Here is a 72,089-nt window from a genome sequence, read left to right on the forward strand (position 1 = left end):
AAAATAAAGCGCTTGCACAGGAAAGGAAACGATCAACAAAACAAAAAAGCAACCAGTAAATGGGAAAAGGTATTTTCACATGATACATCTGATATCAAATATTTCCAAATGACATATCAAATGTATAAAGAACTCATACAACTCAACATGAAAAACACAATCTGATTAAAAAATGAGCACAGAACCTGAACGACCCTTTTTCCAAAGAAGACATACAGATGGTGGCCAACAGACAGGTGAAAAGATGCTCAACATCACCACTATTAGGAAATGCAAATCAAAGCCACAATGGGACATCACCTGACACCTGTCAAAATGCTAATATAGAAAAGATAAATAACAAGTATTGGCAAGGATGTAGAGAAAAGGGAACACTTGTGCACTTGTTGGTAGGATTATAAATAGGGCAGCTGCTTTAAAAAATAGGATGGCATGGGGCGCCTGGGTGGCGCAGTCGGTTAAGCGTCCGACTTCAGCCAGGTCACGATCTCGCGGTCCGTGGGTTCGAGCCCCGCGTCGGGCTCTGGGCTGATGGCTCAGAGCCTGGAGCCTGTTTCTGATTCTGTGTCTCCCTCTCTCTCTGCCCCTCGCCCGTTCATGCTCTGTCTCTCTCTGTCCCCAAAATAAATAAACGTTGAAAAAAAAATATTTAAAAAAAAAATAGGATGGCAGTTCCTCAAAAAATTAGAAATAGTGGGGGAGCCTGGGTGGCTCAGTTGGTTAAGCATCTGACCTCAGCTCAGGTCATGATCTCACAGTTGGTGAGTTTGAGCCCCACGTCAGGCTCTGTGCTGACAGCTCTGAGCCTGAAGCCTGCTTCAGATTCTGTGTCTCCCTCTCTCTCTGCCTCTCCTACACTCACTCTCTGTCTCTTTCTCTCTCAAATAAATAAGGAAACATTAAAAAAAATTTTTTTAATAATAGAGACACCATATGATCCGGTAATTCTACTACTAGGCATTTACTCAAGGAAAACAAAAACGTTAATTTGAAAAAAAAAATATATATATATATATATAAATATATATATATATATATAAAGATATATATGTGTGTGTGTGTGTGTTTGTGTGTGCATATATATGCCCCCCTATGTTTACTGTAGCATTATTTACAGTAGCTAAGACATGGAAGCCACCCAGTGTTCAACAACAGATGAATAGGTAAGATGTGGTATATATACACAATGGAATGTGACTCAGCCCTAAAAAAAGAATGAGAGCCTGCCATTTTCAACAACACGGATGGACTGAGACGATATTATGCTAAACAAAACAAAACAAAAACAAACAAGAGCCAAAAACCAGACTCTTAAATACAGAGAACAAACTGGTGGTTGCCAAATGGGAGGCAGGTGGATGGATAGGAAAATAGATATAGAGAACTAAATATATACATTATATTATTATCAAAATGTATTTGAATAGTAATGATAATTCATATACATAACATTTATTAGAATTGCATAGCACTTTTTCAAACTTTAATTTCCTTATATTACTTCTTTACATCTTTACTATAAGTTAGATCTTTCATGCTCCCTCCCGATATTATTTTTCCTTTACACTTCTTGTGACAAACATACTAGATATAGTGACAACTGTCTAAATTTGCTTGTCCATTAGCTACTATGTTTTGACTGTAAAGGTTTTCTATGTCCAGTGGAATTCTAATTGATTCAAGATGAGCTTCTTCTCTTTCTTAACTCTTATTTCTTGCCTTTAAGAAACTGTAAGACAAATACAAAATAACTCACCTTGGCCTTAAAAAGGTAAACCCAAGCTAGTCAAATTATATTATCCATCCAAGCAGCTCATGAATTTAGGAGTCATACATTCAGGTTAAAAATTGTGAAACAGAGAAATCAAGAGCAGGTTGGTCGAAAAAGTTCAAAAACACACTGGTGAAAGGAGTCAGAGGTAGTGTCAGGATATCTAAACAGAAAATCAAAATAGACAGATAACCATCATGTGGAAAGAGAAATGTACCAAGGAAATTTTTGGGTTCTACGACAGACTAGATTTAAGGCTTTTGTTCAGTCATTATCTTGCACCGCAATTTCCCCATTGACATATAAAGCAATGAATTAACGGTATATAAAATCTAAATTCCTTCCAAATATAATGTTTCATAATATATTGACATTTATGATATACCCAGTATCTTTGATTGTGGAAGTTAAAATTATATAAACAATAAATATATAACACTATATTTTCTCTTACTTTTTAAATGAATTAATAAATACAAAATGATATCTAAAGCAAAAAAGCAAATGATAATTTCCTCCTCCTAAAAACTGATATATTCCAATGAAAAGTCCCTCTTTGTTAAAAGCTTAAATTTTTGAGATAGAAAATGTAATTAGACTCATATGCACGAAATGACATCCTGAAGAGTCACTTGACCTTTGCATCTAAGGATTTTTATGACTTCAAATATACCCCACAATATTTTTCTTTTCTTTGTTATGTACTCAGTTCATCAAGAAGATAATAAAACACTTTGTGTTTTAAGACAAGCTAAGGGCAGAAAGGAACTCATATTTATCAGTTGTCTTACATGTATGTGCCTAGCATTGTATCAAAGCTAACACGGGTTAGTTCAGCTAGGTATCAAAGAAAACAAGAGTAATGACTCTTTTAAATAATCACTGCAACTGTGACACAGACCTCACTGTAGGCAGAACAAGTTACAAGCTTATATTGTTAATTATGCTTCATAATTTTTAGCATGGGCAGGAACAGCTCTTTTCAGGGGTTATCTGTTGCTACATGACTAACTATCCTCAGAAACTTAGTGATTTAAAACAAATAACACTTGTATTATACCTCAGTTTGTGTGTGTGTGTGTGTGTGTGTGTGTGTGTGTGTGTGTCCATAACTAGGAAGGATCTTGGCTTGGTGGTTCCAGCTCGAAGTCTTTCATGTGATGGAATTTCAATGGTGGCTGGAAGGGAGGGCAGAAGGGAGGGCAGAAGGGAGGGCAGAAGGGAGGAGGTGAGGGCTGATGGGGAACTCCTATATCATGATATAATCTCTGGGCCTGTCAACCTGGGCTGGTTTGTGTTTCTTCACAACAGGGTAGCCTCAAGGTAGTTAGCATGCTCACATGGGGAGTAAAGGCCTACACGAGCAAATGTTCCAGTGACTATAGCAGACACTCCATCACTTTTCATGACCAAAACTCAGAGTCAACTCTTTTCACAAATGAGCCAAAGACTTGTCCATACTGAAGATGATGGCAATCAGGCTCTACCTCTTGATGGGACAATGTCAAAGTTCCAAGTGAGTATGTGGTACAGAAGACATTATGGCAACCACCTCTGGCTACAGCAACCCACCACAATCTTGATTTCTGTTTGCATCTTCATCCTTCCCAATTCTCCCCACAGACTCATTCCTAGAAATAGAACTTGCATGGTTTTGGCAATTATTAAATATAAGTTGAAACACAAAAACCTTTTAATAAAGAAGTATACACTCCCAACGCAGCCCTCTATCCCATTCACTGTAACCTTGCACTGATGAGTATTTCTTTGTACTGTGATTTTTCTTTCTCTCCTCTCCTCCCTTCCCTGCGCTTCTATCGTTCCTGCTCTCTCCCTACCTCTCTCTCTCTCCTACATGCATGAACACATAGAGCTCCTTGAGGAGGGACTATGCTTTATTTGTCTGGTACCCCGGAAAATCTCCGTCTTATTCAAATTAAAGTCAACTGATTAGGGAGTTCAATTACTTCTACGGAATTCCTTCACGTTTGCATATAACAACAACAAATTCCATCACCTTTGCCACATTCTACTTCCTCTTCTGCCAAATTACAAATCCCATCCACACTTAAGAGGAAGATATGAATTACAAGGTCTGGGTCATTGGGGTCATCTTTGAATTCTCCCTACTACAAATCACAACATTTGGAACTGAATAAAATGTCTCCCAAACTGCAAAATAACTTTAGGATAACTATAGGTGACTGACAGCATGTTTCACATGAATTCTAGCATTACCTCTCATGTCACCACAGTTTACCAACCAGATACCTGTCTATAAGAATTGGTGGTACCCAATGGATGGTTTTCTAATATATATTACTAAAAAGCTAATATATGAAGTCTCATTGTTTCTGAACACGTTAGCCAATAACTTTAAGAATAAAACTAAAATGTGTGGAATTGTTTCTCTTTTTCAGGAAATGCCAGAAAACAAGAAGGACACAGAATAATACTGAAGGAAATAAAGATCTCTGTGAAAGGAGAAGGCAATGAATAAAAATTAGCTTGAATGTCACTCATTATGTCAGAACAAGCATCTTCTAAGAAGAAAATTCTGATTGATTTCCACATAATCACTCTGATTGTATACAATCAGCCTCAGCCACACATGTGCTATCTCTTCCACTCTGTCTGTTGGCTGTGCCTACAAACAACCAAGAAAACACAAATCAGGGAGAGGAAGTGACTAAAGGGTGGATTTAAATGTTTCTATTTTTACCAGACCTTAGGCTCCACTGTTGACTATTTCACGGATACCTGAAAGAGCCTGGAGCCGGCCATACGTGCTACCTGGAAACCTCTTCTGCCATTCACTGAAAGCAGTCTGTCTGTACTTCAGGATCAGAGAATAAGTAGGTCCAGTTTATTCTCGACTCTTTTGTTAGAAAGATGGCGATAAAAATTTGTATTTTCTGCAGTTTAAACAGAGGCTGTTTTGAGACGAACAATTCTCGCCATAAAATTTGCTGTCAACGTCCACAAAATTTCTATTGTTCAATTAAGCAAACGTAGTACAAAAAAGAGCAAAGTTGAGGACATAAAAATAAGAATTCACAAATTCACTGACCAGTTAAGCTGGGCTAGATAGGAAGGAAAAAAACGTGTGCGTGTGTTTGTATATAATTCATATATATTTTCCTATTTCATCCACTCATTATTCATCTGATATTACCATTACTGAGCACCTTTATATGTTAAACATGGTATGCATTAAACATTTAATATCATTTTTAAAGGCTGATATATATACTTTCATCAGAATTTTAAAATAGAACTTCTCTTTGCTATAAAATGACAAATTTATACCCCGTAAAGGCTATATAACTGATTTTAAGAAATTTGAGCAAATGTGAAAGAATTGCGTGAGACTGTGGTTGGTTTCGTTAACATCTTTGTTCACAGCAGTGCAGATGTCTCAGGAATTTTTATCGGAATGCTAGAAGTCATAAACAGCATATTATACTAAAAGACAGGTGCTTTGACCGTTGTGAATAAGTATTTGATAAATATTCTGAAGTTCATAGACTTTTATAATTTGAAAAAAATCTCAGTGCTTATTGAGCTCAAGTTTTATTTTATCCTGTGGAAATTTTAGATATGGGAAAATACCCTATAGAAATAAAATATCTTGTTTCGACCGGTTACTATAAAGCAATTATCTCCCCATTAGAATAATCATTCAAGTAGTTTATTTGTGGGAAAAAAATCTGCTTTTACACACTTTACACAGTGGTGTTTTCTGATTCAGAAACTAAGGTAATTCATCTTAGACCTAATATGTTTATCTCACAGTACACGGTTTTTGTATGATATCTGAAAGATATTCTTCCCAGTGGGTAATTGTTAAATTCCAGCCTGAAACCAAATTACTACATTTAAAAGTCCTTCCCTACCACTGTCAAGAGTAGAATAAAGATTTAATGTTCCCAGGTATTCATTCCCTTAAAAAAAAAAACTGGGGTTTTCACATTAAAAAAATAAATAAATGAAAATAAAAAGAAAGAGAGAAAAAAAGAAATTCTCTTTTGAAGCAAATTCATACACATTTATTGAGTATGCAAACACAATGACCTTGTGCTTGCAATTTATACTAAAGTAACAGGCTTTTATTTTTTATTCACTAACTATGTTACTATTAATACTATCAATAACAGATCACTGCTCATAGAAAATATAATAAAATTTGTACAATTCATTTGCTTGTTCCTTTATTTCTTCATTCATTCATCTCATTTATTGGGTAAGGGGGAAAATGCTCAAATCAGTGATTCTCAGCAGGAAAGTTGGCTGCTGGAAGGTAAGTGTTGGTAGAATAACAGAGGAGCTTATGAAATGATCTGGAGAGTCTTATGAAAACACTCATGCCAACACCCTCCCCCCCCCGCCCTCCCCCCATTACATCAGAATGTAGAGGAAGTTACTTCTAAGCCACATTTTAAGTAATGAGCATACTACAACCAGGTAGGGCTCTGTGTGTTTTTTAAAGAGCAGAGACTACTCCAAACCTAAGGTAGAGCAGGAGTTAATGGAAATGTCAGTTTCCTGACATGGAGAATGCAGCACAGGAGTAAGCACAATTAAAGGAAAAGTGGAAGTTCAGTTTGGGGATGTTGAATTTAAAATGCCAGTGGGATGGCATATAGGCTGAGATGTCACTAGAAGCAGTTTTACATAGGATCCTGTTGGAAAGGAGGAGCAGGCTCACTGAACACAGACATTTGGTAGTTTTCCTTCCGCAAATAGTGCTTTAGAACATCTGAGCAAATGACATCCCCGCAGCAGAGAAAAGAACGGAGGACTCTGGTGAAATTTTAGGAAAATCTAACATTTGCAAGATACGTACAGAATGAATAACTAAAAACATTTTGTTTTCTATTTTAGGCAGAGAGTGAGTGGGGGAGAGGTGCAGAGGGAGGGAAGGAGGGAGGCAGGGAGGGAGAGAGGGAGAGAAGGGGAGAGAGGGAGAGAGAGAGAGGGAGAGAGAGAGGGAGACAGAGAGAGAGAGAGAATCCTCACTCAGCATGGAGCCTGATGTGAGGCTTGATCCCATTACCCTGGGATCATGACCCGAGCAGAAATCAAGAGTCACATGCTCAACCGACTGAGCCACCCAGGCATGCCAAAACAATTTTTTTAAGGTTGGAAAAAGAAAGGAAGGAAATAGAAGGAAAATGGGGAGTTTAAGAGAGCAAAAAGGAGTAGAAAATTCTAGAAGGGTGGTCAGAACCACAAGCGTATGCCAATAAAATAAGCAGCCAAAATTGTGCATGGATATAATGATGAGAAAGCACACTGATAATATATTCTTGTGCATTTTCAATGAAATTATTGGGATATGAATGGTATCTGTTGCAGAAAGAAACTACAGGACAGCATATGAAGGGAGATGACGTTTCCAGGAAGTACAGTGGGAATTTATTTGTATCAGGATCAAGCCAGATGCCGGAGGTGAGGGCAAATTGCCACCATGTTTCAGCTGTCATGTGGGTTCCATCCTTTGGGTGCTGTTACTAGATGCAATGATCTACATTGTGCACTCACCTTCCTACCGGCCTGAAGATGCTGTCAACGCTGATGAGGAAGAATTAAAGGGCCGCCTCTTGCAGACGTTATTGAACTGGCCAATCAACCGACTCAAGTTCGCCTTACCGAGGACTACCAGGCACGTGAAAATCGGTTCCTGGTTTTTAAAGTAGGTCGGTTCTCAATTTTTGCTACTTAGAGCAAAGCACAGGCTGTCTTAAGTAAGAAGGAATGCTCATTTTTACTGAATCTCGATAGTAATAAACTTCAGGGGTACTATAAACATTAATATTTCATCAATAACTCTACCACAAAGTTAAACTAATAGCAAGGATATTACAAAGGAAATAGAGCTAGTGCTTTCCAGTTGTGAACTAAGAAGCAGTCTGAGGGAAGGTGGGGGGGCTGGAGGAAATAGACATGAGGATTAAAGGGTACAATGGTCATGATGAAAAAAATAAGTAAAATCATAAACGGCATTTAAAAAAATAAAAAGTAGTCACTTGGCATTGCTTGAGGAGGCATTTTCTTTTTTTTTCTTTTTTTTCTTTTCTTTCTTTCTTTCTTTCTTTTTTAATGTTTATTTTTCAGAAAGAGACAGTGTGAGCAGGGGAGGGGCAGAGAGAGAGAAGGGGACAGAGAATCCCAAGCAGGCTGGGCACTGTCATCACAGAGCTCGACACGGGGCTCCATCCCATGAACCTGAGATCATGACCTGACCCGAAATCAAGAGTTGGACGTTTGACTGAATGAGCCACCCAGGCGCCCTTATATAAACATTTTTTAAACACTTTGGTGATGTGCTTCAAGATCCATGATAATAATGGCAATAAAAAAGATAATAACTATAATCAACTATTTTGACATTATTGATATGTTGACATTTCAATTGATACATTATTCCAATCAGTCTTCAAAACAGACACTATGATTCTTTTAAAACATATGGCGGTATGTCGGTGTAGAATAGTAAAATAATATACCCATGAACGCATAGTTAAAAGTAGAGAAGTACTATATTAAATCCCTTTAAAATTTTTAAATGTTTTTTTACTGAAAACTTTTACAATTGGTAATCTACCCTATAAAATAACTCTAAGTGTCCCCCAATTTTTTATTGCAACATAATTGTGTCAGATAAATGTTTGAAATTAAAGCTAAATGTAAATACGGGAGGAACAGCCTTTCTACTTTTGAGCTGAATAGGATACAAAATCACATATACAGAATTACCAGCTCAGTTTTGCTCTATCATCTCTGTAAATACATATGTTCTATATACAGTTCTTTATCGACTTACGATGGGGTCACACCCTAATAAACCCACTGTAAATTGAAAATACTGTAGATTGAAAATGCATTTAATACATCTGACTAACCGAACTTCATAGGTGAGCGTAGCCTGCTTTCAACGTGCTCAGAACTCGTACATTAGCTTGCAGTTGGGCAACGTCATCTCACACAAAGCCTATTTGATAATACAATGTGGAATATCTCATGTCATGTATCAATACCGCACTGAAAGTGAAAGACACAGTGGCTGTAAGGGGTGCAGAAGGGTGTTTACCCTCCTGACTGCGTGGCTGACTGGGGGCTGTGCTCCCGCTGCCCAGCATCACTGGAGAAGATTGGATCGCATATCAGGAGCCCAGGGAAAGATCAAATCCAAAATCTGAAGGAGACTTTCTACCCAATGCATATCTCTTGCACCAGCACAAAACTGAACAACTCAAAGTGGAATCATCGTAAGTCAGGGACTGTCTGTATGGACATTCTATCCTTCTCCTACCCATTCATTCACCCATCTGCCTAACTATGTTCAGGATTTATAGAAAGTAGAAGCACAGGGGCGTCAAGGTGGCTCAGTCAGTTAAGCATTTGACGTCCAGCAGGTTGTCAGTTCGCGCCCCGCATCAGGCTCTGCACTGACAGCATGGAGCCCGGAGCCTGCTTTGGATCCTCTGTCTCCCTCTCTCACTGCCCCTCTGTCCCTATCTCTTTCTCTCTCTCAAAAATAAACATTAAAAAAAAAGAGAGAGAAAATAGAAGCAACATACTAAAATATCAGATGCCATTGTTTGATGGTAGCAGATGTGTGATTTGTTTTTCTTCTTTCCTCATATATATCTGTATTTACAAAAACTGTATGGATTATTTTACGACAGTAAAAAAAAATACACAAATTTTGCCAATGATAAGTGAGCTCTGGTCCCCACTAAAAACAACCATAAAACTTCTTTACTTCAAACTTAAAGAATATGGAGGGGGAAAAAAAAAACACAGGTTGTCACTGTTCAAAAAAACAATACGTCAAACATTGGAATACTTGACAAAAATATCAAAAATAAATACCAATGAATAACATCAACAAATTCCAGCCAAACCTGACCTCACATAACTCCAAGGAAGACCTACACTCAAAAAGACTAAGAATTAACACATTTTTCCCTTAAAATGTCAATTCTCAGCTCATTCACACTTTTATTCCAGCCCACACAGGACATAAAATGCACTCCATGTAGTTCCAAGAGAATTTCCTTAATATTCTGAAAGGTTCTAAAAGGGACTACTGGGTGACAGAGTATCAAAAGCTCCCCTTTCTGGTCACATCCTCACTAGGGTGGAAACCTTAATATTTTTGTACAAATACAAAAAGTAATTCCTTACCCCACCTCACAGGCCATCTCTGGGGTCTCTTAGGGCTTGGGTCGAGTCAGAGTGAGGAAGTCATACAGGCGAGAACAGAGCTGAGGCAGAAATAGGGCTTTAATGAAGGCCAATACTCTACCTCCTTCTGAAACCTGAAGACTAGGGCTTTTGCCTTATTTTCCCACATACTGAGCCTAGACTTTCGTGAGTAAATGTCCCCCCTCACCCCCACAGCATCTGCCTGTGGCTAATCATTTCTTAGTTCACATCAACACCAGCTTTCCTAAACCTGGAATCAACCTTCCACATAGCTGGGCATCATTTATGAAAGTCATGGTTAATGCTGATCTCTTTTTTTCTCTCTCTCTCTCTTTTTTTTTTTTTTAAATCTTATAGCACCCATTAAATCAACAATAGGGAAAGATACTTTTAGCTAATTTCCAGAGATGAAGAATCTAAAGATCAGAGAAATTAAGTGCCTTTTCCAATTCTGTACAATTCTGTACAAAATATTTAAATCTTTTCACCTATTAATAACCCATTTAACACATGATAATGTATGTAAATTACATAGTGAACAATAAATTAACACATAGCTGTGTAACCAAGATGTCACGTAGGACCTCCCTCCTCTGAAGACTTAAATAAACTTCATTCAAACCCTCAGTTTTATGTCCAGAGCCTCCCTGTGATTTCTCATGATGAGAACCTCCTTTCTTACAATTTCTTCTTCACTGGGTTCTTGCTCAATATGTGCGTATCTTGCAATAGGCTGCCTTCACTCAAACTCAGGACTAGTTTGGGTGACCCCCTAAAAAGGCACTCATCCAAATGCAATGGAGAGTCCTGCAAACTTTACCGAAGTTTTCTCAGAAGTAAAGGTGTTTTCTATCCCATAGTTTGCAACATAGAACTGCTCTGAAACAGTAAAATTCTCCTCAAAGAAGCTTCCCAGTTGGCCCATTGAGAGTAGCGTGCTGGTGCATGTCTAGCAATGGGTCTCCGGTGGGGGGAAAGCCCTTATTTGTAGCGTCTGCCATTTTCTGTGGTGTAAATATCCCACAGTGGCCATTTTCTAGCTATCGTTGTGACGTTCCTGAACTCAGATTTAGAACTGAGAAACCATGTGGACAACTGGCTCTTATAAGCCACTGTGGGTGGGCTGCAGCATGGCACGGCTCATTAGCAAAGGTTTTTCTCACTGGGCTTTTCCAATGCAGGGCCCCATCCTCTCTTCTAACTACCAGTCACATCCCTTGGGACTTTTAAAGTCTGTGTTTTCTCTGAATGCCGACTCCTTCAGCTTTTTCACACTTTATGAAAGTTTTAAACCATGTCCATAAATTCTTTGATCCACATCCTAGGTAAAGATGAAGTCTATACTCTCTCCCCTTAGAAGCGGACCGAGGTCAGCGACGCTCTAGTAACCGAAAGAACGCAGCAAAAGTGACTCTTTGTAACTTTCAAAACTCGTTAAAAATAGGTTCTAAGTTTCTGCCTTGAGTTCCTCTGGCCACTCCTCCTAGGACATGCTTACTACCCAAAGAAGTTCGACTACCCAGAGACTGTCATGTTACAAAGCCACTCCCCAACAGAGCCCCCTGCCAACAGCCAGCATTAACCTCCAGCCTACCGAGCAAGCCATTCTGGACGTCCAGTCCAGTGAGACGTCACATGATTGCAACCAACGGTACCCACAGGAGAGACTCCAGATCTACCCAGGCCCTTCCCAACTTTCCTGCACCACAAAGTGGCGAGTAAGATAAAATCTCCTTTTAAGCTTCTAGGTTTTGGCTTTCTTTCTAATTTATCCAAACTCATAATGACTGAAGTCCCTGAGAGCAAGCTTTTCTTTTCCTACAGAATTGCGAAGTATTTTATTATCGGTGATAATTTAGTATGATACAGAGATGGGTAATATCGCGTTCCTTCCTGAGCAGACACAGAATACAGAACAAATTTAAAGTATGGTGGAGAGAGGCCCCTGGGCGGCTCAGTTGGTTGGGCGCCCCATTCTGGATTCTGGCTCAGGTCATCATCTCACAGTTCATGAGTTTGACCCCCCTCATCGGGTTTTGTGCTGACGGCCTGGAGCCTACTGGGAATTCTCTCTCCCTCTCTCTCTCTGCCCCTTCCCTGCTTGTGGACTTTTCTCTCTCACAATAAACAGATAAACTTTTAAAAAAATTAAAAATGAAATAGAATATGACAGAGAAAAAGTTGGCTTCATAGAATAACAGGTTCTAATTCAAAAATTGTCACAGTTTCACAGTGCAGCCTTAAATGATACAGCATCTGAAGATTCTATGTTCATTCTTTATCACCCCAGATTTGGGGTCAGTTAAATCGCCCGCCTTATCTAAGCATTGCCCAGGATGTTTAGGATGAAGCGCTATAAGAAACTCAATGCTATTGCTGAGGCACAGGTGTGGTAGCCAATGAATGGGGATGACGATAAAAAGTATTTTTTGAGGCTGGAGAACCCGTTACCATACAGGTAATGCAAACAGTTACAAAATTGACCAGTGAACTCCTCCTGTTCATAGGTTTTCTGGTAAAGCTTCTTGAGTTTCGTTTTCCTGTGTTCTATCGGAAGTCTTTTAAAAGGTTGTGTTTGGCATTTTTTTCCCATTTTAATTCAAAGGGGGATTTCCTTTCGCCCTGTCTGTAGTATCAATGTTAGCCTGTAAAATCCCCAGAGGAATGGAGACAGAAGTTTCTGGCGTCGTTTATGGAGAACTAAGTGATACACAGAATGCCATCCACAACAAGCAAGGCTCTCAGCTTAACTGCCCACGAGCCTTTATCAAAAAATGGCATAAATTTAAACTGGAATCAGGCCAGGTCCTACTGGTACCACTTTAACGGAAGACTATAACCCAGTGTGTGAAGCGGGGCGGCCACATATTTCTCTGGTCACACAGCCTGTAGAAAGCTCAGGATAAGTAGCAGAAGCTCTATTTCCATAAAATGACAATGCCAAATTAATCCTAATTATCCTGATCATTGAGCATTTAAATGAGAATGAAGACATTAAAGGTAACTAATTACCAGGAAGGCCATTTCTGGGGATGAATTATAAAAGATTTGCAACAAAGACACCGCAAAACAATGGGTTTCCACTGCCCAAATCCTGTCAGTTTGTTTATTTGTACTGATCGCATTGAATTTACACACCAGAAAATTGGGAATTATTTGGTTGTTAAAAGAATGTGGAAAAGGCTCTGTGGAGAAGTGCATCCTCATTCGTGTTTCTGAGAAACAAGAAGTCACAGCTAATTATTTCTAAAGTAGTAACTTTATCAATTTCAGATGCAAATATAAATTAGGAACAAAGGCTGTGAATAAATGTGAAGTTATGAAGAAAATGCATTTCTGAGTAATTGTTGGCTTCATAAATTTGCTTCCACTGAACAATAAAGTGGCGACAGTTCCGGAATCATGATTTAAAGAGATGGAAGGCAAAAATGGAGGAGACACTATAGGAAATACGTTTTTATTTATGCATGAAAAAACCCAAAGTTGGATAACATCGTCTTCCCTTTTTAGTCTAGAAGGATAATTTCCTTATTTGCATTTCCCCAAGTTGTTCCTCAGAAGTAATTCGGTAATAATATTCTCGCCTTCTAGAAAGGAAGATAAAGATGCACTAGGCAAAGTTGTTTTTATTTTTTATTAACTTTTTATTTTTTTATATTTGTTTATTTTTGAGAAGGCGAGAGAGACAGAGAGGAGACACAGAATCGGAAGCAGGCTCCAGGCTCTGAGCTGTCAGCACAGAGCCCGACATGGGGCTTGAACCCACGAACTGTGAGATCATGACCTGAGCTGAAGTCAGACACTTAACCCAAGGAGCCACCCAAGTGCCCCGGCAAAGTTGTTTTATTAAACAGTTAGGCAGCAACCTAAAAGCTATAGTTTTTAAAACTTGGTTTGATTCTGTTCAAACATATGTCCTACCTGCTACCAAATAGCTTTCACATTATAAAGATTTGGGCCCATGCAGAAATTTGTCTGTGAAAACAAATGAAAACAAAATGAAACAAAGCAACTTTGCTTCACCATGATATGTATCAGCACTGCATTGTCAAATTTGGATGAACAAAAAGTCAAATATGGAAAATACTAATAGGCAATATCCTGATTTCCAATTACTTGTGTGCTAAATTGCTTAGGGGTCCCTTGCCTTAAATTTAACAAGTGAATTCTTCATTTTCTTAAACCTGACAGGAGAGGGTTGCTCTACTTTCACTAAATTCCACCTCAAATTCTTGAATACATTGTTAAACTCTGTCAGCACAGAGCCCGATGTGGGGCTCGAACTCACGAACCGTCAGATCATGACCTGAGCTGACGTTGGACGCTGATCAGACGGACGCGTTCCTGTACTTGACTATTTAGGTAATCAACATCCCCGACATGAGTTGAAACAAATGAAAATGTCAAAACCTACCAAAGGTCAGCAATATCATACGCTTGAGCCAAGAATATAAAGGAGAAGGCCATTTCTATCTTGTCTACTGGTATGTTTTGGGGGTCTGCAACTGGCTAATGTCCCATACAAAATGCTTAATAATCACTTGCTCGATAAATGCAAGCCCAACTCCTTGTCCTAATACTGTTTATTTTCGATGTCACATCTTGCATATACTTATCCATCTTTCACCTTGCCATTCCATCCGTCCACACACATACAATGTTGCGTGGCCATGACTGATGGGTCAGACAGGAAATTTATTACACTGGAAGAGTGTAACATTATTAAAGGTAACGAGTGCAAATAGAGTATCTTAAACCACAAGTGCGGTGAATCAAGAATCTAGTTAAATCTTGATCCGCCAGACCAGAGTATTCATTCAGCTGCAGTAAATCGGAGACTTTCGCCACCGTTGATATCATAACTACGTGCAAATACAGTGAATGGAGATCTGAGACAGATCGACAGGAGATTACTTAGTTCCTCCCTCAGGCAAGGTCAGCAAAGAAACTGGGGAACAGCTTGTACTACAGACAAAGGCGTGGGCGTAAGCCAGTGTGTTGGGAACAGTGCTGAGCGTCTGTTCTCCTCTTCCTCTGACTCTAGTCATTGTAGGTCGTATTGAATCACATGACTGCATAGTCACCGGGTCTCTCCCGTTCCACACATTGAAATCATTATCTGGAGAGAAGCCGGTACTAGGAAAAGTCAGACTCTCTTTCTCATGGCGCACTTCCAGGGGCCTCTGGCAACAGAAACAACGTCTCGGGATCTCTCTCCTTGGTTCCACTGCTGTCGCCAGGACAGCAGGGTCTGAAGCTTAGCACCAATTTTTGTTGAATAACAGGTGGTAAGTAATCTAGGGGAAACCCCTTCGTTAGAGGATTGCATGGACTGTGAGGCAAGCTAAAGCCGAGAAAGAGAAAAAAGGACTGCACGAAAGGGTGTTGGAAGCAGATTGGCCGACGTAACCCAAACTCCCTAGAGTCATTAATAGGCCCGCCCTGCAAACCCAAGGAAGGAAATAGAAGCACTAAGGGTGAGGTTGAATCTCAAAGCTCTGAAGGTGCCTGGCATGCCAGGAACAATAATTCTAAGTGTTCAGGCGTTAGGTACGGGAGGGAACGTCCAAAACCTGGATGGAAGATTTCAAGAAGTGTATCTACTGTGTGGTAGAAACTAGGTTTGAACCTTCATTTTTTCGTTTCTTTGTTTTCGTTTTGTAATTTTTTTTTTTTACGTTTACTTATTTTTGAGAGATAGAGAGAGATAGATCACGAATGGGGGAGGAGCAGAGAGAGAGGGAGACACAGAATCCAAAGCAGGCTCCAGGCTCCGGGCTGTCAGCACAGAGCCCGACGCGGGGCTCGTACCCACGGACCATGAGATCATGACCTGAGCCGAAGCTGGACACTCAACCGACTGAGCCACCCAGGCGCCCCGAACCTTCATTTTAAACCTTCTGTTTCCTGTTCATTGGGACAGATGCAGACTCAACATCCAAACTCACTTTTCCTCTCATCATCTGTGCGGCCTGGTGGACTTTACTTAAATTCGCTCTCTTTCAGCCTCCTCGGCTCCAAAAAGGAACAATGATTACAACGGCCTCACAAGATTGCTGTGAGAAAACAATTAGAAACTCTCACCGAACTGTTTAACATAAGATCCAGTTTACAGTAAGTGCTCAAGACAACACGCTACTTTCTCAATTCTTAGGAAGTGGCAATGGCAACCAGTTGAGAGCCAGCAGAACTAGGAATGTCAGCGGTTTCATCAGTTACCGTCCATAATGGATTCTGATGTTTTGCTGGCCCCATCGGTAACCTTGTTATGGCAACAGAAAACCCGCAGGTGGTTTGGGGGACCCACCATCTTCTCTGCCCTTGACTCCAGGAGATGGAAGGAGGCTGTGACGTGCGGGGCTCCAGAGGACATCATTCCAATAGATTCGGAGACATGGTCTAGTTTGGGATCATGTTTCTTCCATGACTGGTTCTGAGGTAGGCACGGACACAAATGAGGCTGATCAGGGCCTCTAAGACTCCCTTCTGGGGTTTAGTTAAGGATACCAGGAAGTGCCCCTTTCCTTCCAAAGACAGGTACTGGGGTCGAAAAATAGAACTCGTGGTGATGAAGCTTAATGAATACATGTGAAATGAGATCCACCGTATTCTGTGATGACCTCCGAGCCCTTGAATTAGCCCCACTTAAAAATCTACTCCGAAACTGTTAGTTATACAAGTCAATGAAGTATTGGATTTTGCATAAGCAAGGTTGAGTTGAGTTTTCTCTCACTTGTAACAAATAGCATCCTAACCGACTCATGGTCATTGATACACTCCATAATTGCTATTGATCACAACTTCTGCTTACAAAGTTAGGAGCTCAGAGGGGTTGGCCTCAACTAATTTATCATGCGTACGCGGTCCCTAAGTGGGTTACAAGCCCTCGCACACATTTACTATTGCCCACTAGCCGATTTCTCTTGATCTTAATGTGCTTTTTTTCCCCCCTTTAAATACAATAATAGTAGATGAAAATAGTGGAATAATAAATGTGGATAGATTATCATGAGATTTTAAGTGAAATCACCATGATAATTATATTTTTAAGTATTTTAGGCTTAAGTTTATATACTTTTTTGTTTCTGTTTTAGAAACTAAAATGGCTATATATATATATATATATATATATATATAATTTTTTTTCTTGTTAACCTGAAAATGTGCCCAAGGGCTAGAAAGCAATGGGGAGATACATTAACTTGAGTAAGTAAATATCTGCTTCTTGTCCTCAAAGTACCTGAGGGCTTCAGTGATAGGTACTATGTAAATGCAAAAGTAGCCTGGAATGAAAATAGCTTGGAGCTGTCTCAGAGAGCAAAGCTATTAACCCTAGGGTTCTGGTCACATTCTAGCTCTGGCAAGTGTTCAGTGCGGATTTAAATCAGTGCCATTTTATTTGAAAGCGGGGTAACTCAGAGACAGCACATCCTCTCGGGCAGCATTCGTGAGCCTTACTGCGAGTTGACATTTAATGCACTCCAACGCACCCAAGGCAGAGGTGCGACAGGTATTCTTTACCACAGTGTAGGGAACAGAAATGCAGACTGTATGCAGGGGGCCTGTGCAATCTTTAGATTGCCTTCATTTCTCTTAAGTCTTTAATAGTTCATATAACAAATACAAGGGGTAGGGAATGAGCTGGGTTTAGTAACGAGCATACCTCGTAGTGTTAGGAGAGTAAACCGGCTTATACTTAAACATTTATAACTAACTGCACTCCATTTCTTCTGCATAGATTAGAGAGAGAGAGAGACAGAGAGACAGAGACAGAGAGAGAAAATGGGTGAGCACTCCAAGATTTAGACTGAAAGCCAGGAGAGCCTAAGATATGTTCAAAAAGTGAAGGCAGACTACCTCAGAGAGAGTTTGAATTATGTCAAGGGGAAAAGCTATTGAATCTGTTTTTAAAATTATTCTTGACGATGTAAGAGTAGTTACGGAAAAGAATAAGGTAAGCTCCAGGTGGAAAGCAGCTATGTAATGATCGAGCGACTGGATATTAGGCATAAAGAAATGAAGATCAACTTGAATGATTTCAACGTTTATTTATTTTTGGGACAGAGAGAGACAGAGCATGAACGGGGGAAGGGCAGAGAGAGAGGGAGACACAGAATCGGAAACAGGCTCCAGGCTCTGAGCCATCAGCCCAGAGACCGACGCGGGGCTCGAACTCACGGACCGCGAGATTGTGACCTGGCTGAAGTCGGACGCTTAACTGACTACGCCACCCAGGCGCCCCTCAACTTGAATGATTTCAAGAAGGCCTCCAGGAAGTTTGGATGCAGGAAAAAGGAGAAAGGGCACCGAAACGTACAGAGTCGAAAATGGCGGCAGAGCATGTTCTGATTTATGGGACACATTCCCAAGATTTGAGTCCTAGGTGGTTCGAAAGACAGCTTCCTCCCAAGGGTCAATATGGAGAATCTTTGGTTTTTCAGCAGCTGTGGACCTTTCTAAGAGTTTCCAAAATAACAGCTAATGACTCCCTCATCACCTGCAGCCTCGTAGATACGTTGTAATATACATGACAGGCCATTTTTTCCGTCTCTAAATTAAAAGAGAAGCATTTATTGGGCTTTAAACTAGCCCTCAGCATGGCAGAATTGTCCATTTTGAATAAAAATCCTTAATAAAACCTTTCCTTAGATTTTCAAATATGCAGAAATTTGTTGTCTAAAGACGCATTTTGAGGGAGACAATTGTTTAGTAATAATTATAGTGACAGTTAAGTCAAACTGGAAAACCATGTTCTTATTTGTAATTTGGAACACATACTCAGGAAGTTTATGGTGTATTTGATAAAGAACAAAAATGTGTACAATGCATCACTGTAAGTGATGAAAAGCAGAATGTTCCCCTTATTTTCTAAGGCAAAGAGCTCAGTTTTCCAAATAAAATATGCTAATACGCATCTATTTTTTAAACAGTAAAATAAATTTCCTAAAATGAACCTAAAACAAAATTTTCTTCCAAAATTATTCCACCTGAGCGTATTGCTGCTTTAGAGGGTATATTTTAAACTGTTTTTTTAATTTATTTTTTATTTTTTTTAATGTTTATTTTTGAGAGCGACAGACCGAGTACGAGCAGCATAGGAGCAGAGAGAGAGGGAGACACAGAATCTAAAGCAGGCTCCAGGCTCTGAGCCGTCAGCACAACACAGAGCCTGACGCGGGGCTTGAACCCACTGACCACGAGATCATGACCTGAGCTGGAGTCAGACACTTAACCCACTGAGCCACCCAGGCACCCCAAATTGCTTTCTTTTTTACAGCAAGGGGATGCAAAACAAGAACAACAAGAAACAGCAAAAGCGACTGGAGGTGAGGTTTATATGGTTCAAGGAAAACCATATATGGGGTGAAGAAATAAAATGAAACATCACCTAAGACATATAAACCCCTGGAGTGCGCCAATCTGCCCTCCTATGCACAGCATACCAACCCAGAACTGTCATCCCTGCTTCTCATCTTGCAAACATGCATCTTTACTTCCGAGGAGACCCCAGCTTGAGAAAGCAGATCCAGTAGCTGTGCGTGATGCCACAGGAGCCAAGCTGGAGAAGCAAGTCACGGTCATGACCCGTGCAAGGGCAGGTCACGCCAAACAGCCCAATTACAAAACACAAAATTTTAAAAAAAGAAAAAAAAAAAAAAGATTTCCCCCGTTTGTATGTGATTTTGTTTCGTTTTGTTTTTAATTGACTAAAAATACTGGCAATACTATATACAATATATACTATATTGCTGGCAAGCAATCCATTAACTCACTGCTACTTTAAAAGGACTCACTGAATAAGCTGTAACATTCTGCCAGGTAAATAATGCAAGGTTTTGTATATTGTATTTTTATATACGCGGAAGGCTCTCAGAGATGACAAGGGACCCATTTTTTTCAACTTTTATCTTAAATTCCTTCTTAAGTTTATTTACTTATTTTGAGACAGACAGGGACAGCATGGGTGGGTGAGGGGCAAAGGGGGGGGGGGGGAAGAGAGAGAGAGAGAGAGAGAGAACCCCAAGCAGGCTCCTTGCCATCAGCACAGAGCCTGACTCAAGGCTCGAACTCATGAACTGTGAGATCATGACCTGAGCGGAAACTAAGAGTCAGACTCAACCAACTGAGCCACCCAGGCGCCCCTTAATTCCTTTGTGCGTGATATCCAAATTCAAGGGTCCGAGATTTAAAATTAATGAGGAGGTCTGTAATCTTTCAGGGAGATCTTAACAGCCCACTAGGCACAAAAAGACTAAAAGAAGGGCAGACTAAAATTCATTTTTCTTCCTGCAGCATGGTTCGTGACTTAAACTCATGAAGCAATAATTTCTTTTTTCTTGAAGAACAAATAAAAGCCTTGTGCTCGCTCTCACTTCACATTTGAATCTGACTCATACCGTTGCTCTAAATGAAATTTGTCATGCATCTTTACCCAGATGGATGTTGACTTTCTGTTGTGGAAAAGAATTCATCCGGTGTTAGCGTCGACCACGCTGGTATTTGGAAGCAGCCAAAAGACCCTTGGGAGACATAATACATGGCTCCTCCTGGCTTGCCAGCAGAGGACAAGATGGGAAATGGTGTTTAACCCACATAGCAGTGCGGACACCCTCGCTAGAATCATCAACCTCTTCCTCTGTCCTCCAGCCCATGAATTTGTTGAAAGCTCACTTCCCACACAGGCCATAGAAACCACCTCTGATGGCCCATGTGACATCCGGGAGGGGAAGGCCTGGAGCCCCTCCACAGGACAATTTGGGGTCATTTGTCCAAATTTGGACCTGACGATACACTCTAGGAACCCCAGCCCAATCTACAAGTGAGGAAGTAGAGGCAAGAGGTGGTTCAGTGCCCAGTTCCTGGTGATGAGACGCTTTATTTTGAGATCAGTATGTACTTTGTTGCCCCTGAGTGTCTCCTTCTGGTTTTTTCCAAAGAAGCAGATGAAAAATAGAAAATAGAAATGCTGCTGCTGTCCTTCTAGATCTTGGGACTGACTTTTAGAAAACTTCATTTGTTATTACCTTCCCTTAATAAAAAAGCAATTTTAAAAACTTAAAAAAAAAAACAAAAAACAAAAGGAGACCAGAGCCAAAGGCATTGAATTAGTCATCAAAATATGTGGCTATTAAAAATTACCATCTTAATTTTGGAAAAAATAATCAAAGTTTTGAGATAGTTTCAATGCCTTAACTTCAAGATCAGATAAGAGAAAGCAATAAAGGAAAAAAGCAAATCAAGACTGTAATTTCCCAGGCAGTGACCCATATACGCCAGAAGGGAGTTCTATAAACAAGCAATAACAATCAGTATCCCTCGCTGGAGAAAAATGCCCAAAGATTTAAAAATCTTGGTAATCATTTGTAGCACTTATGGTTAAGAAAGTAATTAACATTCATAAAAACATATATATTCCATGATTATAACTTCTTAGAACATTTTTTGACCTCACTTCATTTTCAGGAGTGGGAAGTTTTATTTTGACCTTTTCCGGTGTTACATTCTTGAAATTGGATCATCAACTATCTCTTAAATATTATTCTTTGAAGAGAGCGTATAATTATAAATGCAAATTATGAGCTTGAAACCTGAAAGATGTGTTGCCTTTTTCAAGTATTTATCCTTTGAAATGTTCAAAATAACATATTGACAAAGGTGTATGCTTTAAAGAGGCTTTAACAAAACATCTGTGATATGATTGTTGCTATGGCAACTGGTTTATTAAACATTAAAATTATTAACTCTGAAAGCCATTTAGCCTAACATGAAAGGAGGAACTTTAGAAACGTAATTGAGGCATAATAGGAAAATAATCTCACAGCAGAAGGACCTCCTCCATGTTGCCTTCTGGGACCAGAAAGATCTGTAGAAAAACGTCACGGCTGGTCCTTAGGGGTTGCAGGGATATGAGAGAGTGAATTGTGATAGACCCCTGGGACATTTTCAAACATTTGTGTAGGTTTTTATTTCTTCCAAGATCTTCTTAAGACTGCTAGTTCCAGGTTTATGTCAACCCAGGGTCACGTGACAGCTTTTGTGGGCCTTCGGACTTTTGCCTTCCTTGGACTTTACCATCATAATACTATCAGTATTAAAACTTATTTTTTTTAAGCATGGAAACATTTCTTTCTTTCTATTTTAGGCAAAATTGAATATATCTGTATGGCCCTTGAAAATTGCATTTTATTTTCTTAGGTTTATTTATTTTGAGAGAGAGAGAGAGTGCGCACAAGCAGTAGAGGGGAAGAGACAGACAGAATCCGAAGCAGGCTCCACACTGTCAGCGCAGAGCCCGATGCGGGGCTCGATCCCACAAACTGTGAGATCATGACCTGACCTGAAATCAAGACTCAGAGGATCAGCTGACGGAGCCACCCAGGCGTCCTGAAAATTGCATCTTATTTTGATGTGGGAATGACATGAAAACTTTCCCTTCAAAAAACAAAAACAATGGCAAAGAAATTTTTTCTTTGGCCCTGAAATTTTCTTTCTCTTTTTGACTTTACAATAAATTAAGATATTTTCATGGGTCCTAAAAATATCATGGTCCCCAGGCACTGTGACGAAAGCACCCACGGATGAGTCGGTGTCTCTTCTTCTCACGTTTTCTCTCTACTGACTTCATCCCCACACGGCTGCGATGACTACCTGTACACAGACGGCTCACAACTGTCTCTTGGCAAGTCAGGTCATAGCGTCCAAAGTCTGGCACCCTCTCTGTGTCTCTCAGACACCCCATGGACCACTGCGGTCAATACACCAAAATCCCAATGCGTGCACTGACCCAACAGCCTATGGTCTCATAGGAACTCTCACCTCAGTTGACAGACCAACCCCTTCCCCAAATTCACCAAGAAGGACAACAATACAATGGCCCCCATCTTAGTCTGGAGCTGGGAAAGAACTTCATTCCTATTCATGTGTATCTGTGTTTTCCAAGTTATCTTCATTAAGTATTATCAGATAGTAACAAAAGTATTTTGTTAAAACTATCATATCTAAGTAAGGTGATATGAAAATATTTGTCAACATCTGAACAAATTGTAATGGAATATCAAACTCTTGTCTTATGCTAAGACATAATCAGTTCAAGAGGAGACATGTTGAAACCCTCATATTGATCATCCCATATTCCAATACAAATCTGGTTTCAGGGTGCCTGGGTGGCTCAGTCGGTTAACTATCTGACTTTTGGTTTCGGCTCAGGTCATGATCTCGTGGTTCCTGAGTTGGAGCCCTGCATCAGGCTCTGTGCTGACAGCACAGAGGCTGCTTGGGATTCTCCCAGTCTCTCTCTCTCTCTCTCTCTCTCTCTCCCCTCCCCTCTGCCCCCATGCACTTGCTCTCTCCCTCTCTCAAACTAAATAAATAAACTTAATTTTTTTTTTTTTAAATTCTGGTTTCAGTGAAGAAAGTATCCATCTTATCAGATACAGTAAAAACTATGTTAGGTTAAAAAAAAAGGCAGAGGTGTTTACTGAATTTTGTATTATTGAAATGTCACTGTTATAGACTGAATTGTGTCCCACCGAGATTCATAAATTGAAGCCCTAATTCCCAGTGCAATTGTATTTGAAAACAGAGCCTTCAGGGAGGTAATTAAGGTTAAATTAGGTCATAAGAATGGGACCCTAATCCGATAGGACTGGTGTCCTCATAAGCAGGGGCAGCAAAGATCCCTCTGTCCTTCCCACAGGCACAGGGAAAGGCCACATAACAGCATAGTGAGAAGGTGACGGTCTATAGGCCAAGGAGAGACACAGCGCGGGTAGCCAAGCCTGAGGGCATCCTGATCCCAGACTTACAGCCTCCAGAAGTGACAGGAAATAAATTTCTGTCATTTCACCCACCCAGGCTGAGGTATTCTGTTACGGCAGCCCTAGGTGACTAACACAGTCACTGATGAAATATTTTACCCCTTGGCTAAGGCTGACTAGTCATGTGATTAAGCCCCATGGTCACCCCAGGGCACTCCTTTCCAGGAAGTTAGTTTCACGCCAGTTTCTCATTCGTTCAAAAAGATTGGAATAATAGCTCATATTTATTAACGCTTTCCTAGGGTGGACATTTTAACTCAACCCCATAATCCTGAGAGGTAAACACTATTATTATCCCCATCTTCCAGATGAGAAAGTTGAAGCACAGAGATGTTACTAACTGGCACGAGGTTGCACAAAACGTAATTAATGGAGCTAACCGGTAAACCTGGCAGTGTGACGACAGAGGTGGTCTTGTTTCGTTTCATTTTATTAACCCAGAAAATTACAGGACCTGTTAATGGGTGCGGATGATCAGAAGACACTGAACATCACTTTTCCAATGCAGAGATCTGAATAGGATTATCTGTGGTTTCTCAGATCGTGGAGTATGATGGGGAGGGGAAGTATGCGCCCCTCTGTCCAGCAACATAGTTGCAGGATGCGTGTCCTCAACAGGCACAAAAACGTAATAAAATCACCAAATCCAGAGACTCACATCTGCTTCGGTGCTAGGAGGGTCTTTCCAGCACTTCTGAACAGCCCTCGCCTCTCACTCCTGGAAAGGGGCTCTTAGAGACATGGAAGGACACCCCCCGGCAGCACCTATTTGCAAACAGGTCTGACCTCTGGTTGTACAGCCCAGCTCTCGATGCAGGACACCCCGTGCTCTTAGAACTTCTTTCTGAATTCATCCTTGTGCCTCCCGGGAGGAAAAGTAGTCCTCATCATGCTGAGACAGGAGAGGTATTTTGCCTACCGCAGCACACTTGGTAAGAACCCTATTCTTCAACCAAAGAGGGTGTTTTGCAGATGGTAGGACAATTCAGGTTCTTCCTCACATTATGGTCCAAATCCTGCTCTGGCTTCCGGGATACTTCGAAGCTACTCTCGCACTATTTCATAACTAGGCATGACCTATACAACGTAGCTCATAAGGAATCCTGGGGAGATGAACGACAAACCCCTTGAAATATGAATACTTCCACTGGGAATGATGCACTCACCTAAGATTATTTATTGTAGAACACTGGAGATGCTTCAGCACCAGATTTCCTCATGTTGGGGAAATCTGGTAAGATCATTAACTAAATACTCATTACTGCTGCAGTGATTTTTAATAAAAAGAGCTTCTCCTCTGAATGTCAAAACAAAACAGCATCTTCCATATGTGTCAAAATAAAAGAAATAAGATGGGGTGGGGGGAGGGTGTAAATTCCTATGATCACATTGGATATTTTCAAACATAAACTCATTTATTAAATAATCACTGCAAATCACTGAAGCTATGATAACAGACCTCAGTTTCCATAACAATATTTTTGCTCACAGCGCTGAAGCAGTCCTCCCGCACATTTTAATGAAGTATTTGAAAGAGTTGTGGGCATCTAAGCAGAAATCCCACATTCTGCTACCCTGACATGCACTGTTTATTTTTAATAAAACTCCCGGTACGACAACAGACAAGGTTAACTGGGTAGTTTCCTATTTATAGGACAATCAACACCAGGGTGAATATGGAGACTGTTTTCTTTCATCTTTAGCACTGATGCAACAAGTCAGCAAAAAGCTTCTGCCCCAGCTCTGTTAGGTGTTCTGAGATCAAAAGCACACAAGAAAACAAATATCAGATACTCACAGGGAACATGTTATTTGCCACTTCAGTGAAACTTGCAATCACTCACATTTCACGCTTCTGCTTTAAAATTCTGTTGCTCATTTTCCCTAAAAATAGATTCTGAAATCCTGTAGTTCCTTCCCCTACGTGTGGCTGAAATGTCTACTAGCTGTGAGGAGAAACGTTCAAAGCTCTCGGCGTAACGGAGAACATGTGGTTCGTTATCATTTCTTTTTAATTTATGGCCCGGGCGCTCTGTGTACATGACAACCAAGAAGCAATTTGAAAATGAAAAGGTAAATTGTTGATGGGGGTGGCACTAAAGACAGCTAACCATTAACGTGTCTTCATTAAATGCACTGGCTCTCCTTTTTTTCTCTAGGTTGTTTACATCTAAACGAAAGACTCAAGCCCACGATAAGGTGGGAAAACTGGTCGGACAAATGTTTTTCCACTCAGATTTCCAGAAGTGTCTGCTCAGCTCCTGGATAGAGCAGACCTACCACTCTACCTTCAATGTGGCCTGCCTAATCCAACCAGGGTCACTCCTCCTCTGAAGAGTCTTGTTTTCCATAAAACCATGGGATTGACCTACAGCATTCAACAGCCAATTGACATAATGACCCAGATGGACAACCAACCACCAAACCAACCATTCTGAAGGTATGTTTGAGATCACATCCCAAAGTCTGCAATTCATTTCTGGGGAGGGGGCAGGGATGGCTAACATGATGCAGAGTCAAAATGAGAGAAAAATGAGAGAATGAGAAGAACATGTTGATTATAACCTGCGGTTCAGTTATATTCATATGGACACGCCTCGACTGCTCTCAGAAATAGAACGTATCCAGTGAAATTAAGTTATACCAGTACTGGCCTATAAAAAAAGGATTTTTAGCAATACGTTGTAGCTCCTTGTGTTTGACTTCTGTCATGAAGTTTCTATTCAGTTGATGAAGACATAACAATAAATATACACCATACTACGTCAATAGTGACAAGTACATCAAGCCCCAACAGAGCATGGGGTCCAACTGTATTTAGGATAAGCTGCTTGGGGCGCCTGGGTGGCTCAGTCGGTTGAGCGTCCGACTTCAGCCAGGTCACGATCTCGCGGTCTGTGAGTTCGAGCCCCGCGTCAGGCTCTGGGCTGATGGCTCAGAGCCTGGAGCCTGCTTCCGATTCTGTGTCTCCCTCTCTCTCTGCCCCTCCCCCGTTCATGCTCTGTCTCTCTCTGTCTCAAAAATAAATAAACATTAAAAAAAAATTTTTTTTTAAAAATTAAAAAAAAAGGATAAGCTGCTCAAAAATGTCCTCTCAGATGAGATGATTCTTGAGTAGAAATCTGAATAAAAGAGAAAGAGATTTGATACTGAAAAGAAGAGAATTTCTTCCAGAGAAAACAGTACATGCAAAGTCCATTGATTGCTCCCTATGTAACAGAAATGACGTATTTTAAGAGAAGGTGGAGACACAAGTCTAATTTGTGGGCAGACATAATTAGAACTCTAAGATCCACCAGGGGAATCTTACAGACCATTCTCAGAAAAGGTAGTACCAAAAAGAATTTTATTAAATTTGAGACATAATAGAAGTACTCATACGGGGTAAAGGAATGTCAGCTTGAGGATGGGATCCCAATTCAGAATAATGAATAATGAAAACTGGGACCAGAAACAAAATTAATTTCAATAGGAACAAATTAATAAGAAGTGTAAATAACAACTTAAAGCAATTTCATGAAGTTTATTCAATTCTCATAACAACTCTAGGAGGCTGGCATGTACTATTTCACTCTCATTGAAGAAATCGTGAAAATGAGATTAGACAAAAAACGTACACCAGGCAAAAATGACCCAGGAGACTGGAGATGATACAGATTTCTTTGCTTTGAGAAGTGACTCTAACTGGCCCCAGTGGCCTGTTTATCCAATGGAATCTACCAGAAGTTACTTTCTGGGACTTCCAGGACTAGTCATAAGCCGTTTGGCATCTGCTGCCTTGGAAAATCCCCACTGAGTGCGCTAAGCTAAGCTGCCATGTAGAATAGCCTGAGTCCGCCATGCTGGAGAGGGCTCATAGAGGTAGAGCAGTTACTAGTCCTAGGTGAGCCCAACCTTCTGGCGCCCATGCCACACCCTCCAGACAAGCTTATCCACCACTTACGCATCTCTGCGTGGCGTTCCATGAATACACATAGAACAGAAGAGGCACGCAGCTGAGTCCTGCCCCATTCCTGACCCACAGGTATAAGATGTGTAATAAAAATCGTTGTTGGTTGTTTAGAGCCACTCTGTTTGGGGGATGGTTTGTTGAACGATAACATAGAACTGGTTCATCAGTTGAACAGTGGACTCCTTTCCCCTGCTTCTGATACAGACACGCCAAATTAAAAATAAAACATGGAACAATGTGGTTTGAAGGCTTTAGGAATCACTTCAGATGAGTTGGTCACAAGAAGATAATCCTAGTAGAAAGAAGTTACGAAATAGGGATGTCTGAAGTACAGCATAGTGTGTCAGTGTAGATTTAGAAACTGAAGAACGAGGCCAAAGAACACAGAGTCACCAAGAAAGAAATCTGTCAATGTTGATGGCACTAACCATGGAGACACATATTCCCCTCGTGGGGAATGATTCTGAGGAAGTTTCCCAATGCCAGGGTGAGTCATAAATTGAATTTCCTGTAACTGCTGTAAAATCCTTTAAAGACCATTTATTTCATTAGCAGCTTTGAAATCTTAGGTTGGTCTTCAAGACCAATCATTATTAGCAATCGGGTCTTGCTAAACGGCTCTTCAGAGTTCCTTGAATGTGATTTTTTGTGAATCAGTGTGCCTGACTCAAGTAAGCTGGAAGATACGGAAAAGGTAAGTAAACATCTTCGAACTCATAAAATTGAAAGGCAGGACTCCTGAGAAACACAGGGTTCACTATACAGGATTATAACGACGTTGCATTACGGAACCAAATTATTTAGCCAATAATTCATCTAACAGCAAATAAATAATTTTTCATAAAATAACTCCTATTCATTAAAAGGTCAAAGAGGAGTTATAACATTTCAGCGTCTGGAAAGTCTGGTCTAGTTGTTTGCTTTTGCTTTTTTCAATTTGGTTGACATCACAGAACATTTCTAGAAGACCATCTCCAGAACATCAGAGGCACAGGGAGAACTTGATGATAAATCAAAGGGGACCCACAAATACGCTTAATCCATTTAGGACTGTGAAGTAAAACCCAGGCTAGGAGGAAAGGTAGTTTTCATTATTAAAAAGCGCGAAGGAATTAGAAGTACAGACAGGCATAAGGAAAAAAGTTATCCACTATCCTATAATGCCCTACCATTTCTTCTGTGCCCAAGACAAAACCCAGGGTGCAGCTCCCTCAGGGCCGCAGATAAGGGTCAGCCATGTGTCTGCAGCCATGAGTCAGCTGAGGCATGTCCCCTTTGGAATCCTGCAATGCATATGCCAGGGAGAGCTGCAGGAGGCAGATTCTGTAGGTACTTGAAGCCCCACCCACTTCATATCACCCCACCCTATTTGGGATCATACCCTTGGCAAGGTGTATAGAGGATTTACCAGGCAATGGAAGGGCACAGTACCCTGTAGTAAGATAACTGGGTTGAGTACACGCCACAGGAAGACACCAGCTCCCACCCATCATCAGCCGGCAACTGCGTAGAGCTGTTTCTACGACGGCAGCTGTAGATTACAGGGACACACTTATTATTTCCCTCAAGCGGCCCCTCTGGACTGTGACTTTGGGAGCCTTCCTATCTCGGCTCTTTAGTACACGTAGTGACAGCTGGGAAACAGCCTTGGCCATGCTTCACACTCTCTGCCCCTCTGGTCTCAGACAGCGCCTCTGCCGGCTCAGGGCTTTCTGTCTCTAGCCTTTCATTGTCCTCAGTTTTCATCTGTGTCCAACCCTCCGTCCCTTCAGGCATGACAACCCCTCGCTGTGCGGGCCAGAAACAAATTAACTGGGAATCTATCAAAGACAACGCTAATATCTGCCAGATAAATCATTTAAATTGAGCCAGTGATGTGTTCAATAGTTTCAAAACGCAAAGGGGGTTTTTGTTGTGTGTGTTTTTTTATTTTTAATTGTTGAAACCAGCTTGCATAGGGACAACCCATAGTATAATAGCTTTCTGCTTTTATCTTTGGTATTTAAAAATCCTAGTTTTCTGAGGTAGCAGCTCCTTTGCTGAATTTTCATATGGTTAATTTCACTTGGATACATTCTATCAAAGTGAGATGTCCACATTTTAACTGCCCAGAGTATTAGTCCCTCACGGTCTTCCCACATCATCACTGCTGTCCAGTTGGCCAATGAATCCTGCCCAGGCTCTCTCCTGCCTGTCTTCCCCAGTTCCTTGATGACAGGTCACCTTTCACAAAGACCACTGAAACTGATGTCACCTTGACGCTCTCTGTTACAATCTACCGGTTCACTAACCGCAGATTTAGCTTCCTAAACCAAAAGGGAATTTGTCACGCCTCCAACTAACTTCGACTATCTCCCTTCAGCTCAAAAGCAAAGCCTCGATTTCTCAGCACAAAGGTGGAAAACCTTCAAGGTCTGCTGCTAAGCACTCCTTTTCCATTCATCGTTGGCCATTCTTTTCCACACAACAGACTCCGACCACACCAAAGTTCTTCCATTTCCCAAATAATCAGAATAGGTCAAACTCTAATAAACCTCCATGGCTGTTGCTCAAGGTATTTCTTTGCTTAGAAAGAATTTCAAGACTCACATTCAAAAGTCTTCCCTGAACCTTTTCCTAGCTCCTCTACGTAAGCATCACTCGTGTCCCTACGGCACTCTATTTGCACAACCCCAAGCATGTGCGACATTCTGTTGAAATTATTTCGTTGTGTATCTCCTGTCCTCACAAGACTGCGAGTACCTTAACAGCACTTAGCATTCTTCATAGTGTAACACAGGAAGCTTCAATACTGTAGGTGCTCAATAAAAACTCGGTGGTGATGTTTTTTATTTTATTTTTTTTAAGTTTGATATATTCAATTACTTGTGGGCTTTCTTTCTTTTAATATAACGAACTTGATGACTAGGATTTCAATGCTATTTGTATTGAATGACTCTGAACCATATCATCTTTATTTATTTTTTAATCTCCTGTGCATAATACAGAACTACACATGTTTACAGTTAACTCTATTATTTTTTAAGTTTATTGCTTTATTCAGAGACAGAGAGAGAGAGAATAGTGGAAGGATAGAGAAAGAGGGAGAGAGAGAATCCCAATAAGGCTTTGCAATGACAGTGTGTAGCCTAGTGCTGAGCTTGAACTCACAAACCTGTGAGATCATGACCTGAGCTGAGATCGAGTCAGATGCTTCTAACTTCGGCTCAGGTCATGATCTCACAGTTTGTGAGTTTGAGCCCTGCATCGGGCTCTGTGCTGATAGCTCAGAACCCGGACCCTGCTTTGAATTGTGTCTCCCTCTCTCTCTCACCCTCCCCTGCTCGCACTCTGTCTCTCTCTCTCTCAAAATTAAATGAACATTTAAAAAAACAAAACAAAACGAGTCAGATGCTTAACAGACTGAACCACTCAGCTGGCCATGGCGTCAACTCTATTTTCAAGTGAAAGAATTAGAAAGTTTTTCATTATTATTTTCTAAATTAGATATTAATTTAAAATTTAAAAAAATATATGAAAAACACATTTGTCCGTTAAATAGGTACTTCCAAAACAACTTTGAGAATATATTTATCCTCCTAAGAAATTCCAGGAAAATTCATGAATGTTCTTATGAACAAATGATAAACTGATTTCAATCTTCTCTGTTTGGAATATCAGATAATGAATATTATTTTCAAGTGAATTTTTCAGAATTTCATGCCAAAATAATTTCTTGCCTCCTGAAAATTAATCTAATTATGTTAAAAATTATAATTTTATTTTTCTACTATGAAAGCATGTAATCTAAAATACTATGTGATTGCCATGTTTAAAATGTATTTTCTAGTGGTGCCTGGATGGCTCAGTCAGTTAAGGGTCAAACTGCGGCTCAGGGCATGATCTCATAGTTCATGGGTTCAAGCCCCGCATCAGGCTCTCTGCTGACAGCTCGGAGCCTGGAGCCTCCTTCAGACTCTGTGTCTCCCTCTCTCTCTCTGCCCCTCCCCCACTCATGCTCTCTCTCTCTCTCTCTCTCTCTCTCTCTCTCTCTCTCTCTCAAAAATAAATAAATTTAAAAAAATAAAATGTAGTTTCTAGGTAGCATGCAGACATATAAAATATTCTTAAAGGTTAACATGTGTTTAAATCAACACAGTCATAAACAAACAAACAAATAAATAAGGCTGCAAAAATACCAAGGAGATAATAGTTCATTTTCCCTGAAAATTTTAATTTTGTTTAAGTTTATTTATTCATTTTGAGAGACACAAAGAGTGCAGTCGGGGGAGAGAGAGAGAGAGAGAGAGGAAGACAGAGAGAGAATCCCAGGCGGGCTCCACACTGTCAGCGCGGAGCCCGATGCAGGGCTCGAACTCACGAACCGTGAGATCATGACCAGAGCTGAAACCAGGAGGCGGGCGCTTAACCGACTGAACCCCCCAGGCACCCTGGCAAATTTTAATTTTAGCAACAGCACAAATTATTAATTTTGCGATCTCAATGCACATTTGAGAGGGGGTGGTGGGTTGTTTTTATACATCTCAGGGACTTGCATCGGAGACCCACTTAACAAAATGCACTCGGCGATCGCGTTATCTGTTTACCAACTTGAAACCTGGGTACACAGTGCCTTGTTTGTATTTTACTTAGGGAAACAGTCCTCTAAAAGAAGGCACGTATTTCAGAAAATTCTTTCAATTCCCCTGGCCTTTACCCCAGCCCACCTACAGACATTGCAACAAAGTCAACTTGGCATGCAAACTCCATTAGGAGGAAAAATATTCTTCCTGACGTTTATGGGTTTATTTTTTAAGGAGAAATTATAAAACTTTCCAAATATGTAGAAATCCATTAAAAGTGATGGTGTGCCGGCGTAGGGCTCGCTTTTATGGTCCTACATGTCACGGCTCCACTGGTCTCACCACGTAAACCTTATTTCCAATTAGACAGAGCACCGCAAGAATCAGGGAACACATAAACATCCTGAACACATACTGAATATGCCACTTCGAATTTGCCACCAGCCTCTTACGATATATCCGTCAAATGCTGCAAGGACGCAAGCCACGTTGCACTGCAGAGACATTTAGTAATGTTTCACTCAAACTTCAAGTGCTTTAAAAACATCGCACACCCCTAAATGCGGTAGATAAACATTTTATCTTTCTACTTTTGATGGCGTATTATTTTCGGCCTTTGATCTGATAGAATTTAAGGTGTGTCGAGATGGATTTTGTCAGAGCCGTCTCGTGAAAAGCAAGGTTTAGCACCACGGTTCCTGGAGATGCACAGCCCAGACACGGTTTTGGCAAGAGTGGGGACTATACAGCCAGTTTGACTACAGGAAATAAAAGAGGTGCTATTTAAGGGAAAGAACTTAGGTTAGAATGGAATTACTGCTGTAAAAGATGTTCAACTCACATTGCCATATGGCTCTTTTGGAACAATTCCCACGTATATTAGCTATATTCTTGGCACTGGGATTTGTGACATGCTTTTGCCGCTTTGAAGCTCTCTGAAGGTAATGTTGCATTGCCACACCTTCACAGCAAAAATCATTGACAATTTCAACAGGAAGATCTGGGTAAAGAGCTCAAGTAACCCACCTTGTTCCTTGGTGTCTGCATCGATAAATACACTAATACAATTTTACATCACAATTTGAGATTATGTATTCTATTAATTTATATGGACGGTGAGAGAAAGAGACTTTTCTATTGGGAGAATTTACGTAAAATAAATACGGTATATCCAATTTCAGGTGATTTGAAAAAATACGCCTGTGTCATGGAATGCTTCCATGAAACTCCATAAAATTTTTATTTTTATAAATAAAATAACCTGGGTGGCACCTGGGTGGCTCAGTCGGTTAAGCATCCACCTTCGGCTCCGGTCACGATCTCGTGGTTCGTGAGTTTGAGCCCCATGTCAGCGCACAGCCTGTTTGGGAGTTTCTCTTTCTCCCTCTCTCTCTCTCTGCCCCTCCCCCACTCACGCATGTGCACATGCACACACTCTCTCAAAATAAACTTAAAACTCGTTTTTAAATACATCAATAAATCGCAAGTGAATTCCATCTCAGACTGCACCCTTCAAAGGCAACATGAGTCATTCATTCATTCATTAATTCACTCATTCATTCTATTTGTCATTTATTAATTCAATAAATACTGAGCACATATCATGGACCAGGCTCTGTATTTCGATTCTGGGATTCATGTTAAAATTTCTTCTTAAGTAGGCTGTATGCCCAATTGGGGCTTAAACTCACGATCCTGAGATCGAGTCACATGCTCTACTGACTGGGCCAGCCAGCCGCCCTCATGTTAAATTTTATTAAAACAATTTTATATCCAAGTCTTTTTTCGTTGGATTCTGTTATTGTCACATTTCAGAGACCCAAATACATGGAAATTTAAAAATATGTATGTAGTATATAAAAATATGAAACAATAGAAGAGGCTGGCTTTTGTAGAGAGACATGGATATAAATTCTCACCCACTCAGTCAATATTTGATAGTGCGGGAAGGTAGGTAATTAGGCCTTCAGAACGTGAATATAGCCACCTATAAAATCAAGAAACTTCCCAGTAGCATTCTCTATGGAGGTATTTTTATTTTAACTGTGGTTTCAACTCAAAAATAGTACTGTATCAACTTTTTAAAAAATATATTTATTTTCTGAAGACTAATACACATAAGGCAAGATTTAAAAGGTGCAACACGATAGAATAAATATCAATTCTCGCTGCCTTGGCTACTATTCCCAAGCACCTGGTTTCCCTCCATATAGACATTTTCCTGAGTATCTCTCCAGAGGTAATCACAAAACTTTACACATAGGTCTGTGCATCTGGTATACACACATTTTTCTCCACATAAATGGCAATGCACACACTAAAATCATATCGGGAAGGCAACACCATATGGGAAAAGAAGAGCTGCCTTATTCTTTTTAAGAGATGTCTAATATTTCATTGAACGCATGTCTCTTAATTATTATCCAATCACCTATATTTATATGTGATTACTTCTATTCTGTTAGTAATACAAATAAGGTTGCAGTTTTCATATTCCTGTCTGATTTTGTACATGTGGGGGCCTATTTGTGGACGACATACTAAATAGTAGAATCAGCAGGTAAGCAGTTATTGTTAAGTTTTGCTGGCTATTGTCCAAGAGTCCTGCAGAGAGATTATGAATATTTACACTCATGTGTAAGGATCTGTTTCCCTACAACCCGAGCACAGGGTATTTCACTGAAGGCTTCACTTTTTACCAAACTAATATGTAAGCTACTTTTGCCTTAATTTTCTCGCTTCTCTTAACATGAGAAAGCTTGAGCACCCTTTTACAGATTTGAAAGACTTCTCTGGAAAGTTTTTGTTCACATCATTTGCTTATGATTCCAGTGAGTTGTTTTTCTGTGGCTAGATTTTTAGAATCTCTTTAATATGGTAAAGTATTAAGGAGACAGCCACTTGTTGAGTGCATGTCTCAGTTTTTCCTAGTTGGCACTTTAAGATTTTCTATTTATTTCACTATGGTCATTGTTAATTTCATGAGGGCCAATATATATCGATCTTCAACGATTTTCGTGTGTTATATTATACTCAAACTGGCTTTCCTCACCACATCATCACTAAAAACCAAGCTTTTTATTTGAAGAGAGAGAGGGTGTGTGCAAGCAGGGGAGAGGCAGAGGGAGAAGAGAAAACCTGAGGCAGGCTCCACGCTCAGCACGGAGCCCAACATGGGGCTCGATCCCACGACCCCGGGATGGTGACCTGAGCCAAAATCAAGAGTTGAACACTTCACTCACTGAGTTACGCAGGTGCCCCTATATTGATACTTTGATGTTTGGGGAAAGTATTAGATGTAAGGAGTAAAGTAGAAGCTCATTTTATTTTTTAAAGAGCTATGCAGTATTCCCTTAACCATTTATTAAATAATTTTTCCTACTCTGTGAAATGCCACATTTAGCTTTTAAGAAATTGCTCTGTGTATTTAATACATATCTAGATTTTATACAGAGATCTCATTTTTCATATATCTATGTACTTGAACTTCATTGTTTTACTTATTATATAGCCTTATAAAAATTCAAAACCTATTAAGTTTACTTCAGTGTTATTTACCCTCTATTTTTCATAATTTTTGAGTTATTTTCCTTTTTCTTTTTTCTCTTAACATCATTGTGAAAATCTTTGTGAACAAGGGCAATTTTATTTCTTCTTATTCCTTATACTTTTTCTTTTTCCCCCCTTCCCTTATTATATGAGGTAGCACATTATAATGTTGAATATAAAAGGGAGAAACAGAGATCTTCCCTTTTCTTGAACTCAAAGAAAACTTCCACTCTTTTATAGTTGTGATGCTTACTGTAGATTTTTTTGTATTTCCTCTTTATCTACACAATATAAATTACCTTCTATTTCCTGTTTGGTAAACGTCTTCTTAAAAAAATCATAAGTGGATAAGGAAATTTTATTAATTTTATTGCATCTGTTAAGGTATGTATAATCGCTATCATTAATATTTTAATGAAATGAAGTACAGTGATTAAATTTTGCTTTTGTCTATTTTCTTGTCTTTATTTTGCTTTTATAATTTCTTAAAATGGGTTGTTATGGTGCTTTTATAATTTCTTAAAGTGGGATGTTATGATGCATTTGATATGGGCCAAACTGACTCTGCCAAACTACGGCCCCCAGAATTCCATGGGCCAAACTGACTCTGCCGAACTACGGCCCCCAGAATTCCATCTGTTGTAAGTTTCCATCCAGGGGGGAGATCCTCCCAGGGAGATTCTCTCGAAGAGAATCAGGGAAAGAAGGACAACAGCTGCCATTTGGTAGTGTGCATGTACCTTTTCTTGCTCTTCCATCAAATGCTATTCCAGGTGCTGCTGTAGAGATCCAGAGAGAGGACTGAGGTCCCAAATCAGTTGATTTTGATTGATTAAGTGGAATATTGTGCTTCCTGGGCCTGACTTAATCAGGTGGAGACTCCAGGAAGAAAGACCAAGTCCTCCCTGAAAGTCAGAGACTCTGAGTAGCAGCTGTGCTGGCAATTACTCTCTCTTCTCCTCCTTGATGCCCACCTGCAGACGTCAAGTTCAAGTCCATGTTCCTGGGATTTCAGCCTGCTCACTGGTATGCCCTCCTCTACTGGCCCTACTTCTCTGATTGAATAATATCATTCAAGAATATTTTCAAAATTTGTGAATTATGTGCTGTATTTACATTCCTTATTTAGAAAATTGATCACATATACTTAATTTATTTTAATCTACAGTGAATTGGGATCTTTATACTCCTCCCAAATAATATAAATGGCATCACAACTCTTTTTCTTTAAATACTTATTTATTTTTGAAAGAGAGAGAAAGAGTGCAAGTGGGGAAGGGCAGAGAGAGAGGGAGACAGAGAATCCCAAGCAGGCTCTGCAATGACAGTAGAGAGCCCGATGCAGGGCTCGAACCCACAAATGGCAAGATCATGACCTGAGCCTGAGTCGGACCCTTAACCGACTGAGCCACCCAGGTGCCCCACAACCCTTTTATTTCTATGCCTCACTTGAATAATATGCGGAGGGGGAGAATATTTTAATTCTACATTGTGGTTTTTTTTTTTTACTTATTCCATGAGGAAATAATTTGGTTTTACAATGAACGTTTACTTAGATTCATCTCTACATGTTTACCGCCATGTTTTTGTTGTTGTTCTTTTTCCTTCCATGGCAGACCTTCCATCAGGGTCAACTTTCCTTCTGCTTGAAGTTCATAATATAAAATTACTTGTTATGCGTAATGAGGTCCTGCTGGTAACAAATGCTTTTAGTGTCATTCTAGCTTTTGTCCTAATGCTTGAAAATATCTTCGACTTAGTAGAGAATTCTGAGGTTGGCTGTTATTTTATCCTTCCACTTGCCACTTTCATTGCTGTTGTTCAGAAATCAACTGCTGATTTAACTGTTTGTCCTTTCAGATCAGTTTCTTTTCATCTCTTTTGCTTACTGGTTACATCTATATGTTTCACCTGATTTTGGTATGCCCCAGTTTTACCCTTCATGTGTCTATATCTAAATATCTTTGTGTTTATACACTGGGAATTTGTTGCAATTCTTGAAACCGATTTTTGGTGTCTTTCCTTTGGTGCAATTTGGTGCGATTCTTGAAACCAATTCTTGGTGTCTCTCCTCAGTCCTGGAAAATGCTCTGTCATTATTTCCTCGAAGATGATCTCAACCCATCCTCTTTTCCTTCAAGGATGCTGATCCAACATCCATCCTTCTACGTCTCTGTTTACCACATTTCTTAGTTTCTCTGCTGTGTTCTTGTAATTTCTTCTGATTTTTTTCTGACTCGCTAATTCTCCCTTCACGTATTTTTAATGATGGTTGATTTTGTCTATGGACTCTTTTTAATGGTTTATATTTCACTTATACAAGTTCCCTTTGGTCTCTTTCAGGCATTTTAGATTCACCCCTACATGTAGATGTTTCCTTTCATATGCTTACCTTTTTCCCTTCGAACATAGTAAACACGGTTGTTTTCCAGGTCTGGTCGTTCCAGTATTTATACACTTTGTGGGCTGGTCTTGTTGGTTCTCCTTCACAGAGAATTCTCCACATGTGCTTGGTCAACGTGAACTCTGTGCTGCATGTCATGTCTGGAAACTGATTTGAAAAAAGTGAAGCCTGCGATAAAAGTGCCTCATTTCAGACATTAACGGCCTCTGCCTCTGTCACACCCAGGGTGGAGGCATGATCACCCTGAGACCACCTTAAACAAATTTATAGTTTGAGGGTCACTGAACTACCAAAGGCAATGTGCCTCTGGGTTGCAAATTTCTCGTTCACTTTTGATGCGGGCTTAGCTGAGGGAAGAGCTTTAAGTTTTCTGCTGCATTTGAGTAAGGTCTTCTACTAGAATCTCCAGCTTTTGAGAGATGGTGCTTTTAATTTCTGTCCCTCCAATCCCATGAATCCCTCAATGCAAAAACACAACTGTCTCCACGTTCACAACTACCACCATGGCAACAGCAGTTTCTATGTTCAGCTTCCCTTCAGCTTTGGCCCAGTAATTCCTCAAAATCCTTCTAGCCTAGACTCTCCCCATTCTTCCTCTGTCATGACACAAAAACTTCTGAGCGTGTGAATAAACGGAAACAGACTTACAGGTGGTGTGTGAAGGGAAGGGGCATGGTGGTAAGAGGCACTGGTCACGTCTGTGCTCCAGTGGAACCAGCCCCAAACACCCAAGGCTCCATGGTAGGGGCTGTGCAGGGTGTGAGAAAGAGAGATGACTGGGTAAATAAGCATGAATGCTATTCTTCTGATTATTTTCTCAGTCTGGATTATAACTTTGGGTAGTTTCAGTTTGGACCTGGATAACTTTCTGATTTTTATGATCCCTCCATTGACTGTCCAACCACCCCCATGCCTTTGACGTTTTATTATAATTAGCAGAGAAGGATGTACTTCATTCTTTATCTTTCACGTATGCTTTTTACCCTCTTTTATTTTTTAATGTTTACTTATTTTTGAGAGAAAGAGAGAGAGAGAGCAGATGACAGGTAGAGAGAGAGGGGACAGAGGATCCACAGTGGATTCTGTGCTGACCGCATAGAGCCTCATGCAGGGCTGGAACTCACAAACCATGAGATCATGATCTGAGCTGAAGTCAGACACTTAACTGACTGGGCCACCCAGGTGCCCCTCCTCTTTACTCTCTTTTAAATGGATGAACCAAACACACAAGACAAGAATGTCTTCCATTGCATCCATTATATCGTAAACACCATTGATCAGAGATTATGTTTGTTTTCTTTACCGCTTTGTTCTCCGCTGTCAACACGTATTTTTTAGTAAACCTGAGAAAGCTGGGAATAGGGACACTTAATATCTATGCAATAAGAGAAAAGTGGATAGTAAAGGTAGGATAACAAAGTGTTGTGTGCACTTTATTTCCAGACCATGTTACAAAATCACAGATGTCTACCTACTTGGTAATGGTACACATATTAGAATTCTCAGAGCACCACATTTTAAAACTCCCTGGCAACATATCAGCGATAATAAAAATACAACGATGATAATCATCCTCTCATTTTTGAATTTGTTACAGTTCCTGTGTCAAGTCCTGGGCATGAGTAATATTTTATATTATCATCTTTATTCCTCACTAGAACATGACAACAGAGGATCTATTCTTTCAATTTTATATAGATAAACAGGATCAGAAATAAGTTGCCCTACAGACTCCAACCGAAAGCCAGGATTTGAACTCAGATCTGTCGGCTTAATTATATCTATATTGAAACTCAGAGTTTGAAAGTAAAAAACAAACTTGAGGATATCTGCTCAGGAAAAAAATTCACACTGCCAAGCGGACCCATATCTCCGCTGCTTCTAGACTTTGCTGGGTGGTTGGAGCAGGCTGCTGCAAGTAATAACCTTGTGGAGAGTTTGGTTGGTTTAGTAATTTATCAGGCTTTTTCATGTGTTCAAGTTCTGTGGGCAATAATGCATATATTTATCAAATAAATAAATGGCCACACAACCCTCTGTATCCCTGAAAATGGCTGCCGTCACTGCCATTCTCAAGTTTCCCAGCCTACAAATACCTAAGTGCAGCGTCATGAACTATTTATCTTAGATAGCCTTCCGGAACACATACATATTCTTTCATCATTTTGGCAAAACATTTCAGGTGTGGATAGTCAGACATTTATCTAGGAATGATGTTTTTCCACCAAAGGCAAGTTCCACCCTGGTTCACATAGAGCTCCTCAGTGACTATGAAAACAGCTCTGTGTGTCTGTCTACATAGTGGGCATTACCAACTGTGCTAGTTAACATAGCTGTCAGAACTTGAACTCCTGGACTGTTTTGCTTTCCTGTGTTTAAATTGGCAACCTTCATGTTGCTTTACTACACTTTTGCATCTAATTGCCTAGAATTTTATATTAAGCAAAAGCGTAATTTCTGTGGAAATATGCATTCAAAAATATATAGAGAATGACATCATGCAGAAAGAATTTGCAAAGGGCAGAAAGAAACTTCAGCAGTTAATGTTTAGTTTTTCTGAATTTTATTTTCCACCAAAATGATTTTCCCCTTATGACTAATTATGATTCTGGTTTAAAAATGTATTGCTAAAGGGATTTCTGCATATTTTACTCTAATCTCTTTCAAGAATCCAATGACTGCATTCAAAAATATTTGGGGGAAAATATTTAAATTAAAATGTAACAAAATGTGAGCATATAAAAATTGTCTGTTATTAGGAGGTTTTAAACTATGCGTTCTATGCTAATTCATTCAAAGACAATAATTCTGGTTTAAATGATTTCTCAGAGTTCCCATTTATAAATTAGTTTTATTGGAAGTCACATGAGTTCTTTTCATTTCTTTGGGTACCACTTAAACTTAGTTCACTAAGTGGGTCTCCCAATGGCCTGAAAGAGCTGATGCAGCTACCAAAGTCATTTACCCAAAATTGGGGGAAAACCAGACAGAGGGTGCACTGGCCTCATTAATCAAAACTGACTCGAAATAGATATTATTTAAATGTATTTACATCAGTAAGGAATGGAGTGTCTATTAAAATCAATGTTATGCCAACATACTAAAATACACTAGAAAACTTACAAATTTTAATTAATGCCAAATATTTAGATTTTTCCAAACCAAGTTTTTCTTTACTAAATACCATCGAACAAAGCTTTCATCTGTATTCTGTGTGCGTGACAAAACTTATGAGCCACCCTGAGGATTATTCCACAGATTTTACATTTTATAAGAAATCATCTAAACTTAACATTGCTCTTTTGCAGCTGTTTGATTCAGATGCCAGTTCTAAGGGCTTATATAATTAATGGCAGCCCATTGAATTTAATTTGCTAAGTACAGTAATCACAGTTAGTGTATTATATTTACAACAAAAGGCTATACAAAAAATCATCAAAGTCTTGACTCCAGGTAAGGAAATCTGTTGCTTCTTTCAACCCTTTTTGATAAACAAACCAGGTGTGTGTGTTTATTTATTTTTGTATACAATCATTAATTGAGCAGGGACTTTGAAGATCATCTTGCTTTAGGCTCCCATTCAATATAGTAATCTCCTCACTGATATCAGTGACCCACGGCCACTGGGTCATTACGTGTTTCCAGTGATGAGAAACTCAACATTTTAAAAAAATGTTTCATTATTGCAGTTCATTAGTAGACTGATCTATTTTTATGAATCCCTTTATATTATTCCACGAAAATAAAAATCGTGTCATTCTTTTGGATGTATTATGCCTGTACAATTTTCAACAATCTCTAGCTCAGTAATTTCTACCGACATAAGGAAACTTTTAAGTGATCCTTATTCAAATACAGGCAGAATGAGAAAAAAAATTAGGAGAAAGTATACTGTTCCCTACAGATGTAAAGTCTGCCTTCAGAATTAAGAATATACATCTTTGCTTTTGTTTCCCTTGCCTCTGGACCTTCTTTGTCTAGTAAGAAGGTGCTGCGGCCAAGGTCAAGAGGTTGCTGCCTGTGTTCTCCTGTTGGATTCTGATGGTTTCCTGTCTCACATTCAGGTCTTTCATCCATTTTGAGTTTATTTTTTTGTGTGGTGTAAGAAAGTGGTTCAGGTTCATTCCTCTAAATGTTGTCCATCGTAGATGAATGGATAAAGATGGCGTGGTGACTGTGTATAATTATATGCATACAGATGTGCACACACACACACACACACACACACACACACACATACACATAATGGGGTATTATTCAGAGATGAAAAAGAATGCAATCTTGCCCTTTGCAACAATGTGGATGGAACTAGAGTGTATTACGCTAAGTGAAATAAGTCAGTCAGAGAAAGACAAATATCACATGATTTCTCTTATGTGGAATTTAAGAAACAAAACAGATGAACATAGGTGAAGGGAAAGAAGAACAAGACAAAAACAGAGAGGGAGACAAACCATAAGAGACTCTTAAATACAGAGAAGAAACTGAGGGTTGCTGGAGGGGAGCTGGGTGGGGGGATGGGCTAAATGGGTGATGGGCGTTGAGGATGGCACTTGTTGGCATGAGCACTTGGTGGCATATGTAAGTGTTGAATCATTGGGTTCTACTCCTGAAACCAATATTACACTGTATGTTAACCAACTTGAATTTAAATAAAAGCAAAACAAACAAAAAAATAAACTAAGAATATACATCCTCACTTCTACCAATCTTATAACCAAAAGTCAACATTTTAACATTTATTCATTTTTGAGAGACAGAGAGACAGAATACTAGCAGTGGTGGGGCGGAGAGAGAGGGAGACAGTATCTGAAGCAGGCTCCAGGCTCTGAGCTGTCAGCACAGAGCCCAACACTGGGCCGGAACTCACGAGCCATGAGATCATGACCTGAGCCAATGTCAGACGCTTAACCAACTGAGCCACTCAGGCGCCTCCCACCTTTTTAAAAAAAAAAAAATTTTAATGTTTATTTATTTTTGAGACACAGAGTGCAAAGGTCAACATTTTGAAGGAAGGACCATCAATTTTGTTCTTAAGCATCTGAATATCCATGAGATGCAGGAAAATTACTGAAGCAAAAAGGCTTAATCATTGACACGTTGTTTTGTTTTCTTTTGTTTAAATGAGGACACAGAGAAAAATCTGTCCTCCCCCCATGGTCTCCATGTCAGGAACGCGAGCCCAGATTATAGCAGGCTGAGTTCAGTTCAGTGTTTACTATATCCAGCTCATCTCCGGAAAGCGCCCACAGCAGAACGAGGCCCAGAACCTTCCAAAGACTCAGAGCGCTGATTTAGAGACCACCCTCCAGTACTTTCAGTAGGTAGGGGAGAAGGCAGTTGGACGGATCATTTTCTCTGTACATTCCCACTTGGGAGTTAAATCTCTGCATCTGGAAAGAGGCTGATGAGGTGGGTCCAGGCACCAGCTACCCTCTTCCCATACTTCAACTAGGAAAGCTGCCTTTTATGCTTTCGTTTATAGGTTAGGTTAGATTTCCAAGAAAATTGTGATTTGAAAGAATTATGCTGCTCCCATAAACTTGTGGAGCGGCTCCTATATTTCCCTGTGAAGAGTTTCCGCCTTTCCAGATAGCACGTTCTCTGTTACCATTTAAATCGAGAAGCGTGAGTCAGAAATGGCATGTATTTGTTTCCTAGTGGTTTACTTGTACAAACATATGCAGACGAATCAATCTCACTGATCACTTTACATCAGGTATACCAATAATTTATTTCAGTTCTTATACTCCTAGATAATGTCATAAAGATCCTTTTTCATGCAAAAATATTTTGTGCATTCTTCTTTCCTCCCAGCAAAACCACAAATGGTTAAGAAAACGCAGAGAGGGGCGCCTGGGTGGCGCAGTCGGTTAAGCGTCCGACTTCAGCCAGGTCACGATCTCGCGGTCTGTGAGTTCGAGCCCCGCGTCGGGCTCTGGGCTGATGGCTCAGAGCCTGGAGCCTGCTTCCGATTCTGTGTCTCCCTCTCTCTCTGCCCCTCCCCCATTCATGCTCTATCTCTCTCTGTCCCAAAAATAAATGTTGAAAAAAAAATTTTTTTAAAAAAAAGAAAACGCAGAGAAAGTAAAAACTGATCATTTACTTTAGAAACAAAACATCCCGGGGCGCCTGAATGGCTCAGTCGGTTGGGCATCCGAGTTGGCTCAGGTCATGATCTCACGGTTCGTGGGTTCGAGCCCCATGTCGGGCTCTATGCTGACAGCCTGAAGCCTGCTTCGGATTCTGTGTCTCTGTCTGTCTACCCCTTCCCCACTCAACTCTGTCTATCTCTTTCAATAATAAATAGACATTAAAAAAAAATACAGGAAAACAATTTTTAAAAAAGAAACAAAACATCCAAAGCCTTAGAATTTAAAATACAGGAAATGATAAAAGCAAATAAACTAAAAAAAAAACTAAACCAAAGTAAAATAAAATAAAATAAAATAAAATAAAATAAAATAAAATAAAATAAAAAAGAAGTACCAGAAATAAAAACTTCACTACTAGGGGACCGGGACAGAGGCCACAAAAAATAATTCTGTGAGAATACTTGGCTTCAGATTAAATGTAAGGTGGATATTCAGGGTGGCCGAACATCGTCTTATCTGAGCCCATACTTTTATCCCTAGCTGTTACCTTCTATTGTTCAGAGACGATGTTGTGTAGGATAGATTGGCCACGGAGACACAGTGCAGACCCAGCGTAAGAATTTATTTGCTGCAACCCTGCATTCTTGTAATGTTCCTGTGGGTGCCCTTCAGAATAAAGTGGAAAGGAAACAGCAAAGTGACTCACTGTGTGATAAATGAATGTACCCAAAAACATGAGCCTGTAATTCCAGCCAGAATTACTGATTCAGACTTGTCAAGAAAAACATGAAAGAAAATAGAAAAGGTTTCTCACAATGCCAACTTAATCAAAAGCCTTGAACACGATAATAAAAACATTGGACGGGGGAAAAAATGAAGATACCCAGCTGGTTTCCTGAGCGCAAGGAGATAAAGTTTGGAGGCAATATGGATTCTGTAAGTAAAGGGGATAGATGTGGAGTCCAAATTGCTTTGCACCTCAAAATCAAGTCTTTAAAGTGAATTATCATCCAAGTACTTATCTCTCAGTTTACCTGGCATTTCTAAAATAAATAGAATCATAATTTTTAAAAGTGCATCAACTGAGCTCGGCTAGATTTTGAGCTCGGTTATGGGGAATTTGGGGTCATTCATCTCTAAAGTTATTTGCACGCGCTGATGGACTCACAGGAAGAATTATGCCTTATGAGGGTTTTTTTGTTGGGAAGGAGAGGATTATTTGAGAGCAGATAAAGGAGTCGAGGCACCAAGGGAGATCAGAAAGTAATGGAGGGGACTGGTAAAGCTTTTCCTGTTGTTTTGAGCCCCGTGAAGAGAAAATGACCCATTGGAAGTGGGCATGGCCACTTTCCTGCTAGAGTTTTGAGCCTCTGGCAAATAAGGGCTATTTTCAGGCACCACTGATGGAGGAGGGCGGGAGGAATGGCAGAGAGGAGTTTTCCCTGCTCGTGTAGGGTGTCACGTGTCACTTGCCATATTGGTGTGGTGGCTGTGGGACATCGGGAGCCAGCAGCAGCCTGGCCTAAACAGCGCTCTTCCAATGGAATCATCTAAGAAACAACAGGAGGAGACACAGTAAGAGCCCACAGGAGACACTATCCAAGCAACTTCCAGGAAGGAGAGAATGTGCAGGGGACTGAGGCTCTCCAGCCAGACCTCAGGACCTGCAATAAGAATTCTACACAGTTTTTACAAAGTAGGTAGCTCTCAATGCAGACCTACTACGAGGGTCTATTTTACATGTCAATTTGGAGCACAGTGCCCAGAAAGTTGATCAAACATAGCACTTCAGATATTGCTATAGAAGTATTTTGAAGATGAGATAACATTTAAACCAACAGATGCTGAATAAAAGAGCTCACCCTCCACAACCCAGGTGGGCCTCTTCCAGTCTGCTGTAGACCATAAGAGAAAAAGATTCACATCTCCCACGACAGCCTTCAGACTCAGGCTTCAGCATGAAGTCTTCTGGGGTCTACACTCTGCTAGGCTTCCCTGCAGACTTCAGTCCTGCCAGCCCCACATACCCTATTTGTTCCGTTTCTCCGAAGAACCCTGACTAATACACCTACCACGATCAGGCTCTTTTGGCATATCATTTCTAGCTTTAAACAGCCTGTCAAAATATTTGTTAATGCACCACCACCCCCTCTTTATGGATGAGAAAACTGAAATTCAGAGAAATTAAGCAACTTGTCCAAATCGCAGAGCTAATACATTGTGGAGAGAAAATTAAGGCCATGTGTCTCTCACTCCAGAATCTCCACCTGCTACACTTGCTAAGTATTTTACTAAACAAGTGTGTGTATCACTGTAAAAGTCCCAAAATGTATATCGTTCTTATTACATAGGCTATCTATCTATCTATCTATCTATCTATCTATCTATCTATCTCTATATCTATCTATCTTATTAGATTAGGTTATGTAAATTCTTATAACTCATTCAAGAGATTCACCAAAAAAATGCCAAAATATTAAGCAAAATATTAAGATAATCAAATAAGGAGATGATATTTTTCTCCTGTATTTATAATGTCATTTTAAGGAAATCCTACCACGTAAGTCCAATGGAAAGAAGACACTAGACTGCAGAATGGGCCAGTACCTCTACATTCCATTGTTTAAACCTTCATTTGAACTTTGATTGGAAAGAAACTTTTTTAAAGGAAATGATGAATTCTCAACGAAAAAAAAAATCAACCTTTTGGATGTATGATGTACTATCTTCCAACACATGGATCTTCATGGAAATTTTTGATCTTAAGACTCCATTTAGGGGCACCTGGGTGGCGCAGTCGGTTAAGCGTCCGACTTCAGCCAGGTCACGATCTCGCGGTCCGTGAGTTCGAGCCCCGCGTCAGGCTCTGGGCTGATGGCTCAGAGCCTGGAGCCTGTTTCCGATTCTGTGTCTCCCTCTCTCTCTGCCCCTCCCCCGTTCATGCTCTGTCTCTCTCTGTCCCAAAAATAAATAAACGTTGAAAAAAAAAATTAAAAAAAAAAAAGACTCCATTTAACATCCATCAATAAAAAAATGTATTATAATAAATACAAGTGACATGGTCACCCGCGACCAAGAGAATTGTGTGTTTTTTGGCCTTCATCCCATATGATTGCTTGGAGAAAGGCACATACATATGTGTGTGCATATATGTACATATGTATGTATATATAATCACATATCATAAATTATATATATGTATACATAGGCCATATGTGTGAATATATACAACATATATTTTCTGTATTTTAAGTTCCTATTTAATGAGTAAAGGTAAAATCACAAGTTTTGTCAGATCTATAGTAAAATCGTGCCTTGATGATAGGCCCTCAGGAAAGGTTGAATGAATAATCCATTTCTGTAGACGTCTATTTCTTAGTGTGAAGAGAAAATTGAAACTCAAGGCACAGATTTTACTTCTTTCAACTTTTAACAAAACTTATTTTGAAAAAAAATTACATTTTTGTAAATTGAAAATATTTTTGTATGATTTCATGTAATATGCAATTATCTATGTTTACCAAAACATATGTTCATAGAAGTTACATAAAATATCCCACTTTAGTATATCTCTTTAAAATTTTCAAGATACCGTAAAATATTTAAATACTTCAGCTATATAATTAAAAAGTTAAAAAGAAAAAAAATTAAAGAGAAAGGAAAATTTTACAGGAGAATACCAGCTAATAAATATGAAGGGTATGACAAAATTAGAGATATCGCCATTTGGCAATCCACAATAATAACTTTTCAGGGGCAAGGACCAACCATTAGATGCTAAAAACCATCGGGCGAAAGTTCTTGGGATAAAGAACCTTCACGCTGCCACAAGGCACCAACATTTCACTTGTTATTTGCCTCCCCCCGCCACCAAAACATGTACTTTCACAATGAAGACACCTGACAGTCACCATTGAAACCACATCACCAAACTTAGAGTCACCAATCAAATTTAACAATCCCACCAACAGCGGGCAACATGAAATGAACCTCCTGTTACAATGCCCAAAGCATTCACTATCTCCTATGTGATAGTGTACTAAAAACGTTTTGACTGTAAACACAGGGACACAATGAGACAGATCTAGAATGCAGGGCGTTCTATAAACAACTCTTACAGACTTCAAACAGTCAGTTTTGGAAACCAAACCAAAGCAAGTCACTACACAAACAAATAAAAAGCCATCCTCCGCTGAAAGAGACTTAGAAAAAGAGAAAAATCGAACAAGTAAACACAAAAATGCAATGTATAGACCTTGATTTTCATCCTGGATCCAAACACAAACAAACAAAACAAATAAAACTCTGAGTAATTTGTATGTTAGATGGTATTATTAAATTATTATTGACTGTCTTATATGTGATTAAAAGCACTTTGGGGGCGCCTGGGTGGCTCAGTCGGTTGAGCGTCCGACTTCAGCTCAGGTCACAATCTCACGTGAGTGCGAGCCCCGCGTCAGGCTCTGGGCTGATGGCTCAGAGCCTGGAGCCTGCTTCCGATTCTGTGTCTCCCTCTCTCTCTGCCCCTCCCCCATTCATGCTCTGTCTCTCTCTGTCTCAAAAATAAATAAACATTAAAAAAAATAAAAAAAAAGCACTTTGGTTATCAAACGGCATATTATTATTCTTAGGAGATGAGTGAATATCAAAGTATTTAGGGGAAAAGTGTCATGATCTCTATAGTGAACATTTAAAGAGTTAAGAAAAATACATGTGACCCTGTGTCACATGCGTGTGATATACAGATAAAGAATCTAAAAGCAGTAAGAAAGGCATTGTGCCTAGAATGAAACAAGGAAGGAATACCCTTCATTTTGCTTGGTGATTTCACAAATATCTCTAGGGCAAAGCGGCTGAAGAGTATCCAAAATATTACACTGAAAGTCCCCCACACGTGTGGATGAAAACGTCAGCACCTGTGTTGGTGAGTTTGGTCAAGCCTCAGGGTACGGCCCTCACTGAATAGTCCTGCTGTGCCCTCCCCTCCCCTCCCCTACAGCACGCTAGTGTGACGGCAGAAGTCATTACCATATGGGAGCCTGTAGCTTCATGGACAGTGGAGCTCTGTCCTCAGCTTCCATTTGTACCAACGTAAAAACACTCTGTTCCCACTGTGGTTTGGTTATGTATGGAATACCAACTTTGAATGGTCATAAAGGCCATCAAACAGCACTGAGCGTAGAGCCCTATGACCATTATTATAGCTGGAAAAAGAGAACTCACTCAAGTGGTACATCTACTGAGAAAGTTCATTATCTTATGCAAACAGAATCTAGAGAAGAAAAAGCTTGGTAGCAGCCAGAAGTAGCAAAGAATCCCTTTAGAACTACGTAGCCCTCCAATTCAGCACCATCCATCAACATACCCCTCAAAATCAAAAATATACTCAAGCTCATGAAAGCCAGAATCAACGTATCAAAGGCCATTTGGACAGGATGTTATTACTCGGAATTATGTCAGCATTTCCACTGATCTAGCAAAGAGCTTACCTTGTTAGCTATATAAGAGGAAAATTTACAACTTTAATGGTCATTTTGAGTCAGATCCAAACACTAAGACCTCTTTTTGGTTTTCCTTTGTTTTGCTTTGTTTGTACTATTTGCGTTTTCGTTTATACGAGTTGATGTACAAAGGTTATTTAAAACTAGTACAAATTTTCTATTCCTGAAAACTCATTATAAGCGTAAGCATTCATCAGTTCAGGACTGACAAAGTAGGTAGGTGATCCAGACAAATGACAAGTGAAAAAATCGAAGACAACCTCAGTTTTTTTAAGAAAGTATTATATTCTCTGAAATGCCCTTTCATCTACATATCAGGACCTTGTGTCTCAGGGTCACAGATACATGGTGGCCAACAATGCTGTAGCTCTCAGACCACAATGCTGTTTCCACCGCCATCTCACACACCAGGCCAAGACACTACTTCCTGATTTAATGCCATATATAAAGGGAGCATTTAAGACACCATATATTTCAGGCTTACAGAAACAAAACAGATATAGATTATACCGTCTGGTAACTTGCCCAGTACCTTCAATGACTTCAGACACCTACCTGAACTTCCCAGAAGTATCGATTAAACGGGGTCATTTTTCATTCTTGATTTTATTTAGTTGTTTCACATCACTGATGATCATTAACAACTGCCAATATGGACAGTTCTTCTTCACTGTGTTTGAGAAGTATTGTCCAGCTCTGACAATATGGCCCAGGGATGTGTTTTTATAGGAGAATTCATTCTGGAAAGACATCAATCATTACAATTAGGATTCTTTTTCCAGACACCTTAGGCAACCATGTAGCCATAAATGACAACATTCTACCTTTAGAATAGAGAGAATATATATTCCTACGGTAGTCAGATTTGCCTATCAAAAATGTTAATGTCATTCCAAATATATAAAAATAAATTAATATATTAAAAATAGTAGAGGCATTTAATTAAACCAACTTGATCTATGAAAGCTTGAAGAAGTTCACATAGAACTCCATGAAAGAATGAGATAAATAGATGAGAGAAGGGGGTAGAAGTTTAAAAGAAGTCAGCAAAACATCATTCATGGTTTTATTCCTTTAATTTTATTAAGAAAAACATTAATTGATTAATTTCTCCCCACCTGATATCATTACCACTTCTCCTCAAACAACCAAGCAACAAACCAAATAAACGAACAAAGACCCACAATGTACAAGAACCCCATGGTCAACTCATTCCATGGCAATCATTCAGCTTTAAGACAGAGAAGGTAGTGGAATTTTTTTTTTTATCTTTGCCTACGTTGACAGTGTCTTCTGCTCCTACCTACCATTGTTGCCACTGAGCAAGGCAATCCACACAGTCTGAAGGCCACTTGGCTTTTCTGCTCCCCCAGATTAACAGTTGCTATATACTTGGGTTCCACGATTAAAACTTTAAGAAGGTACACTCAAGTGCTTACGGATTTATCTTTCAAAGAAAGGTATCATGTCATAGTGGCTGGTGCTCAGACTCTCCAGGGTCAGCAATGCCATGGCCCAGAATTAGTCCCTCCCAATGAAAGTCTGATGTTGAAAACAAGTGTCAAGCTGGATTCTTGTTACGCTCTTGGTGAGTTCTCCTGAAGCTCCCGGGTGGTACTCCTGGAATTACTTTGCCAAATGTAGTTTCAGTCCATTCCATCAATTCCCCAAACCGTGCACAGATCAAAATCATCTTGCTTGCTGGAGATGCCTGAGACCTTTGTGCAAATGAGTTATCTCATAACCCAGCACCCCAAGAAAAAAGATAAAAGATCTTACGATCTTGATACAGGGCAGACAGAGAAGTAAGACCACTAAAGCGATTCTTTTTCCCCCATTAACAATAAAAATCTGTGATATGTGAACCTTTTAAAAGGTTGCCATATTTATTTAATTCTATTTCCCCAGATGTCCAATTCTTTAAAAGTAGAAAAATAATAAATCTTTGGTAAGATTAACACCAAACATTATTACCAAATGAGACAATGCGGCTGCTAGAGGTTGAGTAAAAAGGAAGCTTTCATTTCCTAAAAGATGTAGCAAGGATGAAATGCATTGAGTCAGATTTTTGTGATGTCCATGAGATGAAATTAAACCTTTGTTTAGACAAAGAACAGCCTCTCCTTTATAATGACAACATGGTTAATAAAAAGGAAAATGTAGATGTTACAGGGGACTTTCTTAAGAATGTCCACCCAATAGGTGCAAAAAGAAATTGCAGGTGATACAATCAATACAGGCAGAAGTTAACATTTTGAGGGATAAAGTCTTTAATTGTCCATTCATGTCGACAGATTGTCAAGAAACGTTGAGAAGTTTCAAATTTTGCCTTGCTTGCAAGATAGAAGTTTGGGGATGCCACAGCAGTGTGGATGCTGGTGGGAGACAGCGAGACTCCTGGGTGTAGACAGAGGACAGCTTATTACTTACTACCAACAATAGAAGTTGCCACAGTATGAATATTCTGTGTTGGTTCCCCACATCTCATCCGCAGAGAATGACATGAAAAGGATCAGATGGAACCAGTACTCACAGGAGGTCATGTTGTGGGACAGTAGCTGAGCTCAGGAAATCTGAACTTCTGCAATGTGGGTGAAGCACGTCCACCTTTGGCTCCACAGGTAGACATAATCTCTCTTTTCTCAAGCTGTCTGCTACACAAACATCCTTGCAAAGGTAATCCAGAACAAAAGGGCAGTCAATGCTGACTTGAAAGACGTCCAAAAATGTGAAGGATAAATCATCTCCCCGTGGGATATTCTTGGAGAAAGCAGAACAAGTTCAAAGTCCTCACTTCGACGAAGAGTGAGCAAGATTAGAAGAGATGTCTAGAACTGTGTTAGTTCAGCTAACTGCACAGACAGAATTAGATTAGAAAATTATGCAGCATACGATGTATTCACTGTAACATTATTAAAAGATTAATGCCACTGCTAATTTGTGACAAATCTTTCCAATTGTCCAATGTAATATTAATAGAGAACACCTGTCCTGGCGGTTCCACTGAGGTAGACCAATGATTCTCAACTCAGGGGGAGTTGGCAATATCTCAAGGTATTTGGGGCTGTCAGAACTAGGAGTGCTATCAGCATCTAGCAAGTAGAGGGCAGGAACGCACAAATCCTCCAATGCATAGGATAGCCTCTTACAACGAAGGTTTATTCAGCCTAAAGTCAATAGTGCAAAGATTGAAAACCATAATGCACACTCACCTCAGCTCAGTAATTATACCGAATCTCAAATAAGCTGGAATAATACTATCATTTAAACTACATGATCATTAGTAAAGTATTGACCCAGAGAGCTCGTATTTGTCTCCAGTGAGCAAATAAAAATATATATTTTACTCTTCTTTTTACACAGATAAAATAGTATTTACAAACCATTTTAGAAACTCTTTAGATATATTCTGAATGCAGTAATTTAAACAAAGATTATTGCCCAGTTCATAATTAGACGTCACGTTAGACACACATTGCAATGGGAAGGAAAAAGAGATTTGACTCTCAATCTTTCAGAGATGGGATCCTAGAATAATCACGTATCAGCTGCATGTCCTTGGGAAGATAACATATATTCTTTGACCCTGAATTTCTCAGCTTTCAAATGGGTCAATCACAGTATGCAATATTAATACTGACTGCAAAGACATTGTGAGAATTAAATGAAATACGTTATGGGAAAGTGCTTTGTAAATTCTAAAGCTGCTAATATCAGCTGAGATTTTAAGAGCAATTATTTTTCCCTTGTCATCAAAGAGACAGAGTAATGACAAATGGCCTATTCTCCTTCTGCAGGATCATTGATTTTTGAAATCCTCAAAGATCGTAATAATAGTCTTTTTATTCTTCTCCAGTGGGTTTTAGTTTACCCTATTGTGAAGGCCAGGTATGCGCAACTGTATAGAGTAACCTGTCAAAAATCAGAATTTCGATGTCACTTCACGGCAACATATTCCGTGAAATGTCTGAGAGCGTCTCAAAGGGCGAAAATTCGAGACTAAGCACGTATCAGAGCCCACTCAGCGATACAGGGTCACATATGTTATTTTCATCTACTTGTGATACCATCCTTTCCCTTTTCATTGTGAGAGAAGCGATGTCTTGACTGCTTCGTGCATTTGGTTAATTAAACGTATCTTGCTCAAATTCCGTTTTTACAAGAACGCAGCGATGGCAAAAGGGACAAAAGGCTTTCAAAATCATGACTGAAGCAACCTAAGTGGACTGTGGACTACGGCACTGAAGTGCTGTAAAACCTACCGGACGCTCTTCCCAGGTAACGTATCCCCTCGTCCAGGTGCAGTTTTGTTGGGAGGGGTGCAAACAACGGAGAGCACTGCCTGCAAAGGAATATTACACTGGCTGACCACAAATTCTCTGTGTTGCTAACAGAGACTGACCACAAATAAATATTTAAGAAATGTCCAAGGAGACCATAGGGGTCTATTTTCAGAATTACATGTAAAAGACGCCAATCACCCAATCTGCTCTGTGGATGCTTTCGGCCCCAGGTGCTGATTCAACTAAGGACCAGGGTAAATCTACGTAACAATAAAACTAGAGAGACTGTCTTTTCCGCTCAGGAGACCTGTAGTACCCTGCTGATGAACTTGATTGACATGGACTGAGGGAAGTTCCTTAATACCCTTCCACCATCCGTTGGGGAGGCCACCTGAATTCACAATGACCTATTTTTCTCTTTATGTTTACACTTTGGGGGCCACTTACAATCATTAACAGGATGGGAGAAAATGACAAAAAATAGATGAAGTTTAAAATCATCTCACACGCCTAGGTACACTGATGTAAAAAGAAGATAAGTTTGGTTAAATTCTTTAATTGTTTTTTTTTAATCTCTTAATATTTATTTTTGAGAGAGAAAGAGAGAGAGAGAGAGAGAGAGAGAGAGAGAGAGAGGACAAGTGGGGGAAGGGCAGAGGGAGAGGAAGAGAGAGAGAATCCCAAGCAGTCTCCGTGCCGTCAGGGCAGAGCCCAATGTGTGGCTCAAACCCGCAACCGCAAGATCATGACCTGAGCCGAAGTCTGATGCTCAACCGACAGAGCCACAAGATGCCCCTAAAGTTTTTTAATTTGTGAAACTGTTTCAGATAGCATATCCACTGCTTTTCTTTGCACATAACCAAACTGATAAACAAACTGAATAATATAGATAATTGGATTCATTCAACCCATTCTCAAAGATGAGAATTCCCTGTATTTTCTACAGATTATACAATTCAGTGGGACAACTGTACCCATGAACTTACCTGTTCCTTTAGAAGAGACCAGTTCATATATCCTATAATCTTTTCCAAGTTGCTGTGACAGAACCTGAACTGATTTGAATTAACTCTGTGCTTCCGAATTAGTCAGTGTACTTCAGATTTATGGGACCAATACCTGATCTAAACAGCAATTAGTAATTATCAACCATATGAAAAATATGTGGGATAAATACCACACCATTTTCATGAAATTCCCTTACCTGAGGGATATGCTTTTGAAAATTTCAAGTGGGTCTTTTTTTTTATTTTTTTAACGTTTATTTATTTTTGAGACAGAGAGAGACAGAGCATGAACAGGGGAGGAGCAGAGAGAGAGGGAGACACAGAATCTGAAACAGGCTCCAGGCTCTGAGCTGTCGGCACAGAGCCCAACGCGGGGCTCGAACTCACGGACAGTGAGATCATGACCTGAGCCGAAGTCAGACGCTTAACCGACCGAGCCACCCAGGCGCCCCTCAAGTGGGTCTTAAGCCCCATATCTCCGCAATGATTCTTTCTCACAGAGGTTGATGCCAACAGCTAAGAACGATATTTATTGTATGGAAAACGGACTATACAAGGAAGAATGAATTCCTTTGGCCGATATCTTTTTATGTAAGTTTCTTCCTAGATATTTATAAATTTAACCTTCAGTATCCTAAATAGGTTAAAAAGAATTTGTCATTTAATTTTACCCCAGGTCTATGATTTCCACCTACAGAACAAAAGAAAACAAACATTTGAGCACCCCCTTTGTCATCTGAAACAGACAGTGACAATCCCTAGTAGGGCTTGGTCACCGTGAAGGTTTGTTTACTTCTTCACTTCCAGTACCCATGCTTTACGGTACTGGTACCATGAGCAACACCAGCCCTGAGGCTCCGGTCCAGCTGAATATGTGAAAATTCCTGGCTCTCCACCAAGCACTCTAAGCAGTACTCACAATGTCTGCATGCTGCCGGGGAATCGCAATCAAGGCATCCAAGTTCAGCCAACAGCACAGAGGGAAGTAACAGTGACACACAGGACTTCATATGCTACTAATACAACAGCCACTGGTAAGCCCAGCTATTAAAGGGGGGGGGGGGGGGCTGGGTGGCTCAGTCGGTTGAGCATGACTTCGGCTCAGGTCATGATCTCACGGTTCATGGGATCAAGCCCCGCGTCGGGCTCTGTGCTGACAGCTCGGAGCTTGGAGCCTGCTTTGGATTCTATGTCTCTCTCTCTCTGCCCTTCCCCTGCTCACACGTTGTCTCTTTCTTCTCTTTCTCAAATTAAATAAACATTAAAAAAAATTACAGAGAGAGAGAGAGTGACCAAGACTGAGAAAGCGCACTGATGAACAGAGGGAAGCATTTAAAGGCCAAAGTGAAGAATTTAAGGAGGTTTAATGACAGATATACGTCTATTAAAAAAAAAACAAAACTATCAAAAAGACAATGCACTAATTTCATGTTGAGATGAAAACATCTATCCTGCATATTGCAATGGGAAATAAACAATAAATAGTCAATCCTCAGGGTTTACTTGTTTGTGTTTGACAAGTTCTAGAAATCTAACATTTATTTAGTTGATTTTTAGACCTAATTAATCACATGATTGTACATATACACACTTCAGGACCAGAGATGCCTGTATTTGATTTCAGTATTCCACATAGGAATCCTCTCTTAGACTTAGTTCCTTGGGGGAAAAATCACAGCAATAAATATTCTTGCCTTGAAATTCAATTAGAAGGTTTAAATGTAATAACATATGAAAGCATCCAGTATTAATTTATTTTCTTTCAAATATAAGAATATGAATGGGTAAGTTTACCATTTCTCAAAAAGATTGAGGCATTCTCTTCATTGGTAGCAAAAATGTTAAGCTCTGAATAAGTCTGGGAAGAGAATGGACATATCTATTACAAAACAAAATAGGGGACACCTGGGTGGCTCAGTCAGCTCAGGTCATGATCCTAGAGTCGTGGGATCAAGCCTCGTGTTGACCTCAGTGCTGAGAGTGGAGCCTGCTTAAGATTCTCTCCCTCTCTCCCCCCGCCCCTCCATGCTTACATGGGCACTCCCTCTCTCTCTCTCTAAAAATTTTAATTAATTAGTTAATTAATTAAAACAAGAATAGCCATATGCCAACACCATCGTATGTTCTATAAACATATTTTCTATTTCTGGTAGCCTTGCTACTTAGTACGACCTACTCACGGCACAGAGATTGTACAATGATACACTGAATCGACTGCTGCACGTTGGGGCACAAATCTAAACGAATCACAACTGTAATCAAAACAACCCCTTGTGCTTGTATACCAAACATCCTGAAGCTCGTTGGGGTGCAAGGCACATCCTACTAGGGCCCCTTCAAGGGTCTGCAGCCGCTTTGCCAGCTCCTGAACTCTGAGCACTGTGATTAATTTCACAAGGTAACCGCAAGGTAACCGTAAGGTAACCGCAAAGGTAACCGCAAAGGTAACCACCGGGGTATAGTTGAGAAAGCCAGGGAGGCGAGAAGAACACAGATGATGTGCGATTCTAGGCAATGAGCTTCACTCCCTGGCAGAATGCTTAAAAGTGGGGTGGGGACAAACTGAAAGACACCCCGGTTAAAAACCTTTCCACCCAAATAGTTGGCCCATTTGACTGGTAAATAAGGAGCCAACAATGTTTCCTTTAAACACGGGTTTGTATGTCAAGAGAAGGCTCCCCACCAAGTAAATTGTTCTATTCAGTTAAAACCTCGTAATTCTCCAAGAATGGGAATTGCTTGACCGGAAAAGAAGATGAAGGACAAACAGACATTCCAGCCTTGGACGTGGCTGAACGCCCAGATCAAGAGTCGCATCCTCTACCTAAGCCCCAAAAGTTGGCTTAGGATTTATTAATTGAAAGTAGACTCTACACCCAGCATGGAGCTTGAACCCAGGACAGGGAGTTTAGAAACTCTGAGGGCCGCCTTTGAGCTTTGGCTCTCAGGAGCATGAAAGCAGCTCCAGAAAAGGGAAGAAGAGAATTGACAGTTTGAAAGACAGCTTTTTTCCCTTTACTTTATACTAGAGGCAATCGATTCAGTATTATGTGTGCAGGACACGTTCTGACTTTAAATTAATGCATATTTGTTTCAGATTTAATACACTGCATTTTTATGTTTCCCATTTTTAAGTTAATAGACATGAGTTTGACAGTAACTAGTAAGTCCTAATATTTAAACAGAAGGGAATTAAATGGCTATATTCTTTAAATACAAGGCACTTTTCCTAAGTAAAAAAAAAAAAAAAAACACAAACAAAAAAACAAACAAACAAACAAAAAACCCAAAAGAAAACCCCCTGGGGTTTCTGGAATGGCTCTTAAAAATAATTTGCTTTTCTTTTTTTAAATTTTTTTTCTTAATGTTTTTATTTATTTTTGAGACAGAGAGAGACAGAGCATGAGCAGGGAAGGGGCAGAGAGAGAGGGAGATACAGAATCGGAAGCAGGCTCCAGGCTCTGCACCATCAGCACAGAGCCCGATGCGGGGCTTGAACTCACAGACTGTGAGATCATGACCTGAGCCGAAGCCAGACGCTCTACCGACTGAGCCACCCAGGCGCCCCAAAAATAATTTGCTTTTGAGGAGTTTGCTGGTAGGTCTGTTTGTGCCGTGAGCTGGACTCCCTTGGTGCCTGGAGCACAGCCCACTGTGATCCGAGTACTGGCGCTGTTTCCTTCCCTCTTCCTTCTGGGCCTCGTGGGTCCTCGTTGGGGTCTGAATAGACACACATACTTTGCACATGTGGGTGTTTAGAAAATGCCATTTGATGATAGTGATGATGATTCCCCGAAAGTGAGGGTTTTTCATCAGAAGAATGTGTGACTGTTGGGAGTCTTCCGATTAGATCCTCCTGATCTCTTAAAAATAGGATGGATTCGTTCCTCTATTTGGGATGGTTACAGGGGAGTCTTGTCTAAAGGCAGAGAAAGGATGGGATGACTGCAAGGTCCCTTCCAATTTTCTGAGTCTATGAAGTAGGATCATTGCTTCTGAGGAAAAGGCCTGAAGGTTCAGCATGTAGAAGATGGTGGCCAGCTGTGCTCTCTCCTCACTGATGACAGAGGAGGAAATATGTTTAAACTTGAATGTGAGTGATAGCAGCTTCGAGGGGAGAAATTCTTGACACCAAGGGAATATCAAAACGAAGCATAAAAGAAGTCAAGAAATGCAGGCAGCTCACCTTCCCCAGTGGCAGGCTATTCATGGTGGAGGAGAATCTTTCATAAGCAGGGGACAGTGCGCCTGAATTTCTTTTTGCTTTAGGTCTTTCTCAACATTAGTTTCGGATTTCTTATGACAAGTTAACGGTTCGGGGTTGATATTCATTACTTCGCATTGGTGAAAAGTTACCCAAGGGTTTATGGGTGTGGCTAGGACCCACTAGAAATGACTTTGATGTGTTCTGGGAAGTTCTAGGAAGATGTGGCACATAAGACCGATCATGTGTTATGAACTGCACTGATTTTTATTAATTTCAGATGTATAAACTTAGACGTTAAAATACTGTATTAAAGGGGCACCTGAGTGGCTCAGTCAGTTAGGCGTCTGACTCTTGACTTTGGCACAGGTCATGATCTCATGAGATTGAGCCCTAAGTTGGGCCGACAGCATGGAGCCTGCTTGGAATTTTCTCTCTTCCTCTGTCTCTCTGCTCCTTCCCTGCACATTCTCTCTCTCTTAAAATAAATAAACATTTAAAAGCATATGTTGTATTAAAGTCATTCTCTCCTACTCTTCTACATTAGGTAAAATTACATTAATTCATATTTTTAAAAGGTCCTTTGGCTTGAGGTTTTTAGAAGTTTTATTTTAGAAATATTGGAGAGTAAGAGTCAATTATCCAGTAACTATGAATATATTGGTAGAGAATGCCCTATTAGCCCTCTGGAAAAATAGAGTCAGTCGTTGCTAAAAATGATTAACAATTAGTTATTATGAGATATGAAACAACATGACAATAACCAAATCAAGAAAATCTATAAAGCCTACAGGAAGCCGATTATTTATATAATACTATTTTCTTTATGTTTAACAACCCAAAAAACATCTTTTACAAAATATTAATACAAAAGAACTATATACTTTAACATGTATACCTTATAGACAAAGTAAGGTCCATATTTCCATATATTATAATATATATATAATAATTATATATGGACAAATTATATACATATATATATACATATACATATATATGTATATATACATATGTATATGTATATATACATGTATATATATACATGTATATATATATATGTATATAATTTGTCCATATATATATTTTTCCATTATATATATTATATAATTATATATAATTACATATATATAATTATATAAGATATATAATTCTAGTGACCACTAGAATGCAGAGTAAAATTCTTCCAAGTATTATTTAAGAATATAACACCCAAACAAATACTGACTACATACCCTTACATACAGTATTGCTTAAGACACTTTTTAAATCCCTGAACAACAAAAAAAAACCTACATTCCCCTTGAATGGATATGGATTTCAGAATATTTGAATATAACCAAATTGTATGGTCAGGATGCACCGAGCTACAAATACTAGAAAACAATTTAACAATGAGGAAAATGTGTCCCATGTTATCACAAAAACCACCTAAGCAGGGTGGGTCAAAAGGGTTGCCTGTTTGCACCGCCATCTGCAGACGCTGGCTCCCCTCATGCTCTCAGTGGGTTCCAGAACTTCAAGGCAATCCATGCACACATGACTGTTTGGTAGAAGAAACAGAACTGTTCCCTCCCCCATCCTTCTCTTAGCCAAAAGGAATCTTTTCTGAGAAGTCCGCCAGAAGAGAGGGTTATCCCGAATGGCTTTAGGTAGTTACATTTATCCATGGACTGGGAATAACATCACCTTCCATAAGTGCATGGTTACACGGACAAGGGTGCCAAGAAGAAAAAGGGAGTCTGTAGAGTAGGTAACAACAGTAAGTCCAGAATGTACGTATTTTCTATGTTATCGTTAAGCCATAATAGGATAGAAAGGTCACCTTTCATGCGCATCCACACAGATACAGCATACCAAAAAAAAAAGTAAAAACAGTAACAAAAGCAAATCAAAGAAATCATACTAATCATAATCATTCAGATCAAGAAACAGACACCAAATTCCTTCTAATTCCATTTGTCTACTGTATCACCCAGATTGAAAGTCACTTTTAAATTATGCCAGACATTTCAAACTATTAAACCAAGATGTAGCTCCCATTTTATGCTTTGCATACAGAAGTAAAAAACTTAAAGTTCATCTTAATAAAACCCAATTCTTTATATTTACATTTATTCAGTGAACTGTAAAATAACTTTTTTTTAATAAAGAAAACACTGGTGTCTGTGGATACTTTGTCTAAAGAATGTGATTATAAACTTTAATATTCCATCTATATAATTATGTGTTACTACTATACGATTATAATATGATCCTGATTAAAGAACATTTTGTTCTTAATGCAATATGTTATTTGGTAATTTTTCTACAAGCCAAAGAAAACAGATTGTTTAAAATTCACATAAATTTGAAACGTGTTTATATTTTAGACATGATTGGCATTGGTATTCACTCTAAGTTCCATGGATGTCAACACTATTCCCATTCCTGAATATGCATGCGGGCAGGGAGAGGGGAGTTGGATGAAGAAAGGAACATTAATGATTTTACTACAATCTGACATTTCTATTTGTGGTCAGGAAATAAATAGACCCTTACTTTCTCCTAAATTGATAAAAATACAACAAAATTAATAGAAGACGCATAGGATAGACAATGTTACGATCAAACATAGAAAAAAAGATTGCTATAGATACTAAATTGATTTTTATCCCTTTAAACAGCAACACACATATAAACTGGATTGAATTACCAGTACAACTACTGAATATCAAATAACTTTTCATAGTAAATTTCCAGAACCGGGGAATACAATTCAGAGCACCTAGGCGGAGTGACAATGAATGCTTATTTTCGACTCGATATCACACCCCCCACGCACCTAACAGATGGAAGATGATTGGCCCAGCCACAGATGATCGTCTTGCTCCCACTTTCCAAGCCTCTGTCACTTAGGTATGGCCACATGACCCAGGTTCTGCCAACAAGGTATAAACAGGGTATCAATGGAAAACTGTTAAGAGGGTTTCTGGGAAGGTGTTTTGTTTTCCTGATGAAGCAGAATCAATGACCCTTTCTCCTGTTCTCTTTCTTCTTGTTTTGGATTTGGGCATGAAGTCTAAAGTGGCAGACACCATCACGTTTCAGTCCTGTGGAAAAGGACAGGAAATTAAGCGATGATAGTGTTGACTTCATTGTTACTAATTTAATGTCAAAATCTGCCTGCATCCCAGAAAAAAATAAACCTCCATTTGTTTAAAACACTGTGAATCGGGTTTTCTTTTCCTTGTAGCTGAACGCTTTCCAAACTGATACAGATAGTTTTGATTGCATGGCTATAAGACTATAAGAAGTACTGCACATTCGTCTATTTATAAAAATGCAGTTATATCAATCCAGTCATCACAGATCAAATCAGAATCGATATTTGTTTTAAGTATACTGACATGCAAACTACCTCATGAAACACGGAAAAGCTAATTATTTAGAAATTAGTAGATTTAGGGGCGCCTGGGTGGCTCAGTCGGTTGAGCATCCGACTTTGGCTCAGGTCATGATCTCGCGGTCCGTGAGTTCGAGCCCGGCGTCCGGCTCTGTGCCGACAGCTCAGATCCTGGAGCCTGTTTCAGATTCTGTGTCTCCCTCTCTCTGCCCCTCCCCCGCTCATGCTCTATCTCTCTCTGTCTCTCTGTCTCTCTGTCTCTCTCTCTCTCTCTCTGTCAAAAATAAATAAACATTAAAAAAATTAAAAAAAATTAGTAGATTTAATTCCCTTACCAAATTCTATGGCAAAATTGTAATTTCATATGTGGCCATTATTCTATCATTTTGATTGTTTCCTGAAAACACGGACCATGGGGGGAGTTCCATTACTGGATGGTGCAGTTTTTTGAGGGGAGCATTTTTATGTTCAATCGAAGTTTAAGAAGTTGTAAGACTGCCAAAATGGTGTAAAACACATCAAGTTTCTCTTAGGCTAACATGCTTGTCTCTGGCATGTACAATAGTCAATATTTAGGGGAAAGCATAAGGTGTGGTCCCGCATGAAATAGCTATCTGCCATTTCTTGAGAAGAACCGTACCTTACTGCTTGCTTAATGATTCACTCATGATTAAGAGGTGACATCGGATGGGGTGCCTGGGTGGTTCAGTTGGCTAAACATCTGACTCTAGATTTCTGCTTAGGTCATGATCTCACTCTGCCCTGACAGTGTGGAGCCTGCTTGGGATTCTCTCTTTCCCTCTCTTTCTGCCCCTCCCTGGCTTGTGTGCATGTGCTCTCTCTCTCTCTCTCTCTCTCTCTCTCTCTCTCTCTCAAAATAAATACACTTTTTTAAAACAAGAGGTAACACAGGAATGGGTCAAGAGTTGAGGCTCAGGAGTCAGACTCTCAGTTACACACATGACCTTGGGCAAGCTATTTGCCTTTCCAGTTCCCTTTTCGCTCATCTCTAAGCACAGAAAAAAAAGTATAAGTACCTGTTTTACGTGGTATTTGGGGGGATTAAACGTGTTAATAAATATGCAGCATTTAAGACAGTGACTATTTTATTGCAGTATTAGAAAGACATTAGAAAGACAAGAAAAAGCTATTTTAAAAAGCGGGTAGTCGTGTGAACTGATCAACTTAAAGGAAGACTGGATTCCTTTTAGAAACGCAGTGTCTCCTTTCGTTAGACAACACAGACTTGTAGGCACACTCATTCATGGTGAAGAGTCAGTCTGTGTAAAGCCTGGATGAATTAATGGACTTGTTGGAGGAATGGTATTGCAAAAACAGACAGCTAGTCAGATTCTCTAAGGGTTAAGTGAGCACAGACAATATAATGAGGAAAAAAAAAGTTGCAAGAGATAAGGCAGGTATCTGAGAAGCAGGAACACGAAGTGCCATGAGAACACGTGGGGGTGCGGTGGTACAGATTTGGGAAGCGACACAGGCTTCCTGCAGGGCCTGGTGTTGGAATGTAAGCAACTGTTGTATCTCTGGGTTACAGAAAGGGAAAGATTACTATCGCTGGTTTGAAATAGAGCTTTCTAGGCTTGAAATATACACATTTATTCATAGTTTTTCCATATTCGCTTATTTTTATGACAAATGTTGCTCAGTGGTTTCCCACTGGGGTTGTACCATGATTGTACAGACCTCGCCCAAATAGTTATTCCTAGTCACCCCCATTCAATACGACCAATAGTCATTATTTTGACCTCCATTCATATTGGGATGTCTCCTTTATCACTCTTTCCTTTGGACCTTTTCTTGTTTCATCAGTCATGGGTTTGCCTGTATTCTTTGTGAAACGTCTAAAATGGCCAGTAAAGATCCTCCTGGAGAAAACCAAGTAAGATTTGGAATTTCATCCCAATATAAATTCCCTGATAACTCAACAGCTTGATCTACAGATTCTTTAAACAACACAGCCTGGGTGGGACAGTGCGAAGAGTAGGTGCATGGAGATTCCCAGTGGGATCTTAAACTGAAATTCAGACATACCTTGAGATAACTGATAAACTTACTCCAGAAGCTTAGTTATGTGGATGACCCTCCAGAAAGACTGAGCACTCTCACATGATGAGAAAGGACAGGCACAGTGAGACTGAATGAACAGCACAGCTTAGGTGGGAAAGGTGAGGCCTGTTTTACAACGGTATGATATCTACAATTAACTTTTTTTTTCCTGGCCCCTTCCACACTGGATTCATATATGACTCCTCTAAACAGAAGCAGACAGCAATATAAATAATAATTAGCAGCTTTCACTTCTGTTTAGGAATTAGAAAGCCATAAAGAGCTAAAGATGAGAGCAAGATAGATGACCTAAAAACAAATAAACAAAACCTAAGTGAACAAAAGTGCAGAGAGTAATGAATCCCTCTTATAAGAGAGGCACTGGCTTCTTGCTTCCTACTAGGTTGAGTGATAGAAGAAGCAATTTGCCAAGGAACAGTGTGTGAGGAAACAGGCCAAAGTTTCAACATAGTTTTAGAAGCCCATAAACGTTTCGGGTGGTGGTTTCAATGTCCGCAGAAGCCCAGGGAAAGAAAGCTCTGCACCCTGCACCATACCTCTCTTCCCATATGTCCTTCACTGAGTACATGCAAGTAATATACCTACATTTGGGAGCAAGACAGGAGTTCTAAAACAAATCCTCACTGAGGCTTACAGAGTCCACTTGAGGCCAGGAACAGGTCAGGATAACAGTGAGAAATCCCTCTGAACAGTTCTGAGTCTTCACCCACTGCAAGGCTGCTGCCAAGAGGTTAGGGCTGGGGAACAGCAAGAAATACCTACAAGTTTCCCCAGGACATTACTGTGTACAGTTGGCCTTCTGAAGACTCAAAACAGAGAACGGAGCACCTGGCTGGCTCAATTGGTGGAGTGTGTGACTCTTGATGTCAGGGCTGTGAGTTCAAGTCCCGTGTTGGGTGTAGAGATTACTTAAAAATAAAATCTTTAGAGAGAGAGAGACAGAGAATATGAATCAGGGCAGAGGAATCTCCTGAATGTAAAAAGCTGACTGTGGAAATGGAGAACAAAGAAAACTTACCAGAAGCCCCAAATCTGGAAAAAAAGGGAAGTACAAAAGAGAGAGAGAGATGCCCTTCTATTTAGGAAAACAGTAGCTGGGTTATAATGTTTTTTTAAGTTTATTTATTTTGAGAGAGAGAGAGAGCGAGAGAGAGAGCAAGAGAGAGAGCAAGTGGAGGAGGGGGAGAGAGAGAGAGAAAGAGAAAGAGAGAGAGAGAGAGAGAGGGAGAGAGAGAGAGAGAGAGAGAATCCCAAGCAGGCTCAGCACTGTCAGCAGGGACCCTGATGCAGGGTTCAAACTCACGAACCATGAATTCATGACCTGAGCTGAAATCAAGAGTCAGACACTCAACAACTGAGCCACCCAGGAGCCCCACCAATAGCCAGTTATAAAGCATAAAGAGATATCTGGAGTCTTACTAGTGTGTAGATCACAAGATTTGCTAAATCTGGAGCCAGTAACAAACTGAATATAATGGAAACTAAAATAAAGCCCAGAGGTCAAATGCATATTAAATGGAGTAACCCCTCCCCAACACTAGTGGTCAAATGAAGAAGGGTTGTGCCTTTTTCTGGAGCTAAATACTATTGATTTCCATCTATAATGTTCTTTTGTTCAAAATACTCATCCTAGAATAAAAGTTATATGTGAAGGATACATAAAAAAATTTAAGATATCTGAATAAAAATGTGAGGCATGGTCAAGAGAAGATAGAGAAATAAAAACAGACCCACATATAATATACATGTTCAGACTATTAGACAGGAGATTTAAAGTAAATATGATAGATATGTTAAATAACATAACATAATTGATTTCTAGACAATTTGTGTGGGAAAAAAAGGGAAATAGTAAAGAGATGAGCACAATGAAAAAGCCAAAAGTAAATGAAAGAAATAAAAATACAATACTAAGATGAAGAATTAATGTCACTAGCCTATCAACAGACTGGCCATACTAGAAGAAAGAATCAGTGAACTTGAAGACAGATCAACAGAAATAATCCACATTGAAATTCAGAGAAAACCAAGAGTAAAAAAGAAAGAGATAGTGAAAAATAGAAGAGGAAAATAAGCATATGACATCTGCGGAAAATTCTATGTAGCCAAACATATTTGTATTCAGGTTCCAGGAAAAAGAAGGCAGATAATGGAGTAGAAGAAATGTCTGAAGAGATCATGGCTGACAATTTTCCAAAATAGATGAAATATTTCAACCCACATATCCAAGAAGCTCAGCACACAAATTCAAATATGACATCAGGTAGGCAAATGATAATCAAATTGATGATGAAGACCAAATATAATTTTAAAATCCCAAGGGGACCTAGAAAAACAAAGAAACATTATACATGTAAAAAGAATGTCAACTTCTCATCTGAACAGTGGGGGACAGAGAAGGCTACAGAACCTTTGTACAGTATTGAAAGACAGTAAAACAAAACAAATGTGTTGAAATCAAATTCTATATCCTAAGAAACTATCTTAGAAATAAGCACCAAATTTATAACTTTTTTATCAGAAGAAAAAGCTGACAGAAGTTATGTACCAGATCTGTTCTACAAGAAATGCTAAAAAAAAAAAAAAAAAAGATGAAAACAAACAAACAAACAAAAAACCCCAAAAGCAAAATACAAACCACATTCTTTTAGGTTCAAAGGAAAAATACCAATTGGAAGAGAAGGAAAAATCCCAGAAAGGCAAAATCTGGATGAATTAAAAAGAAGTGTTAAACAAACAAAAAGTAATTAAGTATGTGAGTAAGCATGATAGCAAACTTTCAAAACACATATATCAACAAGGAAAGAACAATTGAAATCATACAGAGTATATTTTCTGATTACAATGGCATTGTATTAGAAATCAATAACAATAGTATGCTTAAAAAGTTCTCAAGTTTTGGGAAAGTAAACAACATAACTTTTAATAACTGTATGCAAAAGTGGAAACCACAAGGGAAAATAGAAAATATTTCAAGTTGACCGAAAATAAATGAAACGTATTGAAATTTGGGGGATGCACCTAGTCAGTCTTAAGAGGGAAATTTGAATCCTTAAATGTCTATATTAGATAATGAACATCTAAAATTAATTATTTCTGGTTGTAGCACAGGTAGGAATAAAAAGCACAAATTAAGCCCAGCATAAGTAAAAAGAAGGCAATTATAATGGCGGACATCAGTAAAGCTGAACGGACAAATAATAAGGGAATATTATGACAAACTGAAGGCAGTACATTCAGAAATCACCATGGGGGTGCATGGAGAGTACTACTCGTCATATTTCCATAGACGGGACAGAACTTCCACCCCCAGGGAAACAGAGGTTCTTAGACCAGACTTAAAAGGTCCCATGCTAAGTAAACTTCCGTTCACAGACGAAATAGAGTCTGCCTGACTCACCGCTGGGTTTCACTCTTTTTTGGAGCCACCCTGTTGTCCACTGGACATCCACATTCCTTGCTGTTCAATGCCATGCTCTTTCAAAAGGCCAGAATTTCACAGTCATTAAGAAGAAGCCTGCCAATTTAGTTTTATGGTTAATTGAAGGGGAAAGATTGGAAAGCCAATTATATGACCATAGTGGTAGGCTGCCTTCTCAAATTCAGCTTCATCAGTAACAAAATGTGTTTAAATCTCCATTAGTGTGTTTTCTCCGTAGGTTCCAAATTCATAAGAGGGGGAAAAGGCTTAATTAAATCCCCAACACTACATCGGTCATGCGCTGCTCCATACTTCTTATCCTGAGTCTTCTACCCTTCTTTGACATTGGTTCTCTATCCTTACTCCATTGATACCACCTCCATAGAGCCCTCTGCTTCTTCTCTCCTCCATATTGTCTGTTTTAGCCAGATAGCAAAGTCCCTCAGTACATAAGGTGCAGAGAAGCAGGGAGTCAGAGAAATCTGAAGGAAACAGAAATTTACCCTGGGGTGAGGCCGAGGGCTTTATTGGCACCTGCACGGCTTCCAGCCAGTGACAAACACCAAAACATGCGCTGCGGGAAAGAGCGTAGATGCAATCAGTGATGCTGATTTGGGACCAGTTCAGTGATTGTAAGAGAACGCAGATGCCATGCCTTCGTATTTATTGATGGAAGGTTGATTTTTGAGGTGGTTACTTCAAAAATGATTTCCAGAGACAAGTGGTAGACGGGAGACTGAACTGGGCTTAGAAAATGTATGGGGATTTAGATGGTAACTCGGAGGGTGAAACACGGAATTTTCAAAGTAAAGCATCCTCCAAGACTGAAATAAGAGAACATTCTTTGGTGACTTCTGAAGTACCAGTCAGCATTCCGGAGCCCCAAAGAGTAAATGCAGCTCAAACAGGACAGCATTTGCATGCCATTATTGAGAGTAACTTTCAAGGATCACAATTTCAGATCATGCATTAATGACTCGAGGGCAAACTGAGGTATGTCAGGAAAGATGAATCTCAAAGTATCCTGCAAACGGCTGCCCAGTGACCCTGGAGATGACTAACACCAAATCCATCACAAAACCGAAGACATTGTCCTTTAAGAGAAGATTGGTTAGGGAATTGAGATTTCACCAATATTCATTGATTAATTTCTTAGTAATCTCCTATTTAATAGAACTGGTAAAGGGGCAGTACAATGCTTCTGGACAACTACTAAAATGATATTTAGGCATTACCAACATATTACATGCAAAGCTAGTCAAGTTGTCGAGAGTTGCATGCATGTATTTAACCACCTGTTTCTTGTTTAAAACTTAGAAGCATGGCAGTGTTCAGAACTGCATCGCAAAGATCTGGATTAAACTGACAAAAACAGGGCAATTCGGAGTTAAGGCTGTCATGTCATATTTGGGATCTCTCTGATACAAAAATGAAATAAAACCACTAACGGATAATGTCATATTTGTAAATAATATTGAAATCCGAAATCACTATGAAATGTGAGTGCTACTATTTCGCCACAAATCTGCTGTCCACTTCTTACTTACAACTTAGAGTACTCTGAAAATAAAAAGCAATTTTTACAAGCCACAGTCAGCCAGTCAATTGAAGAGTTGAAATGTTTGATGTCATCGTATTATCTAAGGCAGAATGGGGCTGAATTGCAAAACACATGGAAATCATTTCCATCAAATGGTAGGACAAGAAAGGTGTCCTTGGATAGCCCAGCATGATGAATTTAAGCTGAAAATCAGGAAATTGATCTCTAATGCAGGTGTCTTTTAATTTTTCTCCAACGTAAGGTCACTTATGACCCATTGTACAAGACCACTAGGGAATTAGGCTATTAAATGTTTCTTCTTCACAATAAATCCTACTGGAACACACTACTCGTATGTATAAATGGAACAAAGGTCATGTTATAATTATAGTACGAGTATGGTAGAGTAAATTGAAGCTAATTATTCTCTTAAACACTTGTGAATAATGTTAACACTTGAGGGCACAATTGTCAATGGGAAAAATATTTCTATTCTACTCTCACCTCCAAGAAGAAAATGTAGTACCTTTAAAATATATTAAAACCGACTTAAAAAATTCTCAACATGAATGAGAGACAAACTTATAATAAATACACAGTGGTATAGCAATAATAGATACATGCTTGCACGTGTGCACACACACACACACACACACACACACACACACGATACACTTATTGTGTGTACATGTAATACAATGTTCCCTTTTCTGTTCTCTAAGACACATTTTAAGCTCTGAATGAAAGGGAGAGTTTGGCTTTAGAAATACAGTAGTATCAGCTCCAGGAAAGATGAAAATATAATGCTACTTCGAATTTCACCTCCAGGTTTACATTTTTCTCATGGCAAATATCTCTTATGTCTTAAATTTTTTTTTTGTCCTGGTAAATACTTCTGTGTCTTTTTCTTTTAATGTTTATTTATGTAATTATTTTTGAGAGAGAGAGAGAGAGAGAGAGCGAGCAAGCAGGGGAGGAGCAGAGAGAGAGGGAGACAGAATCCCAAACAGCTTCCATGCTGTCAGCGCAGAGCCTGACGTGGAGAGCTCACACTCACAAACTGAAATCATGACCTGAGCCGAAACCAAGAGTCAGATGCTTAACCAATGGAGCCACCCAGGTACCGCCCCCCCCCCGACCCCGCCTTTGGGTCTTACATGGCAACAATCTGCCACTTTCTTTTTTGTCACAGTAGACAATATTAGTGCTCACCAATATTTGTGGATCTCCTTTATTTCATGGACAGAAAGCAGAATCTACTTCCATACCTTCCCAAGGTTGGACCTACATGTAACCGTGTACTGTTTTGGCCAATAAAATGTCAATGGAAGTGATGTGTGTCATCTCTAAGAGGAGGTATTTCAGAGCCAATTCTTGATTATTTAGGCTCCCTGTCCTTTAACTCAGTCCTCTGAACCGAGATAAAGGACAATCAGTTCCCTCTGTAGGTTCTGGAACCCAAAGTGGACAATGTGTGAACCAGAGTCATTTTTGTGGTGTTAAGTCTCTGATATCTTGGTGGTGGTTTTTTTTTTGTTGTTGTTGTTGCCACATAATTGATCTTTTTCTTGTCCTACTGATCCAATCCCTTTCTAGCTGTGTACGTGTGCAGTAAATCTAAACCAGCTTTAAAATATGCTTTCTTTATCAATGTTATTGTCTTTGTTACTCTAAGTCTTAGAAATATATGATTTGTATATATTTGGAAAGGAGCAGCAATCATAAAGTTACAAATGCCCATATTTTTATACATGGATAAATTCATCTTCTTCCTTAAAAATTAGTTATTGACATATAAACACTGGATGAAAGGACGCATGGAAAGAAAACAGGATGGGTGAACGGACAGATGGATGGACGGATGGATGGGGTACTGGCTATTTCATTACATTAAATAAATAAAACTGAATCCCTGAAACTCTTTAGCTTACAAAGGATATCTTTCTATCTTTTGAATTCTAAGAACCCATTTATTTTCATTACCAGTTATTTATTTTTAATCATATTTTATTTTATTGATTTTAGACAGAGAGAGCACAAGCAAGGGAGAGAGAGAATCTTAAGCAGGTTTCACACCCAGTGTGGAGCCTGATGCGGGGCTTGATCCCTTGACCCTGGGATCATGACCTGAGTGGAAATCAAGAGTCAGATGCTCAACTGACTAAGCTACCCAGGTGCCCCATAACCATATTTTAAATCAAATACCTTGTTTCTAAGCAATACTGGTAATCAGATGTGTCTTTGTCCTCCATCCAGACTAAAATTTTTTTACAACAAGACCTATGCAGTGTTTTCATGT

This window comes from Felis catus, chromosome A1 (assembly GCF_018350175.1).
Source record: "Felis catus isolate Fca126 chromosome A1, F.catus_Fca126_mat1.0, whole genome shotgun sequence".
In the NCBI taxonomy this organism is placed as follows: domain Eukaryota; kingdom Metazoa; phylum Chordata; class Mammalia; order Carnivora; family Felidae; genus Felis; species Felis catus.